The sequence below is a fragment of the Platalea leucorodia genome (assembly GCF_965183815.1).
Source record: "Platalea leucorodia genome assembly, chromosome: 3".
Taxonomy (NCBI): Eukaryota; Metazoa; Chordata; class Aves; order Pelecaniformes; family Threskiornithidae; genus Platalea; species Platalea leucorodia.
Genome location: NC_138825.1, coordinates 20,214,702 through 20,281,696, shown reverse-complemented (window position 1 = coordinate 20,281,696; position 66,995 = coordinate 20,214,702). Strand labels below are relative to the sequence as shown.

General features: G+C 43.1%; 2 protein-coding genes across 3 annotated transcripts; one reads left to right on the top strand and one right to left on the bottom strand.

Moving 5' to 3' along the window:
* Nucleotides 1–6,582: 6,582 nt before the first annotated feature.
* Nucleotides 6,583–57,118, top strand: XDH (xanthine dehydrogenase; the record flags this gene model as incomplete). 2 transcript variants are annotated; one of them, XM_082305555.1, is made up of 37 exons in its annotated part: nucleotides 6,583–6,636; nucleotides 13,519–13,576; nucleotides 15,989–16,085; nucleotides 17,306–17,414; nucleotides 18,501–18,627; nucleotides 19,472–19,533; nucleotides 21,538–21,606; nucleotides 22,420–22,488; nucleotides 22,922–23,008; nucleotides 24,311–24,452; nucleotides 25,259–25,351; nucleotides 26,144–26,295; nucleotides 27,249–27,342; nucleotides 28,164–28,273; nucleotides 32,038–32,222; nucleotides 32,749–32,923; nucleotides 33,385–33,474; nucleotides 34,136–34,305; nucleotides 36,828–36,951; nucleotides 37,365–37,484; nucleotides 39,009–39,105; nucleotides 41,042–41,166; nucleotides 41,906–42,039; nucleotides 44,093–44,180; nucleotides 44,809–44,895; nucleotides 46,343–46,534; nucleotides 47,024–47,169; nucleotides 47,768–47,849; nucleotides 48,443–48,538; nucleotides 49,271–49,399; nucleotides 50,425–50,499; nucleotides 51,346–51,398; nucleotides 52,551–52,665; nucleotides 53,331–53,396; nucleotides 54,379–54,567; nucleotides 55,864–56,031; nucleotides 57,017–57,118. In XM_082305555.1, 37 exons carry the CDS (start codon nucleotides 6,583–6,585, stop codon nucleotides 57,065–57,067), a joined length of 4,080 nt encoding a protein of 1,359 aa, XP_082161681.1. In that variant the 3' UTR covers nucleotides 57,068–57,118. The 2 variants fall into 2 exon arrangements, with proteins under 2 accessions (XP_082161681.1, XP_082161682.1); XM_082305556.1 differs by lacking the exon at nucleotides 21,538–21,606.
* A 4,540-nt stretch (nucleotides 57,119–61,658) lies between these two features.
* LOC309588285 (carbohydrate sulfotransferase 9-like) lies at nucleotides 61,659–63,796 on the bottom strand (the record flags this gene model as incomplete). Its single annotated transcript, XM_082307337.1, has 2 exons — nucleotides 61,659–62,467; nucleotides 63,697–63,796. The coding sequence occupies 2 exons, from the start codon at nucleotides 63,794–63,796 to the stop codon at nucleotides 61,659–61,661; spliced, it is 909 nt and encodes a 302-aa protein (XP_082163463.1).
* Between the last annotated feature and the right edge of the window lie 3,199 nt (nucleotides 63,797–66,995).

Below are 66,995 nucleotides of genomic sequence, written 5' to 3'. Positions count from 1 at the left end.
AATTCTGCAAAGTAACCTCCTGCCAACCCATGAAAACTATCAGCTCTATCTTTTGTATTCAGATATAAAATAATACAGGATACAAAATACCTGTGTGTGTGTGGGGGGGGAAACCAGTTTTATTAAAAAAGGAAGCCACTCCATTTCAAAAGGGAGATGAAAACTTTGTCATATTTGTCATCAGGTGGTACAAAGGGCAATCATGGTAAATGATCAGAAATATTTGGGATTTGTAAGTTCATCATGCAAATATAGGATGAAGTGTAATGGAAGGAATACATTAACTTCTCTTTTTAACTGGTTTCCAAGTCAACTCTTGAAAAGTGGAGGTAACTTGTTCTTCATGAATTGGAAACCTTCAGGAGTGATGAAGATGCAAGATTTCTGTTCAATGCCTTTAAATCTCCATACTTGAGCATAAAGTCTATCACTGAAAGCAGTGAGTCTGACTATGAGGTACTTATGTTTGAAAGTAATCTAGGTAATTAAGAATATCTCTTCTGAGTAGTCAGGGATTCATAGACATGTTTAAGATGTACATCATTCCAGCCTTTCTATGTACAGTCAGCTTTCTTCCCTGTCCAATCTTAATAAAATAACTTTGGGAGTATGAAGTCGTCTTTATTTCAGGTTGAGACTGTAGGATATCAGGAACATGACTTAAGAAATCTGTCTTTTGGACAGGAGGTAGGATTGAAGAGGAAATACAGGACTTCAAGTAATTTTAAGTTTCAACTTCTCTACTATATGCATAATGTTATCCAGTTAGTAGGCTGTTCAAGGTTCATTCTGAAAGCAGTTAATCTTTCTTTCATGCACTGCTTCTCCTGGAAGGGTGTTCTTCAAAGTTATTGCTGTAATTTTTATGGCTTTTCTAATTTTCACCTTAAATGATTCATGCTCAGTTTATAGCAATTGCCCTTGAGCCAGCACTGTCCATGATTTTCCAGTGGGGCTTTTTCTTTCCTGTGTGATGTTTATTGTCTGTTACTATTACTTAATGACAAATTATTTAGAATGAGTTTGTTTTGAGGAGAAATCAAGACAGTCTGGGGGATGCGAGCTGACCGTGATGGCTGTAATGTGAGTCAACTAGCCTGTTCCAGTGATGATGGCATCTGCTCTCCTGCATTATACTGATAACAAAGCTTTTCTGAAATTCTCTGGGGGACTGACTTGCCATACTTGTGCAGTCTAGATAAGTCTGCTTTTGACAACCATCAGCCATTTTAATGGTAGAGACTAGTTAGAAGCTAGAAGAAAATTACGGTACAAGGTACTAAGATGTACAGGTGTCTGTTTAGGCAGGGTCTGTGAGGAGAGGCATCCTTTTTCTTAGACAAACTTAAGTAATTGTAGAATGCTTGCAAGCTCTTGGCATACAAATCCTTCCTAGGCAGAACAGTCAAATGTCAGGCTGATTCAAGAAGCCTCTTTTGTTAGCAGAAGCAGCTGTGGAGAATTTCTTGTCTTTTGAACAAACTGTCCACCAAAATACTGCATTTTAAAATGAGAAAGTGATTAGCAATGCGATACATAGGGCAGCCAGAAGACTTGTGCAGATGCCCAGAAAGGTTTAGGACAGTATATTGAATATAAATTTACATCATATAGCTGGTATCAGATTTTTGACAAGGAGCCATATGCTAGACTGCATCTGGTGTATAGACAAGAGAAAACTAGATTTAATGACCTCCTGAGAAAATTCATCCTCCATACTTTCATGGGGGCAGAAGAAAACAAGTGAGGCAGACCTCTGTGTAGAGGCTGTCTCCTATGAAGAAAAGCAGTGGTAAACTAGCCATGTGCTATGCAAGCTAGGTATGGGAACTAGCTTTTACTTATTTAGATGGGTCCAGAAGCTCCTACTTGCCTGCTCAGGGATCGTGGAATATCAGGGTATTATTTGATGCCAGAGAGGAGGTGCTTTAGCAGCTGTTCAGAAGAATGAAGAGCTCTATGTGGTTGTTGCAGCTGCCCCCTGCCTTCCTCCTTGAAACACCCACTGGAGACAATGCTTCCACCTGTGATGAAGACAGCAGCCAGTCTCTGCAAGGGGACCCTGCTTCCTTCTGGTGCATCCTGGGACAGAGTTATAATGACTAAATACAAAAGATACTCATAGAATATCGGCAGACAAATAGAAAGAAAGGCCAAGAAGAAAGATTAAAATACCTTACTGATTTTGTTGAGTTAGATTATCGAGACAGGTGTCTGAAGTTTCTCTCTCATGATACCGTGGAAGCAAGTAAAACACAACTGATAGATGTCAAGTTAGCTGCTGCTGAAGACAATGCTGATGAAGACAAGGAACACATTAAAAAGCCTGCTGGAAAAGGAGTTGCTTTTCAGGTCAGATATCTGAAATATCCTAAGTTTGGTCCACTGAAACTAGGTTATAAAGAAAAACTGCAAATTAATTGGAGGAAAAAAAAAAAAAGTCTTGCTTTGCTAATTGTTCTGAAGACTAGTGACAACCAGTACTTCTCAACAGAAGGCAGAACTAACTAACTTTTCTTCTTGCTGTCAGAGGAAGCCAGGTGGTAGGACTAGGAAAAGAGCTATAATTAAACTCCACCCATCTTCAAATGCAGGTAAAGAGATCATAATTCATGAAATGAATCCATACAATTAGATGGTATTCATACAATTATAAGCTGAACACTGAATGATTAGTGATTCATGAATAATGAGCTAGTATCCACACTCAAACCTCAGTGAGGATATCCAATTTATATTTGCTTTGTGATCATGATCTTTTTCAAACCTATATCTGTAATCAGAAAGGAATTTAGGCACCTCATAAGAAAGTGCATGAAAGTTATGATTTTTTTTTTTTTTTACCCTGAGAAATGTCTTTGAAAAAATAGGCAATACCTTACTTCTGTATTCATGTGGCAATTTTATGGATATTTTTTTTGTTATTGCAAAGTAATAAGTTTACTGCCTGTATTAGCATCCTGAAAAGATTGCATTTCTTTAGGATGTTTTGGGAGACTTTGCCAACAAAGTGTGAATGTCCCTATCCAGTCAGATAAAAAGTCCACTTATTTCAGGAGCCTGTCTTCAAGAGTGGTCAATAGGGGATGCCAGGGGAGAACAGACATCCTTGGGCAATGCTGCCTTCACATTCACAGTCTGTAATCAATACAGTATGGGTTGTTTGTTTGTTTTTAAACTTGTACAAAGAACACTCACAACAAAGCAACACAACCACTAGTAGTTTATGCTCTGAAAAAGAATCTTTAAGAAGTCAGGGATATGATGTGTAAAGCCCTAACTAACCTGGTATACCCTTATAGCTGACCCTAATTTCAGCAGGTGGAGACCTCCTGAGATCCCTGAAAAGAGTGTCAGTGCATGCTCCCAGAAAGGATATCTGTGCCAAGAGAAGAGGTATCTCCAGATCTAAAGCAAACAAGTCATTTCCACTTTAGCTGAAAGATGCTGTCCGCATGTTTTAGCAACGTGGATACTTTATAAATTTGTAGAAGTAGTCCAGCTATTAGAGAGGGGCAGCAGGCACACAGTTAATGTGAAAACACTGGAAGCTTGATATATGGAGTACTGCATTAAAGCACTGACTTGGGACTTTGTTTTCGTTACTGCTTGCTTTACCAAACTGCTCCTCATAAATCCCTCTGCAGAATCCTCTTCGGAGCTGCCTGTACTTTCTTCCCTCCCATTTCCCATAATAGGAACATGAGAACAAAGCAACGAACCTTCCCACCTTTGTTTTAAATCTTTTCCATTATTACTTCAGGCGTTGGTTTGTTGCTGTACTTTCATGCGTTTACCTAATTCTGGCGGTAAACTCCTTAGGCAGGAATGGTGTTTCCATAAATTTCACTGTATTGAGCTATGCATATGATCATCTGCAGAACAGATTATCATTATGATTGCAACAGCCAGATCTGCAGGATTAACCAGTCAGAATGAGAAAAGCTAGCTGCTTTTTTTTAATTATTATTATTATTATTGACTAATATCAACTGCTTTCTGAGCTCTTTAATAAGTGAGTGATAGCGCAGGGAATTTTGAACTTCTAAAACGTACCCATCTTTGAGTTGTGAATGGGCAAAGGGATGATTTCTAAAATGTGAAACCTCCTATACTTTAACTGACCAGCAAGCCAGAATAACTTTTCTTATAACCAATTTGTGTTTGTTTGACCAAAGTTTTTATTTTTAGCTCGGTTAAGGGAGTCTATGCTAATAGAGATGTTCTTATGTTCTAAAAATGGTTAAGGGACTTAAATAGCACAAGCTCTCATGCTCCAGAGTTATTTAGAGGATTTGGAAAATGCCTGTTCTAGGCGTCTTGCTTCTCTGCCTGTGAAATGCGTATAGTAATAGATTTTCCCGTCAGGGTAGTGAGAGAATGAATGAATTTGGTATTGTGTGAGCAGTGACAGTGTTGAGATGAGGTCTGAAGTTTTATCTTACTGTGCCATCTACATATAGAGGTCACTATCATGGATGTATTTATCTTTATTTTTATATTACGCACATAGTAGGTTGATGGATCAAAAATAAACATTATGATGGAATATCATATGATGCTGTTTACTGGTTTAGCAGAAAGGGATAGTTTAACTATAAGGCTATCACCAAGGCTTGGCAAAAATTTGTATGTGTGATTCCTTAAACGTGAGATGACATGATTACAAGTGTTCTTTAAGCCTAAAGACAACGTTGTGCATTATGGAAAACACAGATTAGGAAACCAAGCACGTTTGATTTTGGTGTTAATACTATAATGGCTAGTTGCTTTAAGATTGCTGTAACATGTTACCTGTGGTTATGAGTAATAATTGTTATTTAAAATATTACAAAACTATTTACGAGTACTAAGCTTGTGTACACTAATTTTGAGATTGACGCTTGCTACGTGACTGTAGTGCTCATGTAAATTTGCACATAGATATAAAGCAACAGAGCTGAAGATTTCTTGGAGAAAAGTGTCGTTTTTCTAATACTCTTCTACAAAGTGGGAGGTGCCAGACAATAGGTGTCAGCACTGGTTCAGCTATGCACAACTTCACTGCAAATATAGATTAAGGCAGCTGGTGTTAAGCACAAGTTTGCTGTGAACTATACTTTCAGCAAACTGAATGCCTGTAAAGAAGCACTGAGACAATGTTTGACACTTGTTATAAAATAGCTTTTCTAGGGGGTAGGCTGGGCAATAGAATACATGAGTCAGAAGATAAAAGCTGGTGAAAATACTGTATGTATTGTATTCGCTCTGGCATTTCTAAAATATTGAAGGAAAGACTGTTACTGAAAATGGTAATTTAATTAGGTTTTGTTGTTTTGTGAATTGTTCAGAGAGGTTCCTGGGAGGGAGACTTTGATGTACTGCTTTCCCACAGATTTTAAGAAACTCAAAAAAAGTAATTGAAACTAATAAGCCTGGTATGCTGAAGAAGGAAAGCAAAATCGCAAAAATGAGAATGGAGCGGACAGGATTAACTATAGCGCTAGGAAGCTTCCATAAGACTTTGGAATCGTGCTGTCCTGTGGAGGAATTTTAAGCTGGAACTAGGGGTTTAGATATTTTGTTCGTGAAACCGACGCATGTTGTATCTAGGGGTCTGTGGGCAATTCTGTGACAACTTCGGGAGAAAAACCAGGAAGACTTAAACAATACAAAATGTATGGTTGTGTAATGGACAAACCAGAAGAAACCACCGCCAAGGAAATGCAAGACAAAATTCTTCGAAAAATTGGCTTTCCTCTGTGTTTCACTGGCAACATGCACCTAAGATCCAGGATGTGAGGATTAAGCCAAAAAAGGTAAGTCCAAAAGCTTTAAGAGCCCAGTGAAAACATTATGGTCTTAGCTCAGCACCTCTTTTGAGGTGCTGGATCAGAGTTTCAGTTCTCTAGAATTGCTTTTATCTGGACAAATACATATCTGTTTAAATTATGCCCTTGCATGTGGAGGACACTGTAGCTTTAAAATGCTAAGGAAAAATGCTGAAATAGTCTTGCAGTCAGTCTACTAGCTGATGAGCATGTATCGAGGAGTTTTTAAATAAGCAGGTGCTCTCATTAGAGACCTCTGCATGGTGAATGTCAGGTGGATGGCTATGCACAGAGCAAGGGAAGCAGAGCTTTTCCTTGTCAATATTCAGTGAGGGATAGTTGGGAGAACCACCCCCCACCCCCCCTCCCCTGGAGATTGCGTTGTATTGCAAAATACGATGAATTCCTGGCAGCCGTTGCAGTGGCACACTCCGAGTGCCCCAAGCCTGGCAGTATAATCTAAAGGGAATGCAGTTGAATTGTGATCTATTGCTATATAAAAGGGGGCGGGTCACTGCTCGTTCCAGCTCCTTTTCTGTCATTACTGCTGCAGAAGCACCAACCAAACGCAGCTGGCACGCCTCTTCGTTGGCTCTTATATAATATGGGGCTTCACAGGGCACTGATGTAGAAATAAAGTCAAACATTCTTGAGGCAGACTCATATTACTTGTCGTATCGCTGGTGCTCGCTTTGCTGTGGGGTGGGTGTAGGGCTGCTCTCGGAAGGGTGATCTGTGGCCCTCTTTGAGTGAATTTTGGAAGGTGTGCAGGATGGCTCCGAACGAGACAGGGGATGAACTTGTTTTCTTTGTGAATGGTAAAAAGGTAAGGAAGATTCCAGCTTTCTGTCCGGCTTGCTTCTGGATTGTGGCTTGATTATTTGTTTTTCTAGTAATCTTTTTCCTCCTCTGAGTTTTCTAATACCAGCACAATTGCCATGACTTTTAAATGTTAAATTGTGAAGACTATTTATTGCTTTGCTAAGTGGCTTTTTCTCTTCTTTGACTTTACCTTGTGAGTTATTCAAAGAGTAACGCAACTATATAATGTTCCTTTTACATTTTAGATTTGTTGGCAATAATTCACTGCAATTCTGAGGTAACTACTTTTAAATAAAGGTGCATTGACTTAATACAGGGATTTCTATTAGAAATAATTTCAGTAATTACAACAGATCTGGAAAATGTAACTCAAATGTAAGCATCCATATATAATTCATATGTTCAGTAAGTAATTCTGACATTTGATTTTTTTGAAAGGGATTGAAATAAAATCTTCATTCCATTTCCATTTAAGAAGCTAGAAAACTCTTTAAAATCAAAGCCCATTAACTGATACTGTTTTCTAGATCAACTGCTGACAATTACCTAAGAAGTGACTGTGTCTCACAGGAGGGTGAGGTGGTCCTTGTACACGCTGGACACCTTTGAACAGTTTGTCCCAGAGCCCCCTTTCTCGGTTTGGACTTCCCCTGGCTAGCATTACAGCCTTGACTCTTCAAAAGCTTGTAACAAGTCAAGGCTGCCTCTTTTTTGAACTATGAGTACCGAGTTAGTTCTGTTTCTGAGCTCAGCTCAATGCTAACCTTGCCCTGGCACCTTCCCCTTGCCTGGATACTTGGGTAGGGAAACTTGTGCCAAAGATGCTTGCAGCTGGAAGACTTGGGGAGGGGAGAGGGTTGCATATCCACTGCGTGCTGTGGAGCTGCGAGTTTGTGGACCTTCCATGTGCACTGCTTAGGGGTAAATCACATGCAGCACTAAGTTTGGGCTATAGATTTAATTTCTTAATCCCTTGAGGGATCACACAATATTCTTAGTTGTATAGTTAGTTAAAAAGCTCTGCGTCCTGCCCTACAGACTGGCACAGGATTACTATCAATTTTGCTTTTGTTGATCTTTTGTGCTAATTTAATCAAGTGTAAATGTGGATAATTGCTACAATTAGGGTGTTTTAGTTATGAATTTGGATCCCAAACTGGATTGGAATTTGAATTTTCCAAGGTACTAGAGCATTTGGTATCAAAGTTTTGTTTTATCTGAGTAGCAATAGCCAGGTGAAGAATGAAGTTTATCTAGTATGGATTGTAAGTTAGTCAAAGAGCTCTTGAATGTAGTACTGATGTAGAACCCAGCCCTGGTTCTGAGGTTTTCTAAAGAAGGATGACAACTGAAGCTTTGCTCACACAGATCAGTAATGGTTCATATGTAAATGTTAATTGACATACCAGCCATTCATTTTTTCTAGAGGGAGGTGAAAACTTGATGCTCCAAGACTAGCTAATTGAGTCTGGTAATTGAGATCGTGAAGCAGTGACACAGGATGATCTGTGAATTTCATCTGATGAATTTTCTGCTATGATGTGCACAGGTGGTGTACCATGAACTTGTCTTCTCGCTCTGTGAAGGTTTTAGTGACTTCACATCCCTCCTCTATGAACCCCAGTTTTTAGAGGGTGAACTGGGAACTTTTTGAGTCTTGCGGTAGGAGATTGCCATAAATATGCTGGGCAATCCAGACCCTGATACAGGCCAAGTGTACTGCCTTGTTTTCTTTTTCTGGTATGCTCTAATGAAAGAATTGTAGTTCTGGTTAGGGTTCTACCCAGTTAGGGTTCAAAACTAGTATGTCATTCATGGTAGGTATGAAGAATTTATAAAAAAATTCCTATATACATTTACAGCCGGTGCTTCAGCATTGGTTGGTGCTCAGGTATTACAGGAGCATTGCTCTGTGTAAATCAGTAGAAAAGCCCTTCTTCGTGGAGAAGACTCTTGGCTAACATACAAAAATGTGTATTAGTCAAAGCAAAAGAGAAGAGACTGAGCTGCACAGAACTGGTTCTGTGGGACTCTTATGCGTGTGAGGTGAGGCAGAGAAGGGGAGAAAGAGCAACCTAGACCCTGAAGGCCAGCAGCAGAAGACAACCAGTTCCTTTTGTATCTGCTGTCTGTTCTAGCTATGGCCTGGAGCTAACGAACATGCTGTGAATGGCATTGCCCTTGGTGCATTTCAGCAATTTTTATGGAACTGCGGTTCCTGTTTACAAAAGCCGTATCTTAGAGCTGACCTTGCGCACGTGTAAAGGCGTTTATCACAGTGTGATCTTGGCAGTTGTTGGCTAAAAAAAACCCCACCAGGGCACAATTAATACTAGCAACAGTACCAACTCATTCCACGTGTCAAGGCTGTCTCGGCGTCCTTCCCTGCTGGCTCATGGAACTGGCAGTGCTAGCAAAGGAGCATGTTCCACTTGATCAGACAGGAGATGGCTTCCTGGGTTGTGTCCTACCCAGAGCCTCCAGTGACATTTTTTTTCTATTTCCTTTTTGGGTGTGCTGCCAAAGTGGCTTGAGTTACACCCCCACCAAATGCAGGTTTAAGAGAGAGAATTGGACTCATGGGGCAATCCGATCTGTGGCAACAAATATGGAGTTCGTTGGGACGTTTCTGCACGTGAGAGGTTATGTGATGGAAGGGGTGGTGGGAAGTGCCCGGGCAATGCTGCTGAAAGAGCAGGTAGCAAGTTAGGATATGGTTCCATCCATCTGGAGGCCGGACTAAATATTCCAGTCGATTTGCTGCAAAGAATGTGGTAGCATGGCCAGTGGGAAAGGTTACTGCTGTGTGAATTCGTGACAGCTTGACATTGCTAATGGGCTGCTGATATTCTGTCATAGTACAAAACTGCGTGATAAGAGGTGGTTGATAAGATAGTGACTTTCATGGCAGCAAATCCTTCTCTCTTGCATTAGCCCAGTCTGCAATGTTGTCAAGAAAAAGTCTCCTCTGAACAGCTGAGCATACTTCACATTCAGGATTGTTTATTTTAAGCACCTGTTTACTTCACTGGGTGTAAAGCTTGGCACACAACGAACACAAAGTTATCTTGATAGTCTGCCTAGACTAGAATGGAAAACAACACAGGCAATTTAAAGCTAAAGTGCCAATTTTTGTTTTCCTCAGCTGACGAGTCTGTCTCGTGCATATGTAGCATGTAATTTTAGTTCACACATGTGGAGTCAATATTTCTATCCTGAATGTCAAGAGGGGGTCTGTGCTGGAAGCCACATCAGACCTCTTCCAAAGCCTGTGGATGTTTGATTGCAGACAGGACCAGCCAATAGACAAGATTTTTTTTGAGCTTTGGGACCCTCTGGGTCCTACATAAACAGTGAATTACAAGTTTTCACTGCGCTGGTTTAAAGCAGGACAAAATGTTCTCATGACCAACAGCAGATTTACATTGTGTGGTTATACTCAGTTTGTTCATCTGTGTTCTAAACCTTTTCCCTAGTAAATGAATTTGAAATCTCTCATTGACTTCAGGAATACACATTCACAGCTTCTAAGGTCCTAGGAGACCTTTACTGTTGACTAGTCTGCCTTGCTGCATGGCAGTCTGGTTAAAACCTTTCTCTTCTTGCAACTAACTGGGTGACTAGGGACTAGTGATTGAATTGGAGCTTGTTGTTCAGAAAAGCATCTGTTTCTCATTTAAAGACCCTAGCTGATGGAAAGCTTAGCATGTTGTTTGGTAAACTAGCAAAGTTTCTGTTTTCTTTTCCTTTTTTGTTCCTCTATTTACCTTGCTCAACTACTGTTCTTTTAAATTGAAAAATCCTTTCTTTAACTTTCTGGGAACGATAATTTAATTAATGATGCTTTATGTTGTAAAGGCAAAGTTATCTGAGCTAGTGAAAGGCAGGTAGAGAAGACAGCAAACAAAATATTTCTTGAGATCCCAGTTTTGCACATGAAATCATGGGGAAGTGAGCTCAGCATCTCTCTGGACCAGCCCATGGGCTCTAAGAGTGTAGGGTACTGTTTAGGGGCTTGTTCCATGTAGTACTTAAAGCTTGAAGAACTGTAGGGCCAGGCTGGGCTGCCTGCTGAGGTGATCTGAGTATTTAAGATTCCCAGAATCAGTAGACAAATAGATATGTAGTACAAACACAGCAGTACAGAGCAAATTTGTTGGGAGTCATTTGACCATCAGTGTCATCCTAACATTTCCAACAAAGTTTCTTTCTGCATTCGATTAATATTTAAGCTGCCACATGCAGTAAAATCCACAGTTTTGAATCTGTCAAAATGTAGCCATCAATCTGATATATCTGGCAATGTGACATTTGGTTTAAAAAACCAAAAAAACCTAAAAACCAGTAACTGAGCAAAAAGGAAATATTTCTTTAATTGCAATATCTAAGTAGGCTGATCCTACTTCCCACTGAAGAAAATGGATATAATTCAGTTTCCTTCTGTACAAGGACACTGGGGGAGGTGAGCAAGAATTGTTTTGAATGGTAAGATATTGCGCTGTGAATCATACTGTTCTGGGCATCAGACAAGAGAAGATGTTATCCCCACCCACAGGGTTTTAAAATATTTTAAGAACAAATCACAGCAGGTGTTTGTAACAAACCACTGGAGGAATGACATGTTGGAGGACAAAACCAGCATCAATGACAATGAACAAGAGGCAGGAACAGTAAAAAGTAAGACACTCCTAAGTAAGAGAGCAAGAGAGACTCATAAACAAGCATCGCCCCACCAGGACTCTGAGTGCAAAGAAATGACTCCTTGCTCTCTGATGTGTGAGATTTGGTTTAATCCAGAACGTCCTCCAAACTCTTACCCCTTATCTCCCTCTGATCCCAAGCCTCTGCCAGCATTGCAGATATACAGCTACAGTGGAGTAGTTTGAAGTGACTGAAGTAGGAAGCCTGGGCTATTGGTTTGAACAGGGTAAGAGTGTGGATTGTTCAGGACATGTTCTACTGCATAGGGGGAGCCCCTTTCTGATAAAGTCGAGCAAAGGTTTGACTTTGGGACTTAACATATGCTTAAGTACTTCACTAAAAGCGTGTGGAGCTGAGTGGCTAAATGCTTTGCTGAATGAAGGCTTAGGCCTGTGTTTTATTTCTTTCTTAACTTCCTGAAAAGGAGCCATTGGGCCAAACTTTTAATTGCTTGGTTTGAGTACATAATGGAGTGCTTCTTGGATTCTTTCAAGAAAACTTCTTGAGACATTTTCTTTGATCTACGCATAGAATAATCTCAATAGTCTTTAACCATCTGGAAAAGTATTCTGAAGCTTTTTCTCTGTGCCTGGCTGTCTTGGAAGCTGCTTTGGAAGGATTTGCAATAGCCAATGGCACAGCCCTGAGGAAGAAACTCAGATTGACAGTGAGGGTATGAGTTGCTGGGGAAGGCTCTTTGCCTGTGAAATGGCTGTGGGAATATGAATGTGTCCATGGGACACTCGTAATCACAGGCACTTTTGGAATTATCTGCTCCTGTCTGTTTACCGACCTACTGCAGAGAGATATATGTGCTTACTCTGAACCAATTCGTCACGAGAGCGCCGCTGTATGCTCTTACTTGTTTCTATGCATCCAGAAGGTCAGGGAACAGGAGCACTCTGCTCTGAATGGCAGCAATATAAGTGCTGCATGATTTAGAGTAAGACATCCCCAAGCTAGAAGAATGAACTCTGTTTCCTTGCAGATTATCCCCAACGCAGGAATGAGATGTGCAAAAAATGACTACTTGTGTTTTGTAGCAGCAACTTTATAGGATATTTCTAAAAACACGGACTCAAATAGGAAGTATGAACCTTGTCTTTTTAGAATAACCCTGTTGGGTGTCAAAGGCATAAAACTGAAGCAGTGCAGAGGTTGTGAAGGTTTCTTATCAGTAAGAAAAAAGGCTCACACAGATGACCTCTGTTTCAATTTGCCCTTCAAACCGGGAGTGATTAATTTAAATAAACGGTAACTATTGTACTTAGGACTTGCACAGTGTAAGAGCCAAGAACACATGATTACATTCTGGCACACAGTGGATTTGGAAAAGTTTCTTGACACTCTATTAATAACAGAAAAAGGGGAAGGCAAGCTCTGCGGCCATTTGAAGGCAAGGGCAGAACTTTGGTTTCTGACCACTGGGCAGAGGTTGAAGCAAAATCTAATTTTATGTCTAATAGATAACTGCTAATAGTGTTGTTCACTAATAGGATGGAGCTGACTCAAAATGTGCAGAGAAAATTTCTCCTTGGTTGGAATTTCACATTTCCACAGTTTGGATGGCTACTAATGTAACATTGATTTAATGTTAGCAGGAAAGGAAGAGGAACTTCAAGATGACTGGTACTTGCTGTCATCCTGCAGCACCTGTATTGGTCATATCAGGTTTTCCACTGTTGTTTGTTTTTCTCTGCAAAGTCTATTACCGATCCTGTTTCTGTCATTCTGTTTATCCGCTCATTTTGTCTGTCTCTTCTAATAGTAAGAAGGAGAAGGGACAGAGGTTGGTTATGCATGGTCAATAAAGATGAGATGCAATTTGGGGAGATGTCAGGAATTCAAAACTCGAGTACAAAACACAATTCTTTCTCTCTCTGCTAAATGACTAATTCTGTTAGCCATTTTTGATGAAGGGTTTTTTAAGATTTGCCTCAGTGTGCCATGGCTGAAAAACTCTGACATATGTAATGCATATACTTTTCTCTGTCTCAATAAATTCAAGGAAACATTTTGTCTGGGTACGTGACCAAAATTGCTGAACCTAGTAAGGGGAGTTAATCAGTGTTTCTGCTCCCTGATTTGGAAAAGAACTTGCAGAAAGACCAGACTTTCTCCTTCCAACTAACCTATCTGTGTTATAAAGCATTCTTTGTGTAACAGTACCTTTCCCTTCTTGCAGGTGGTGGAAAAAGATGTGGACCCAGAAACAACTCTGCTAACCTATCTACGAAGAAAATGTATCCAGTGTCAGAAGAAACTGCAGAAGGCTTTAAATGCTTACAGCATTTCATAATTGTTTACTGTTCTGCCTGTCACTTGAGTACTAGGCAGAGCTTGTGCACAGAGTAGAAGAGGGAGTGCTCTGCATGGTCTGGTATTTCTTGCTGGCAAAGATTACAGCTGGTATTCCAAGCTTAAACAATAGCAAATTTTGAATAATATACTTTAAATAAACTCTAAATAATTTATTAACACTTTAAAGGGAAAACTCTCAGAATTGCTAGGAATTAGAATATGATGGAAAGGAAGCAATATGGCGATCACAATAAAATTGAGGGAAATTTACATTTGTTCCACACAAATTGTAAAGATTTTTCTGGCCAAAACATTACAGCCACTTGAGCTGCTTGCTGTATCATCCAATAATTTGGATATTACTGGATAGTTAATATCCAATAACTTGATTATTCTGTTTATCAGATGACCCAGGGATATGAACTCAGAGGCAGGGATTCCCACCACATGCCGTGGGCATGTTTGCATGAGCAGATGCAGACAGTCATGTTTCACTCCTGTTCGAAACTGGTCAACACATGAGTCAGATTAGTTTCGGGAGCTGGGTCGCTATTACTGTGATGACCAGCCTGGCTATACTAGGTCTGGTTCCGTAGGTAGTGTCATTCCATGTTTTCCGAGTTTTTGTCTGACCAGCTGAGTGTGTACGTACGCCGAACTGTTCACATCTGTGTTGGTGTATTCCTTAAAAAGAATCATGCATACTTATTTCACCATGCTGCCGTGTTCTGTTTGTCTGGGATCTGAAAGAAATACGGGGATATAAATCACACTCCTCTTTGGGGTTTGCAGCAGAACTATCAACAGCCCAATTTTGTCTGACTGTACCCTGGGTGGATAAAGTTCAAGAGGAAAAATAAGTGGCATGACTCTTGTGCCTGTGTGCACTTCTTACTGCTAAACCTTTTATGTCTAAACTTGTTAATATCTAATGCAGATAGCTTTGTAAAGAGATAATTGGAGCTCTTCAAAACCTTCTGATCTTCTACATGAACATTCTGGTGAACTTATTTTGTAGCTGTCTGGTTAGGGTCAGACAAATACTTTGAGAAACATGTTTTATTGAGGCAGATTAGCACTGTTGTTGACAGAAACATTGGGTGGCATAGGAAAGCTGTATTTCTGCTGAAGCAGGCACATGATTGTATGAAAAGTAGACATGGTGCTCAGGGACATGGTTTAGTGGTGGACTTGGCAGTGTTAGGTTTATGGTTGGACTCAATGATCTTAAAGGTCTTTTCCAAACTAAATGATTCTATGTTTTCTATGATTCTATGAAAACGGTCAGTTCCAGAGTCTTTGTAGTGAAGGCAAAGATGATTTGAGTTCCCTATATCACGATGCCTGTTGCTTTTCCACAGGCCTAAGCTGATTATCTCAGCACAGGCATGTGTCCTTTGCCAATGAAAGCAGCTGTTTGTTTCCCACCAAAAGTCAGCATTGGCCAATGCTCTTCACAATAAATAATAGCATCTAATTACCTTCTAATGAGTGAAGGAACCCAAAGCAGAAGTGGCTCGAGGAATTCTCTCCTGAAATCCCTTTGCAGAACATTTGATGTAATGCCTGATTGTGCACTCTGCAGGCTGTGGAGGAATCTGCTTAGGCCAGTCCATACACTTTGTGAGTTCCCAAGTGTCTGTGCAGTGGTTCTGTGCATCTCTGCTAGTTCTGACTCTCAGTGTCTTCCCTCCTGTGGTTTTATGGGAACCAGGCTACTGGGGAGTGTGCTTGGCTGGTTTTGACCCTAGCAATAGGGAAGCCATCATGAATGGGGCCAAGAGAGAAGCTAGGGTGGCCAGATCATGACTTTTGAGATGCAGGTAGTTTGTGAGCAGCTCAAGTGCAGCTCCCATGTCAGTGCTAAACTGTGACTTGTAGCACTGCATGACTGCTCTGCCTGTGCACTTTCTAGGTGGTAGGGATCACCAGGTGTAGGAAGAAGTCAACCACCACTGGTGAGAGGTGCTGAAGGAGATGTCACCACATGTCTCAGGGCTGTGGCTGCATGCCTGAACAGCTCCTGCTCAGCAATTACTGAGTACCTTGTCTCCCTTATGTCATTTCCTTTTCTGAGTCTAATGGAAAGTGGGGATTGTTGAAGTTCAGAAATTTTTTTGTTTATTCTAAGAGTCTGTTGGAATGTGGACTGCCTCCTTATTAGGGCTTTGGGTGTTGATCTCAAAGTTCACATGCCAGCATTTGAAACTTTGCTTATTAAGTTGTTAAATTATTAAGCAGAAAAAATGAATGCTTGGTTTCCAGCAAGAACTTGTTGCTGAGCCTTGATTGACAACTGTTGAGCAGGCTTCTGCCAACACCCTTCGTGTTTTCCTTGATTCCTGTTCTCTCAGTGGGCCTATGTGGAACCAAACTAGGCTGTGGAGAAGGTGGATGTGGTGCTTGCACTGTTATGATATCCAAGTATGATCCCTTTCGGAAGACAATCCTGTATCCTTTGCAATCTGAACTCTTCAACAGAGAAATGAAATGGGGACAGATCCAGGTTCTTGACATACCAGACATGGTACTATTTTTAAAAAAAGTTATATAATGTATGTTTCTGCCAAAACATAATTTTTCACTTTCAGAACATAAACTCAGAAGGTTAAGACAAGAAGGTATTTTTTTCCTACAGCATTGCACAGTGCTGCTAGGGAACTATCTCACTGTGCCCTGAAATATCTGTGCTGACTCTAGCATGCAGGCTATCTGCCTTTTCCCTGTCGAGAAAACCTTCATGTTCCTTTCTTACAATGTAATATAACTTTTTGCTGTGATGATCCAAATGATGATTACTGTGATAAAATCTTTATTGCTATTGTATTACTACAATAATCTGGTTTCTCTATGCCAGCAGATACTCACTTTTTCTCTACTTCTATTGTAACCTTCAGAATGACTCTTATTTCCTGAGACATAAGCTTTCCTCCTGTTCTCTCTTTAATTAATTGAAGAGTGAAACAATGGAACCAAACAAAAGGGGGAATGGAGAAAGAGGATGAAGCAGAGGGACAGGCCCCAGTTTATTTTTACTGTGGGGAATGGAAAGCACTGAAGTCTTGGATATATTTGGAATAATGCTTGGAGATACTTTAACTTGGGATTATCTAACTTAGTGGTTCTGCTTAGTAACATGGCTTTGAATAGGCTATCTTTAAGGTCATTATTCTGTCTTGATAGAAATTAAATAAAATAGCTAGTTCCTATAAGAATTTTGGCAACATTCTTCTGTTTTACCTTCAGCCTGGGCTTTTTCTCCATGTGTACCATTTAGAAATGGTTTCCTAGGTAAAATGCCAAGAGCTTCATGCTCTTATGTAACTTTGCGAGTGGGCCAGGCCAGCTGTAGAATATCTTGGTATTTGTAGTCTGCCCCTACAAATGACTTACTTGGGTTCTGTAGCTTAACATGAAACAAGGATGTTTAAAGTTGTTATTTCTAAGTCAAATCCTATGGTGCATACTCAGTTTAAACTTCAAGTGAAGTTGATGAGAACTTTGAGTAGGTGCTGTAGGATTTGGCTTGTAACTAATACCTGTTTCACATCTATTTAAGTTCTTTATTGTGTCCGCTGCTGCAGTTTCTGAGTACTCTTCAGTATTCCTGTTCCCTTTTTCCTTTGTTGAACAGCACTGTCAAATGAAATGACCTTAATTTATTATTTTAGCCATTATACTGCCAATGCTTGCCTCTTCCCTGTCTGTGCCCTGCATCATGTAGCTGTAACTACTGTTGAGGGCATAGGAAACACGAAATCCAGGCTGCACCCAGCCCAGGTAAGCTATTAATACTGATAACATCAAAATCCTCTATCCATGTTTTCTGCTTATGTTAATTAATCCTGTTCCAGGGTGCTGGGACATCCATTGTAATGTTAAAGCTGGGAGTTTGACTTTCCGCATGAGTAGCCTTTACTTGCAGGAGTGACTAAGTGACGGAATCACACTCCTGGGTCGATGGTGCAGCTCTGTTATGCCCTAACAAGTTAACTGGTGCTATCCTGGCTGGATTGCTAATGCTTTTGTTCTAGGGCTATGTGGATATATTTAGTCCACATCCTGGACCAAATCCCAGGAACTGGGAAGACCGATGTTGTGGTGAAAGCCTATATAATGACTTGGAGCCAGGAAATCCGAGTTAGGTTTTGGCTCTCCTGTGGCCTTCCATGAATGACCTTGGTTTCTTGTCCTGCATAATTAGGAACCTTCCCTGCAGTAGTGCAGTAAGGTTTGGTTCAGCAATGTTTCTGGACTCCCAAAATATTCTTGGTGGGGAGGAATGACAGGAATGTGAAGCCTTGCTCTTCTAGCAAGGTGTTATAATGCACTTTTTTATGGAAGCAGACTTGCCTCAGCTTGGTCAGCGATACTGCTCCTTTAAGGGAAACTATGATTCATCTCAGTTGTACAGTGGGTAGGACTTGTGCCAATATCTATCTGAGACTGTAAACAACAAAGTGAAAAATAAGTTAGACACGCATGAATGGATAGCAGCTAATCTGACCTTTGTTTGCTTGTCGTCTTTTCCCTACCTCCCCTGAAGATTCTAACAGCTAAGCTTTGAAATTCAAACTCAGGTCTGTACAGGTAGCCCTGACCTTTCTAGCATGGTAAATCTGAAGAACTCCTGATCTTATTGGAGGCTTCTAGTTTCCTTCAGTTACATTGGGAGTTCAAAGCCTAGATGCAAGCTTTTCAGAGTTAATTCACAGATTAATTGACCATCTCATCAGAGAACATCTGATGATAGTCTTAGCTCCTCCAGTGAGATGGTGGGTTTTTTTAAGAGATGTTACAGAAACAAGCACAACAATGAACTCGCCTTGATATTATGAGCTTATGGTTGTTTTTACTTTTTCTCAGGAGAGAATAGCAAAAAGTCATGGGTCCCAATGTGGCTTTTGCACTCCAGGCATTGTCATGTCCATGTATACATTGCTTCGGAACAAACCCGAGCCCAAAATGGAGGATATAGAAGATGCTTTCCAAGGTAATACTCGTAGCCCAGCAGAGATGCAACCTGTTCTGCTTTCCTTACATCTTCACCAAATGGGATGGAGGTGCACCTTTGTTTAATGTATTTCATTAAAAATAGCTGATTCTTATGAAGTTAAGAACTAGCTTTTCCACTGGCCAGGTGTGCTATGAAGTGAACAATATTGGCCTGTGGAAAACCTCACAGAAGCTCCTTGTTTGTCCTGAAGCAGGGGCAAGTGGCCTCAGTCTTGGATTAGGACACCACTAAGCTTAACACAGAACAAAAGGTGGCCTGTCCCTGGGGGGCTTATAAGAGCCTCCACATCTCCTTGTTGATTCATTGCTGTCACAAGAGCCTGCAGAGGTGACAGAAAGCATCTGGGCCAGCCAACCTTAAGTAAAGGACCGAGACGGCACTATACATGATGGAGTGGAGCAGAATCCAACTGTGTAAATCATCTGAGAGGCTGCTGTTATTGCTGAGGTTAGAGCTGTTACCATGCTTCCAGCAGTGACCCAAGAGGAAATCAGATGCAGGAGAAAGCAATCTCTTTGTAATTCAGGAGACTGGATAGTTGGTATACTGATTAGACTCACACAATTCAGGTAAATGAATACTGAATAAGGCAGATTGATTTTTTTTTTTTTTCCCTAAATTAATTTCCATTTAAAATTTCCACAAAAAGGGATGGTAGGATTGTTGCAAGATTGCTAATGAAGTTCTCCTCCTCCCAGTTTTTTCATTAGCTTTCTCTAGATTTGACAAGCTTTTGTGAGAAACAATGAAATGTTCTAGAAGAAGAGAAGTTCTCAGCCAAATGACACTAAATCTTTATCCTTTTTCTCTGCCAATGCAGGGAACTTGTGTCGGTGTACAGGGTACAGACCCATTCTGGAAGGATACAGGACGTTTGCTAAAGTAAGTGGCTTCAGATAATGTTTAAAAAAATCTGGAAGGCTGGCTGCCTTTCTCTCTGTTACTAAAATACACCATGAGCTGAAATGGGGAGGAAGGAGATACACATACTACAACAACCCAGCTCCAACTCTTGACCTCTTTGTATGTGCTTCATGCATTAATGATGTAGGAAGACCAACTCCTTTACTCAGTCCAGTTGCTGTAAGTGGAGCACTTTAATGAGATCCACCTGATGGTCCCTTTTTAGATCACAGATAATCAGACTCTGTAATAATTTTCTGTAAGTCTCTGAAAAACTCAGCATCTCTGCATAATACAGCTTGCAGATGATCCCTGATGTGGAAAAAGTGTAAAGGTATGGTGCATGAATAGGGACATACTGTGGGGGAATCTGATGAGAAAGTTGCTTTCTTGAAAGATCAGCTGCAGAGCTGAAATAGCTCTGGAAAGAAGTTGAAGTCACTGCTGTATAGGTCTTGCCTAGAACTCATCTGTTGGTTTGGGTGAGGTACGAAGCTTTGTCGTAAGTTTTCTCTAGTCCCTTTGTTCCTGAAAGACTGCTGGAGGCTGTGAAGAAAAGTAGATCATTAGGTACTTCAGTGATTACTAGCCACCTATGGGGCTATGCTGGTATTAAATATTAAAAGTAAAGAATTTAGAATGCTGCCCACTAATTTCATTTTATTATCCAGAATTACGATCCAACAAAAGAGAATACAAGCAGGAGTGAGATCCATTACAAATGGTTGATAAACCCAGTCGATATAGTCTACTTGGATTTCCAACAGGCTTTCAACAGTGTCTCACCAAAGGCTTTAAAAGACAATAAGCAGCCATGGGGTAAGAGGGAAGATCTCTGTATGGATGAAAGAGTGGTTAAAAGGCAGGAAATGGCAGGTAGGAGAAAATGGTGTACTTTTGCGATGGAGGGAGGTCACTGGTGGAGTTCTGCTGGGACCTGTGGTGGGAGCAAGGCTGTTCAAGATATCCCTAAATAAGGTGGAAAAGAGAGTGAGCAGTGATGTGAGAAAATAAGTTAACTTATACCAAGTTAGTCTGGATAGTGAAGACAGGAACAGACTTTGAGGAAATTCAGAAGGACTTTGTGAACCCGAGAGACTGGAGAATACAATGGGATACAAAATTCAGGGTAAATAAATGCAAAGCAATTTACAGAGTGAAAGGCAGTCCTCATTTCACATATAAAATGATAGGCTGTGAGCAGACACAAGATCATCTTCCTGTTAGCATGCAGGAAGATGATCTTGGAGGTACGGTGGACAGTTCCATGGAAGCATCAGCTCAATGCTTACTGGCAGTCAAAACAATGCTTCAAAGGGTAGAGAATAAAACAGAAAACACTGCCATGCCACTGTCTGCATCATGACTCTTCCTACACTTGAGTACTCTGTGCGGTTCTAGTCCTCTCATCTCTAACAGGGTATAGCAGAATAGGACAAGATTCAGAGAAGTGGAATAAGGATCACATCTGTGGTAAACTGGCTTCCATACAAGGAAGCACTGAGCAGGCTGGGATGCTTCAGCCTGGAAAAAAGATGTCAGGGAGGGGAAGGGGCTTTACATGGCCTATATAGTGGTTTGTGCTGACCTCTGATCGAGATCTACAAAATTGTGATTGCCAGGTGGAATGTGGGCAGGCATCTGCTGTTTGCTGCCTCTTCCAATACAAGAGCAGGGCGTCAAGAAATGAAACTAGTAGGAGTGAGGCTGACCAGCTGGACCAGAGATACTGGCTGAATGGTCAGAGTTAGTTCTAAACCAGAACAAGAGGTCTGTCAGTAGACTGGACGAGACCTAGCCATGACACTGCGGGATACGGCCTTCCATTGGCCAGGGAAACACCTACTTGCTTGGCACCTTCCATCTCCCATTTCTGCTTTGGACATAATAAATGTGGGATCAATTTCTCTCAAAAGGGAATCAAGTTTACTTCATTTCCTTGGAATCTGCACGTTTTTCTCAGAAAAGTTTTTGTTCCCCCAGGACTTGAATTGCTATGGCAGAGTAGCTAATGGCACTGGATGCTGTCGTAGTGAGAGGGGAAATAGCATGGTAAGCTGAATTTTAAAAGCCATAACCTCAATTTGCAATATAGTGTTAGAATTTTGATGTATTAGTAACCTCTCTGGCTCTGCTGTGGTGCAGATATTCAGAGCTGGTTTGAATGTCTGTCTCTTGGAAAACACTGTGACTGCGTGTGTCCTGGTTAGCATGACTAGCCAGCATGGCACAGGTTTTACAATAGTGAGCTAGATACGTTCCTTCTGAATCTGTGAGGTGCAACACTTTTGTGAAATGGCATGGTGACAACTGTAAGCAATATGTTACCAGCTTCTGGTATATTGAAGCAATCCATCTTTCTGTGAAAACAGATCTAAAAACCAGTTAATTCCCCAGTATGATCTTTCCCAAACTTTGCAGTCCAATGATGAATGAAGTAATTTAATCACCGTTCCAATAAATTGTACAATTAGAACCTTTTGGAATATCTGGAGAAAAAAAGTTAATCACATTTTATGTACCACTGGAGGTACAAACAATGGAGGGATGAAAACAAGGAATTAGGGCATAAGGTAGCGTGAGTATAAAATGAATTTAGGAAAGAGAGAATATAATGAAATTCTTTGCCAGGAAATTCCAGTGAATTCCTGTGGATTCTTTGTTAGGAAGCATCCAGTGTTGTGCGGAATAATCCAGCAATTAAGACTGCTTGGAGTTCTTTTGTCAAAGTCGTTTATTAATGAAAAACATTACTGCAAATTTCTGCAATCCAGGGATTGATAAAAGGGGAGAAATATATCCTATTAAAGTTGGAATGTTCTGACTTTGTGTAGAATAGCTGAAGCATGCTTGTTTTTTCTTCAGAATGGGGGCTGCTGTGGAGGAAAAGCCAATGGTCCAGGCTGCTGCATGAATGGAAAAGAAGACAATGTGGTAAGGTGCCACTCAACTATTAGTGTCTGATGTTTTGAAGTCTCGGCTCTGTCTGCCAAAGCCCAATGCTTTTAGTTTAGCTGTATTTGTGGAAAACAGTTTAGACTAATTTATATTTTATGCTGGTCTTACCTCAGAAAAGGTACCTTTGATGTAATTTAACATGCCAGTGTGAAAGTGATGTCACTTTTGATTAGTAAAAACCTGTTAGTGTGTTCAGGGTTCAGGTTTCTGACCAGACATGCATTGTGATCAGAAAAATATGACTGAAGAACCTGAAATGCTGGATCAGGTGGCATCTTTTCACTGTATTTGCCATTCTTTGCTCCATGAAATAGTAATAGGGATTTGACAGGAAAGAGGAATGAGTTAGGGCTGTATATGGATAGCTTTCTCCTCTGCTGCCCAGCCATTTGCATTTTCTCTGTCATAGACAATGATGTCCTCCAGCCTGTTCAATTCTTCTGAGTTCCAGCCATTGGACCCTACACAGGAGCCTATCTTCCCACCAGAGTTAATGGTAAGTTCATTCAAAAAGAAATAATATGTGGTTTGTTGGTTTCGTTCTGCGCAGGGTTTGAGTGTCCGCAGCATCTCTGTCCTGAGGAAATGGCAGCGCAAAAGATGGCTGCTGATAAAGGAAGATGTGTGGGCATGAACGCTTCCCTGTTTTATAAAAGGGAAGGCTTTTAAGCCAGGGTGGCTTAAAAGATATGCAGGCCGAGTGCCTGCCCCAGCTGGCTGGCTTTCCTCTCTGTTTCTTACCATACATGCCTGCTCTTGGGTTGCCTTCCTTTCCAGTCACTGCCTATCCAGGGGTGGAACAGTTGCTGACGTCTAGATTTCAGTTTACTAGGTCAGATGTGAACTTCTACATTAAATACAGCCATATCTGAGCTAATCACCCTGTGCTCCCTTTATAGTGTAGGAGCTATGGGATGTAGTTGGTCAACTAGACGACTTCCCAAAAGCACCAACTTCTCTCCACTCAGTGTAGCAGGAGTAGAAGTTGGCTGGCTCACACTGACATCAAAAGTTAGGTGAGATTAGTTTCTCTCCATGTTTCATTCCTGTCTTTTTTTTTTTTTTTTTTTTTTTGGGGTAGTTTTCCACCAAGCAAATGTGTCCCAGCCAGGAATCTAGTCCAGCACGTGGCGTGTTTACAGGTTCCTTCACATTTAACAAATAACTGAAATTCAATCATTAGTTCTGCTGCTGCACCCAGCCTAAATGTGTAATGAGCTACAGCATCAGTAGGTTCTCATAGACCATAGCATAATATATATTTAACTTGAGATAGGTCCCCTCTATTTCTTCTCTAAGACGTTCTCCTGCCTAAAGGTTGATACGATGTTGCTGGGAGGCAGCCATGTTAGTCTGTTTTCTTCAGTAACTGGACGAAGGTATTAAAAAGGGAACCAGAATCTGGCCTTACAGCTGGTAACTCAAATTCAACAGTGCTACAGATTGACATTTTTGCAGTGAGATTAGAATGGAAAAGGCATTACTTCTAAGATGGCTGAAGCCACAGGCATCTGCCAAACTTTGGTTGGATGGAGCTTGCTGGCAGAGGTCTTGCGAGGGAGATGTGGCAGCGGGATGTACCTGGCAATATCGGGAAGGGAAAACTTGTCAGCATGAAAAAGACTCTTCACTGCTAGAGGAAGGATGGGGAATGGCTAACTGCCAACAACAGTGTGGGTATCACAGCCACCTGTCAGTAACTTGACTGAGATGGAGCCTGGCCTGGCATAGGCAGCATGTGAGTAGGAATTCTTGGCTTAACGTAGGGTCTGAGCTTTGTCTGAATTCACTTTTGCAGACTCAGAGTAACAAACAGCAGAAACAGCTGTGTTTCAAAGGCGAGCGTGTGATGTGGATCCAGCCTACAACTCTCAAGGAACTGGTGGCTCTCAAATCCCAGTATCCCCATGCCAAGCTCGTTGTGGGGAACACGGAAGTGGGTAAGAGGAAGAGCTGATGCTCATTATGAGCAGTTGGAAAACTTCCCATGGAGTATTTTGTGACAACAGTACAAATGTAAACCTCCTTCATGCCATTGCTCTTAAATAGCTGTTTAATCTTCAGGTTGTATGTAGGAACAAATTTTCTTCTCTGGTGGATTAATCTCACAGTGAATGTTTTTCCCTGTTCTTTGCTGTGTCAGGCAAAAAAAATGCTCATCTAAACCTCTGAGCTTTTGTGCTAGTTTTGTGGAATTTTGAGAAGAGGGGGGTGGCGGCACAGGGTAAAATGTCCTCATAATCAAATGAATTCAGTCGTGAAACCTGGGTTTTGAAAGATTTCAGTGAGTAAACTCTCAAGACTTGAAATCTTACTGTTTTTTTTCCCCCCAAAGATATAGTTCTGCAAACATAAGTGCTGAGGAGGAGAGTTCAGGCCTATTTAGCAATTCTGTTATCCTGCGCAATTGGTTCAGGAGACAATCCCTAAACTTTGTATGGTTCATTGTATTCATTGTTCTTTCCTGAAGGATTATGTACAACAATAGCCAGGTTACACAAGTACTAAACAGTGTATTTAAGGTTATTGTAAGCCTAGCAAAGAGTCTCTAAAACTTCCTTATGAGAATTCTGGTATTAGTGGAAAACAGCTTGTAGTTTGGTATCTCTGCGACCTTATATAATTTGTGTAACAGGTGGTCAATGAACTGATGCTTTAATAGGCCTGCTGCCATTTCATTGGGAAACAGTTAACTTAGGCTCTCTACCGCGTGTTTGTAACTGAAGGACTCTTACTTTTCCTTAAGGTATTGAGATGAGGTTGAAGAACATGTTGTATCCAGTGATAATAGCACCGGCGTGGATCTCTGAAATGAACGCTGTTCAGCACACTGAGACAGGTGAGGAAAAAAGAGGCAGAATGCCTCTGAAGTGAGCGGGGACTCCACGGAACAATAAAGAGGATACGAAGGAAAATCCCCAGATTAAAAACTGCTTTCTGTATGCATTAATGCCTCTCCCATGCAGGGAATCAAGTGAGCAATACGTAAAAATAATTTGAGAATCGATGAGGGCTTTCACTAGAAGGTATATTAGACATTTTAGCTGTATGATGTGTGGTGTTTTACATATATTAACTGGATTAATAATGGGTTTCAATGGGCAATCTTTTCATTTAGAAAGATTTTAAAATTAGTACCTGGGGGAAAGATGCTGGATTTGACAGTCTAAGTGACTAAGTGGAGTATTGCACTTTTCTTCATGGTGGAAACAGGTCAACCTTACAAATAGTTAGAACTAATTAGGACAATTTAGTGCACGTGGCCCAATGCCTGGTAGCATGTTTAAGATGTGGAAACTAGAGAGGAGTGGAGTTCACTTCTCAAAGGACAAACTAATACCTATAGGAGGGCAATATCGTTCATAACGCACTGAGGCAAAAGGGTGGTGGGTTAGTGTCATGTGAGAGGCAGTACTACCATGAGCTGTGATTTAAAGGTCAATTTTATTCTGAGGGAGTGATGTTTACATGCAGTGCATACAAAATAGTCTAGTGTGACTGAACATCTTCTCTAAACCGTGCTGTCTAATTAAACTGAGTGGCATCTAGGCTTTGTAGACACAGTTATAACCATTCTCCTGTACATTGACATTTGGGAGAACAACAATTCTTTTCATTTGTTTGTTTATAGGGGTCACCTTCGGCGCTGCCTGTACCCTGAGCTCAGTAGAGGAGGTGCTGAGAAAAGCAGTGGCAGAGCTTCCTCCTTACAAAACAGAGGTCTTCCAGGCTGTCCTTGAACAGCTGCGGTGGTTTGCAGGGCCACAGATCAGGAATGTTGCTGTAAGTGACTCAGGAGCATCAGGAACTGGAATTGAAAGCTCAGTCTGAGGAGCTGGCCTGCCTCATCCAATGCTGGTGTCCCTTGTGCTTCTCACACGAGAACATTTGCAAACCTAGGCAAAGAAGCTAGTACACGTAAACCAACCCCAGGAACGGATAGCAACATGGGCCTCAGCTGGTGTCTGTTCTACACTGATATCGCAGATTTAGCAAGCAAGGGAAACATGGCAGTTGTCCAGGTCTTCCACTGCTCTTATCAGGATAAGTGGGGGAAACTGTAGTGAGATTTGACTAATTTAACAAAAATATATGTAGAGTGCTGGACAAACTTGAAAGAAGCAGGCGTGTAGATTTTTGCCAGCACAACTATGGTAGTCATAGCGTTAATGAATCAGATCCAGCAAACTTTCCTCTAGTTTTAAAGGGAAAGGAGAAGAGTTCGGTGTGTTCAAACTCTGTATACCAAAAGAGAAAAATATCAAGCAAGCAGATGAACCAACCCATCAAGTACAAGATTTTGTTCCACAAGATACTGTGCCCATACATTTGTATTGCAGCCAAAAAAATTGGGTTCCTAAATATTACTGAAAAGATGCTTTATACTTTCATGGATCTTCCCTTAATTGCAGCTACAGTGATTGAATTTTGGCATTGTTGGGCATACGTTGTTTAAGCATAAGGTTGTTTTGATGCATTACCCAAAGACTGTTCCTAAAACTGTTTCAGGCAAATGTTAGTATTGACTGGGTCAGCAACTGATTTCATGGGTTTTACGTTTTCCCACTTCATTAAAGGCCTAAAATTGCTGAGTGAGCAAAAAGAATTTATCAAAGAAAACTCAAGCAGAGCTAACCTCTAGTGCACTGTGTATGAAGTAATGCAGGATTACAAGATGCTATGGCCCTATCTTCAGGTTTTTTAATATTTATGTGATGCATATATTATCACTCTAGGCTATTGGTGGGAACATAATGACAGCAAGCCCAATTTCTGACTTAAATCCTGTGTTAATGGCAAGTGGAAGCAAACTGACTCTGGTATCAAATGGTAAGTTACTTACAGTTCCTTGTGGCACTGAGGGGAGTGGGATAGTCGACAGTCCTCTGCCATGGGTTGTTAGGTCAGGTCAGAACTTGAAAGTGGAAGTTAACATTACCTAAAACAGGCTTAGTCTAAGTCTTCAGGGGTTTTGCCCTTTTTGAGGCTGAAGTCCTAAGGCTAAGGTTGGCTTCTTAAAGAATTTTGAACTTCTGTGCCAAAATGAATCTCTGGTACTGCATATGTACTTACAGACACGTCCTTATGAAGAGCTGGTTGAAGATGTCTGTTTGTGGAAAAACATTTGTTTCTGTCACTATCATACTTTGATTCTTGTGGATTTTTCAGATAAAGATTGAAAGTTGTTTTGTTTTGTTTTTTTTCTATGAAGCCAAACGTCTCAATTTGTATTTGCTCTTAGGAAGAATTCTTTTGAAATAGGATCTTTGAAGTAAGTGGACTGTCTGATCAGTGACTTGTACTGGTTCGTGTGCAGGCTAAGGAAAGGGGAAAGAGGGAATTACATTTGGATGTTGGAAACTGGTTCACCTGGAAGTTCAGCTTTAATTAGATAAAGAAGGAGGGAGGTCTCTTTGATCAGTTCCTGTGCAAATAAAACTTTGTATCTCGGCAGAAGTTGTCATAGATTCCACAAGGACCAAAGTAAATCTGAAAAAATCCTTCCTGATTTGGTGAAAGAGGGTGGAAAAATGAAAACTGATATCATATCAAGAGTGATTTGTGTAGGTTGAAGGCTCTTCACACATACTGTTGCCATTCTTAATCTGAGCTGTTCATTCATCCGCCATTGATCTCTCCTTGCTCTACAGAGGGCAAAAGGACTATCGTGATGGACGAGAAGTTTTTCACTGGATACAGAAAGACAATAGTTAAGCCTGAAGAAATACTTCTCTCTGTTGAAATACCCTACAGCAAGAAGGTAAGCTTGTAGGAAAAGACTTCAATGTCTGTGGAGCTAAAATGCTGTTATATGAGTGTTATTTTCAATGTTAGGCACTTTTTTCCGTGGTGACTGACCTCAAAATGCTTATGTAGCCCCAAGGAGACCAGGAAGGAAGTAAATTATTTTGTGAAAAATATAGCAACATGCTCTTTTTGACAAGCAAGGGGAGCTGGGCTTTATGATGATGTACAGTAAGACAAAGAAGTTTTCTAGGGCAAGAAATATAAATTTCACTTTATTGTCTGGAGCTTTTTGAGTGCGTTTGTTAATGATGAAGGGTGACAAAGTGATGTTCTCAGAGGTCTAAGTTCTGTTTGCAAAATAGTACAGCAAAGATGCTAGCAGTTCCTGAAGTAAAGTGAAGTTAAGGTCCCTGAGGTTCCTGCTTCATTTCTGTGAACCGAAATGGGAAAAAGTGTGTACAGATAAGAGGGAAGTTCAGTTTCTGCATCCTTGCCTTGCAAGACTGAAATCCCAAGGACTGATTATTAGGGCATTTTAGCAACGTCGACTTGCAACTTCAGATGAGCCTGCAAAGCTTCCTTCGAATAGAACAATGAACACTTCTCTTCTGTAGCAGCATGAACCATAACTGATTCAGAGTGTCTAAGAGGTAAAACTCTCTTTTTTTCCCCTTTAGGCTGAGAACATCAGACTGTAATTTTATGGCTGTGAAGGTATTTACCTTTTTAGGGCTTGAGGCTACAAGTTATAAGATGGAAGGATTCACAGTGTACTGACACGTTTTCTTTATAAATGGAAAACACTGATTTACTTGAAATGCTATCATATTATGGGATAGAGCCAATAAATCCTTTGTCTATCCTCTCTAATTTTTGTATCTAACTATTAAAGGAACACAGCTATTTTATTTATGGTGTTTTTCCATCTGAGTGATTCTTCTTTGATCTCGTGATAATTGCAGGAAGCATCGCTTTTTGCCAAAAAGAGAAACACGCTTGAGGTAGTCAATGGAAAACACCATATTCCTCCATCCATATGACAGTCATATGGCAATTTCACAAAACAATCAAGTGTTTACCAGCAGGGCAATGGCTTCATCCCTAAGTTATATGCAGCTCATTGATCTGAAAAACTAAAACAACTTTTGAACTCTTTACTTCATGGTTTCTTGGCTGATCTTTGCTCACAAACATGAAGTCAGGGAGACTAAAGTTCTTCAGGGGATGTCTGAAGGTGCTGGCATGTGGTAGGCAAAGCCTTCTGGAACTGATTTCCCCACAACTGGAAGCAGGGCTGTGTAGGCACACAGCTAGATTGAATTTTTTGGTTTATGTTTGTTTAAAACTGATGTTACCTCTTGCATTGGTGTGACTTGTCACACCAAGGGTAAGACAGAAAGAATTAGACTAAAGAAGTTAAGCAGTTTACACGATTCAGTGTTGCTGTAGGGGGACTGAGCTCAGGGTAGGCTTCATCACAGAGAGGCTGTTAAGGGAGAGGAGGTAACATGTTTTTCTCCTGCTAGTTTGTGTGTCAGATATTTAAGATATTCAGGGAATAAAGATTTTTTGAGGCTATACTTGCAAGGGCATTGCAGCGGAGCAAAGATAGTATTTAGAAAAGGAAACAGCTCACTGGATTAAAGATAAAATATAAACAGATTCCAGAAAAGAAAGCTGCTTAGCTTTTTGTATATAACAAGGCATTCCTAGAATAGGACGTATCCTTTATTTAACAACCCTCTTTCTGTTCTGGACTATAAAAATATTCCCTGTGTTCCAGCTAATGTTCACAAATGTTATGCACCACTTGCGTTATTACTCACTTAGTGACCATCGGTTTTTCATGTCCTTTCCCTTGCATACATCTCTCTATCACGTTTGTCACTGTTACTTAATTTTTATGATAATAGTGTTCTGTATCACATAGACATTTACTGGTTTTCGAATAGAAAAAGCCTGACAACAGAATGCCTATATATTTCTACCTTTGGAAAACAATCTTAACCTACTGTTTGCCCAGTATTGCCATCATAAGCTCATAGTATCACAATTTTTGCCCTGCTGAAGAGACAGAAAGTGGTTGTGAACTCTTACTTCATCCTTTAAATTAGTATCCTCCGACCTTCATCCATTATTGATCTCTATATTCCACAGTGGTGGATGAAAAAATTGACATGGAAACAATGTTTTTGCAATTGTGAATATTGGCTATAAATCTTTTAAAGCCTGTGGGTTTCTTAATGTGCTCTTACCTGGTGTTGCGTCTTGTCCAGAAGGGGAAAATAATCTAGGTCCCTAATATGCAGCCCTTAAGAGTAAGGGTTGCTTAGTTTTCCTGCAAGAATAACTAACACCTAGAAGCTTTCACTGTGATAGTTTAGAGGGGACATGCTCTGTTGTGTTACCAAAAGGTTGGGCAGACATGGGCAGCTGATGTGATGGTTACCTTACCCGCACTCCTAGTGAGGAAAAATAGTGAGTGCCTTTTCTCCCACAGGACTCTGTACCAAGAAAACTAAGGTGTCTTGCGAGGAGTGAAGGCAAATATTGCCCTCTTGTTGCCATCGTGTTATTGGAAATCTTCTCTGAAGTGTGCAGAAAGAGAAGAGGCTGCTTTTTCTCCTCTTTGAAAGCGAATTGGTTTAACAAGCAGAGTGGCAGAATGTCCTCATTGGGAGGATGCTATCGATGCTCCTCTGCTATTATCTGCTGGCTGCCCACTAATTACTTGAATTCAGGAAATGAAACACACCCTTCAGTTATATCTCCAGTAACAAGTTCTCCATGCACAAAAGGGGCCTCTTGTGAAACTGTTCTCATTGCCAACAATAGAGGAATTGTTCTTTAGAATAATGAAAGAATTGCTGTCCACTTCTGATTAGAAATAATTAGTGGAACAGACTGCTGTGCTGTGCAGAGTCACTTGGCTAAGCTATTAGAGAAGAAACTTGGCAGAAAGCTCTCCAGAAGGGCTGTCCAAAGACATCGGATCTGATTCCTCTCTTAGTCTGCAGGATGCCTGAACAGCAATTTGTCATAATCTGCAGGACAGGCAAGGGGAAAAACTGACTGTACTGTGACTCCAGGGTGACACCATCACTCGGTATATACTGGTAGAGTGTTAATCTCATGTTTACTGCCACTCTTCATAGGAGAGCTGCTGAGTTTTGTGAGTTCTAGTTGCTGGTGCATTTAAAAGAATTTCCTCACTCTGTGGAGACCAGCAGAGGATTCAGGATAGTTACCGAGAATTATATTGAAATTGTCTTATATTAATTAGTCTGGTCTATTCTAGAACTGTGAGGCATTTGTGATTATCGATTTCAGTTCTTGCAGAGCTCAAAGACTTTCGAAGGGAAGGGGTTTAGGATATGAGTTTTACTGATTAGGCTTCCAGCTTAGCAGCCTGGGAGAAAGAAGTTGCTGAGGAACTGTAAGCTTGTTCGTGTACAAAAAATCTGTCCTGGGTCATCCTCTCAAGAAACGGAAAAAATGTGACAGGTATGAGCAGATCTCTGTCAAACCTCATTTCCCACACCGTCCTACGTTGGCTGATAACCACTGCTCTGATATATTAGAATTAATCATTGAATCATGTGAAAGTATACAGCGCTGCCTGAACAAACATGTCCTGCTTGGATCTGCAAGATGAATCAACCAGATACAGTTCCCTGGAATAGCTCATCCATGTAGAGACAGGTTAACAGCTTGTCCATATTTATATTCCAAAGCATGCCATGGTAGAGAATAAAGAAATACTTTCCTGTCTTCTAGGGTGAATACTTCTCAGCTTTCAAGCAGGCTTCCCGTCGGGAGGATGACATTGCTATTGTGACCTGTGGGATGAGAGTCCTGTTCCAAGATGGCACTAGCCGAGTGGAGGAGATAAAATTAAGCTATGGAGGAATGGCTCCTACCACTGTTCTGGCGCTAAAAACTTGTCAGGAGCTCACTGGCAGGTAGGAATTTTTCTGTGATAGAAAGGCTGTCTAATGGAACAGTGCTGATTTTTACAGGAGCAGTTCAAATACCCTAAATCCTCTCTGATAGTTCACAGAAGGAGAAAGGGGAAGAAGTGTAGCTACACTTCTGCAGCAGTCCGCATTTTGTGTGATGCCATGCTTGCTCCAGTACTCCTTACCCTCAAAAATCCGTGTCAGTCTCTCATTCAGAGAGCCATTTCCTTGCTAAACTCACTCATCTGTTGAAGTGGTTGAAAGCTAGATGTGGACATGACCTACAAAACTGGTTTTCTTTCAAGCTGGACTGAGAAATCTGCGCTCTTATTTAATAGCTTTGCCACATCTTTAGAAAAGATGACATGAGCCCAAGATGAGAGCAAAGCTGACACACATGCTATAAACAGAGATAGAACAGGTGGCTGTTGCTTGAGAGCTTGTGGGGCTGCCATGTCAGAAGAGTTAGTCTGCCCCAGTGATATTTAAGGCTGAGCAAGGGCTCTGTGTCACCTTTGTTCCCTTGCAGAGACTGGAATGAGAAGCTGCTGCAGGACGCCTGCCGCTTACTGGCGGGTGAGATGGATCTGTCTCCTTCTGCGCCTGGTGGGATGGTGGATTTCCGACGCACACTCACGCTCAGCTTCTTCTTCAAGTTCTACCTGACAGTCCTTCAGAAACTGAGCAAGAACCACAATGGCACAGTGAGTGCTGCTAGGGAAGGCAGATATGGGGAAGGAGGACCTGTATGAGCACATACAGGTGGGGAAGGCATGGGGAGGGTTCAGATTCAAGTGGAGTTGTACCTGATAACGAAATCCATGTTGCAATAGCTGCTGGAGCTACTCTACTCCTTACCTGCATGACAGTGACTAGTGTATCTTCCCACTTGCTTCCTCGTGGCGTCCCCACGTTGCAGTGGAAGGATGCTGATCTGTGGGTTCACGGGAGGATTCCTGGACTTCTCCCCTTTGTTGCATTACAACTGCTTTCATGGGTCTGTGGCTATTCTTTGCACAGAGCCTGAGCCCTGTTTGCCTTTCACCCAGTAAAAGATGAATTATCTTCACTGGAAGATGGAGAATGGAGAATATCCTGGGCTACTGGGGAACGTGAGAAAGGGACTGGCAGGGAAGATGATTGTTCTTTAATATGTCTCTCGCAGAACAATCTGTGTCAGCCCATCCCCTCGAACTACATCAGTGCTACAGAGCTGTTTCACAAAGATCCCATTGCAAATGCCCAGCTCTTCCAAGTAAGTAGCAGAACCTGCATGATGTAGACCCAGGCTTTTCTGTAGTTCGAACTGTGCTTCTTATCTTGTCCCCTGAGTATGGGCAATACATGAACTTATATAATGCCACTCCTGAGGCTTGTATTTGGGTCTCAGTCCCTTCCTTGCTTTAGGATACAATATTCTTTCCTCTCATTGCCCAAGACTGTTCCTGATGTGTACAGCTTCATAAAAATTGCTGTGGGTAGCACTTTCCTCCTGCAGCCAGCTCCATATCCAAACTGAAACTGCCCATCTGCTTTCCCTAGTTACAGCCTGCCTTTCTTTGCATCTCTCAGGCTTCAGATTCAGGATATATCTTCTTCCTTATTTCACTGTTAATGACCTGTTCTCTTCAGCTTTGAGAGTAGAAGCTAGCTTCAGAACCTGAACCTTTCATACAAGCTGTCACATCAAACGCTTCTCTTCCGTAGCAGTTTCCAAAACCTAATCCCCTTCACTTCATTCTCTACAGCCCCCTCTGTGTAGCCACTCCATCTTGTTTACCTTCCTTTCCCACAGGACTGAGCCCCACCCCATTCCCCGTCTCACTGGAATGTCTCATGGTGCCTTTTGCTCTCCCATCAACGCTTCTGTCCCCTGCAATATGAGCAGTAGTAGTCAGTCATGTGTTTTACTCCAGGAAGTGCCCAAGGGGCAGGCAGTTGAAGATATGGTGGGCCGGCCTTTGATGCACGTTTCAGCAGCCAAACAAGCATGTGGAGAAGCTGTTTACTGCGATGACATCCCTCACTATGAGAATGAGCTGTATCTAACGCTGGTGACCAGCACCAAAGCCCACGCTAAGATCCTGTAAGTGTTGCTTCTGAGTTTCAGGTGTTGGAAGCATCCAGTGCCTGGTGGCTTTAGAAAACGTTGCCCTGTCAAGTTGCGGGTGAGGGAAAGGTTTTTGCATTAGTGAGAACTCCAATTCATTGCACTTTGTTACATGGAGGCAAGCCGTATGTTACAGCTGCCTTGCAAGTCTGCGTCAGTGGGAATATGAGGGAATTAACACCAAACTTGGAGCTTTGCTGAAGCACAAAGCCCTCAGCCCTAGGCAACCTTCTTGCATGTCCCATCTCTTATGCTCAAGTACGCAGGATTAAAAAGGAGCAGGGTAGGAGAATACCACAATGTCTGAGGAGACGTCATTTTAATCACTAACCAGCGCATGTGGCTTGAACATGCTCTTTCCTATCTGCCTAAAAATTTAGGTTGTAACATGCAGTTCTGCCACAGCACTCCTGCCGGTGAGTCAGCTGTGTGCGTACTGTCTTCTGGCTTTTGCCTTGCACGGTGCTTGCTTGCACTGGCTATGATCAAGCCCTCTGCATCACAGTCCTATGTGAGTTAGCTTCAGCTATTGCATGTAGACCTGTTTGTGCTTGGCTGTAGCGAGGTGGATAGGTCAGTATTTGGAAGTGCAGCTGTCTTTGAAAATATATTGTCCATGCAGGGCATGACTGATACATAACTTATAACAATAGTGACTAACCAACTCTAAAATGCCTGTCCTGGCAGGTAATACCGTCTACATTCTCATATGAGTTTTAATGCTCTTATATTGCGGGACTGACTGCCCCCCGCAATCCCTAGTAGTGCTTACATTGTGGTGGCTCTGCAGGCTCTCACCTGCCCTCAACTGCTTTGATGCGGGGTGCTCTGCGTTACATGCCTCGTGTCATCCTCAATAGCCTTGAGATGTGCTGTTTGTTCCTTAGGCAATGCTTCCTGCCACAGTGGTCTAACACGGGATGGGCAGCATCGTGGTCATGGATGCACAGATGTAGTCGACTCCCAGGTTATGAAAGAAATTGCTCTGTCATCAGAGTTAAATCTTAGGTGTTGCAACGTGGTCATTGATGAGTGCTGCAAACACATAAGCGTTGTTTCAACTACCAGTGCAGATGAGGCAATAGAGAAGGTATCATATCTATGCCTGTGACCACAATATGCAGTGTTTTCTAGAGGCTGGTGTACACATTCTCTTGCTTTTGCGTTGCGCACTCACATTTCAAGCTGTAAGCCTGTATCGTTCTGTAGAGGAAGCAGTAGAATATTTCATCAGGTGACAGAAGTATCTCAGCCTGTAATTTTGTCTGTCAAAATATTGGTGAAGTGCAAGCTTTCAGAGCCAGAGTCAGATTTTGACCACCAAGTGTAAATTAGAAATCATCTGTCTCTGTATTTCTAACTAAGGGAAACTGTCAGGGGAGTGTTTCTGAGGCATTACTGCAGAAGCACGGGGAAGTGAACTTTCCAAAGAAAAACAGCATTGTCTTCAGTTCCTGCTGTCTAAGAGTTCATGTGGGAAAGTTCATTCACACATTTAATGTCTTTTTAAAAAAGTCTGTAGCTCACTGGGATGCACAAACAGCTACTTTCAGGCACAGTTTGTATCGGAGTTTCAGGAATCTAAACAAGCATGCTGAAAAAATTGCAGCAATTTGCAGAAGACAATAAATCATTCAGTTAGCAGAAACAAAGCTCCAGCTTTTCTATTTGCAATGGTTCCCTTGTAAAGCAAGCCAATTACATGGCCAATGTACAAAATATTGCAAAAGGATCTTGAACGTCTTTTGTAATACATTTTTTATGAAGCGCTCCATAAAAAAATCAAATTATATTGCACTTTTCTAGTTACTTTGTCCGGCTTGTCACTTAGTTTTAAATCTGTATATGATTCAAGCAGACAAGCATTAGATACCTCTTTTGCTGATTACCAAAGAAAGCCTTTCATGAAGCTTTTTGTCTTCTGCAGTGTCATTTCTTTTGCATCCTTTTAAATACCCTGCAGCTTCCTTGTGATTGATACTCAACAACTTCCCCCTGACTCACAGCCACATTTTTCTCTAGAGGTGAGCCCATGGTAGATGATATATGTCTACAGTAAAATTTCATGTTTATCAATAGACAGGGAGGAATCTTGCTTTCACAGAATCATGGCAGCTAAGAAAAGAGTGGAGGCCTACCATCACTAACATCAATCTGTCTTTGGTGGAGGGCATTAAGGGATCTTTAGTACACATGGTGATTGGATCCAGTTCAGCTATGTCTTAGGGAGAAGATGTATGATGCAGTATAGTCCAAAGAAGCAGACTGGGGATCAGACTCACAGTCAGGATTCAGATTATCATATAGATCCCAAATGATTTTAGTCTAATATGTTGCCCTTTCTGCCTTGGTCTCACATGATATTCAAGTGACAAACTTCTCTTTTCCATAGCCAGACTTCAGGGAATTGGGCCTGAAAATGTATTGGTATCTGTTAAGTGCTGACAAAAAGAAAAATGAGAAATTGTAACACTGCCTCTCCTCCTTTCTTTCTTTAGTTCTGTAGATACATCTGAAGCCCAGAGTGTTCCTGGGTTTGTGTGTTTTGTCTCCGCCAAGGATGTTCCTGGCAGTAACATCACTGGCATCGCTAATGATGAGACTGTCTTTGCTGAGGATGTGGTATGTTGTTAAAAAAACAGCCTTTTTCAATCACGCTGCTCAGGAGATAAGATTTCTCATATTGTCCAGTGAATTCCTCTACCTCATACAGAGATAAATCCTAACTGTACTGGAGTCAATAGAAATCTTGGTGCCACATTGAATAAGGCCTGAGTCCCTTTGCCCTGTGCCCCTCTCCTCTGTGTTATCTGCACTGTTCTCCTCTAAGCTGCAGGCCACTGGGATAGGCTCACTCACTTGGTTACTGTCCAAAGTTTTTTGTGGTCGTTCTCCCTTGACCGGTTTTAAATAGACCGATGAAACAGGCAGATGAAAAACTGCACAAAAGGAATAGATGAAGAGAATTATCATGAGCCTCTGAGTTACTGCATATATATACACTAAATGATGGTGGGTTCTAATCTTGCCTGTAGGTCACTTGTGTTGGTCATATCATTGGTGCAGTTCTTGCAGACACACAAGAACATTCCAGAAGAGCGGCTAAAGCTGTGAAGATTAAGTATGAAGAGCTCAAACCTATTGTCACAATTCAGGTAAGATGGCTCAGGTCTGCTTCTGCAGTTAGCTTGTCTAGTTAACTTCCATTCTCACGCGTGGTTATTTAGCCACACGTTTTGTTTGTCTTTGTGGGTACAGTAGGATACGGATAGAAGGAATAATTTGTATATTTAAATATAAAGAGAACACACCCTTGATGTGGTACTGATTGGGAGTCCATTAACTTGTTCTGTGTTATTTAAAGCTAAAACAAATAAACCAAACTCTGGTAGATATATTGTGCTCAGCACAAATTTATTTAAATTAACAAGGTTACTGTCAGTTACGTTCTTAGCCACAGGTGCTTGCTTTCATTATTCTCTGGTATGACCCTGCTGGCTTCATATCTATTCATTCATTCTTCATTCTCTGATTTATAACACTCAGTAACAGGGTGTGAAAAATGTCTCTTCTAGCTCTGTCACTGCACTGCTTCTCTGAGATTTCTGCAGACCACTGCAGTTCACTCTCCACTGCGAACGTTTCCACTGACTGTATGGACACGGCCCTTAAGTGGCTTTTCTCAAAGCTGAAGAAATTAATGTCAACAATTTGTGATCATGCTTTTTTTTTTTTTTTTTAACTGGAAGGCTTGTTGGCAAGATTTCCTTGTGTGACAGTAAAAGCAAATGATAATATCTAATACAGCATTCACATCTAGAAATGAGAAAAAAATGTATGAAGTAATTCTTATTGGGGAGAAATTAGAACCATGGGATTCTAATTATTTTTTTTAATGGTCAGTATTTCATACCATGTGTTTTGTAATGTGAATTGTATTCATGCAAATACAAAAAGTCTGCGTTGTCTAGTACAGACATTGGTACTGTCATCTGTGGACAGAGGTTTTGGTTTGTTTGCATGATTTGTGGGTTCACAAACAACGTGTGAGAACTTTTCCTTTTCTGAGGCTTCTAGTTGTTTATTCAATCAGGGAAGATGAGAGTGGAGCCAAAAATGTGCTGATTTTTTTGTTGTTGTTTGATCATTCTGTGTTGTTTTTTCATTATGGAAAGCTTCAGTTTTGGCAAAAGTGGAACGTGTTCGTAAAACTTCCCCAAGAAAGATTATTGTATATTAGCTCAGAAGTGAACTATTTCTGCAAGAGTTCTCATCCAGTCTGAGAGATTTAGTTTTCTCCTTCTGTCTCTTTTCTTCTTTTCTTTTTTTTTTCTTTTCCCCTCCTTTTCCTTCCCCTGCCCTTCTGGGCCACAGACTATAGTTAACATAAGTTGTAAGTCATAGCTCTAGTGGCTGCAGACCTTGAGGTTCTGGGTCTGTAATGTAAAATGGGTCACAAGGAGCAATCTAAGATTGTCCAATTATGGGGTTTATTGTGAAATTGCTGTGTTGTCAAAAATTATTTTGTACTGCTTTAAGTCAAGTCACTTGGCTATTACCATAGTTAGTGTCTGATAAGTTCTTGTCCTTTTTATCTTGGATATTTCTTCTTCAGTCAGAGGAAGCTTTGTTTTCTCTCCGCATCCACAAAAATTTTATTGTGTCATTATATTTCCTAGGAAGCTATTGAGAAACAATCCTTTCTTAAGCCTATAAAGAGGATTAATAAGGGAGATGTGAAGAAAGGATTTGAAGAATCTGATCACATTTTGGAAGGTGAGAATCAGCATTAATGCTTCTTTTAAAATAGGATAGTTTGTGACAAAAGAAGTCAAGCTATCGGCCTCCTTTTTATGCATATGATACTGAACTCATGAAAGTAAGGCTTGCGGGGCTAAATTAATTAAGTTTCAACTAACTGTTTATACACAAATAGCTTGTGAAAGATTTAATTTCAGTTTCAAACAGACTTGGATGCTCCAAACTGTGCCCCCGTAAATACTCTCTTCCAATGTTAAGGACACATTTTTCTTAAGAAAATGTTCTACAGAGTGATATTTTTCCTGAAACATATCCATATAGGAACTTTTCCCTGTCCAGACATAGTCTGGTCTGAATCTTATAGACAGTCAGTTTCCCTTAACCTGGTATACAACTGTATCTTATGAAAATGGGACATACATGCATCTGAAAACCTGATCCACCAACACTGGTGGCTGTAGGTATCAGGAAGAACATGTCACTGCCCTGTAACACTTTCTCAGCATTGACTGTTGGTCTGTCTTTGAGGATGGCGTGTTTTTGGCGTGCTTCTTGGCTTCATTCAGTTGGAGCCTGCCAACCAGGTTGTAGAGACATGGGTAAACAGCAATTATCAACAACTGTTGAAAACCTTTATGAGTTAGGATGGGAGAGTGCCAGATCTGTGAACTGGAATACTCTGTCAGACCCATGTCATTGCTTGGTGTATGTATCACCGATCAATAGCTCCTGAGAGGAAGCATCTCAAACAATCAGACCTTTGGAGAACGGTGTATTTATTGATAAGAGGGTGTTGTATCCCTCTTACGGATCTGAGAGGGAAGTTAAATCAGCTACAGACACAAAGCCTAGTGTGAAGGGATTATTCTCAAAGATCACAGAGAAGCATGCCCCCCTTACCTCCCTGTGGGGGAAGTGGGGAGTTATTTAACTGAAACACCCATTTCCAGGTCTGCCATTTGTTGTATTTTGGTATGCATTGCTGAGACTTTCCTCTGCAGTCAGTGATTGGCGCTAGCACTTCAAAGGTGTCATAAGCTGTTGTTAACTGTTTCTTATAGTACACTATGCTATACAAAATGAAAATACTGTCCCAGGCAAGGCAGAAATTGTTCTGAGCTGGAAGAATAGGTTATTTAAAAGGCTGCAATGCTGTGTGAGTGCCAGACCAACCCCCTCGAGGAGACAAGAGAAAGGCCCCTGCTACGTACAAGAGTAGGCTTTGTCTCACGCAAATGTGCATTTCTATCTGATGTACCTAATGAAGGCAGCTATTTTGTTGTTCCTGAATTGAATAAAAAGAAGAGAGGAATGGGATTTTGAGAATTGCTCTGAATATTAATTTTCATGGAAGTTGAATAGACCAGGGCTGTGACTGAGAAAGGAGGTTGATTCTGACATTTAATAGTGTGTAGCATGACTGGAAATTGTACCGTCAGCACTGCCTGGTAAGATGGCTTGGGAAAGAGCCACATGCAGCGACAGAGTTGATTCCCACTTAGTTCTTAAGGCATTTTGGGTTTCTATTTTTGTTCCCGTTTCCAAGTCTGTAACCTTGTATTTGATCTGCTCAGCTAGACTGTACTTGATTTATTTTTATCCTTCATCTCAATGGTGTCAGGGCAGTCTGAAAGGCAGCAAACACTGCATGTTAAGGGATGCTGGGTCAATGGCATGGTGTACGGGCTTATTTTTGAAATGCCAGCCACTTGTGTTTTGAACTGAAGATTTCTATAAAGTGGGGGGGTGGGTGGGGTGTGTCTGGGTTTTTTTGTTTTGTTTTTAAAGATTGAACTAGAAGTGTCAATTTTAGAGCTAGGGATATCCAGTGCTGGGCAGTGCAAATAGTTGCCATTTAACACATGTCAAAAGGGCAGTAGCTTGCATGATGGGAGACACCTTATAACACCAGGGACAACCTATCTTTGGGGCATTTCTTTCAATTTTCTAGGAGAGATGTACCTTGGTGGGCAGGAGCATTTCTATCTGGAAACTCACTGTACTGTGGCTGTGCCAAAGGGGGAAGATGGTGAGATGGAACTCTTTGTGTCAACCCAAAACCTAATGAAGACACAGGTACTGTCTCATTGACCTGCTACCTAAAAGGCATTTGTTTCTCAGTTTCAGACTAGATAAACGGTTGTTTTACAGTTGGTCCCATTTTGTCTTGAATCAAAAAAACCACATAGGCTGAGTTGGGCATGGGATCTAAAGTCCATATCCATCCTACTGGTGTCCTGAATCCGCTTCCAGGTGACAGAGATGTTTCTGTTGGCAGCACGCTTTTGTCACCAGGGATTACATGCTTAACCCTTTCTGGAGAGGGTGCCAGCTGATCAGTAGGCATGGCTGTTGAATGACATGTCAGAAAGAGAGGTGGTGTAAACACTGACTAAATATACCAACTCTGCCATCTTGTGAGACAGGCAATTGGCACTATGGGGTGTCTTTGGCCTGTTTACTGACTCACCGAGACTGTCCAAAGGTCTCATAATAGAGTGAGGAGCATGGACAGAGTGGTACAGATGTCAAACCCTGTGCTAAATCAGACCTATGTCTTGGTAACGTCACCTCATGTCAGCCTCTTCCTGAATCCGATGCTGTCTACAGAAGCACTGTGCGTCTTCTCACCTCAGAAATTAAATACTGGGCTTATTGGTTCCAATTGTGTCAAATCCAATTGCAAGACCAATAGGACCTACAATGTAACAGAGTATTTGCACTGTTGCAATGGTTGCAGAAATGTAATGTGTTGGTATCTAGTTCTTAACGTCACTCAGCTCTGTACATGTTGCACTATTCTGTTTTTCTTTAGGAGTTTGCTGCTAATGCATTGGGAGTCCCTTCAAATCGGATTGTGGTTCGAGTGAAAAGAATGGGAGGAGGATTTGGAGGAAAAGAGACTAGGAATACCATTTTGACAACTGCAGTAGCTGTCGCAGCCTTCAGGTAAGCTTGAGTGTGGGGAACAGGGCTTTTTGCTTTCAGACTGGCCCAGCCTGCCTCTTTCTGGAGCACCGTTTGCACTGGAACACTTTCAAGACTCTTCAAGTCTTGTTACTGTACAACTTATAGCAAGCCTGGGATTTCTCAAGGGAGATGTCTAATGGGCTCTTAGCTGGTAGGAGGAATTGAACCTGCTCAGAGGGGCTAAGCTTATGCGGGAATGTCAGCTTTTAGGGGGAAAACTCCCTTACTCTGCTGTGGTAGTCTTTGAAAACTCTTGTATCTCAAATTATCTGCCTCTTCCCTTCACCCCAAACCCTTTCAAAATCCAGCACTAGCCATGCTGGTTGTTTTGTATAATAGAGGTATGAGAGTCTCTTCCTTGCTCAAAACTCTGCTACACCAGCCTTGCACCACTGTTTCTCTGCTCTTCTGCTGTCATGGTTTAACCCCATTTGGCAACCAGTTACCACACAGCCACTCGCTCACCCTCCAGCTCCCAGGGGGATGGGGAAGAGAATCAGAAGAGCAAAAGTAAGAAAACTTATGGGTTGATATAAGAACAGTTTAATAATTGAAATATAATAATAATAATAAAAATTGTAATGAAAAGGAAGACAACAAGAGAGAGAGAGAGAGAGAGAGAGAAACAAAACCCAGGAAAAACAAGTGATGCAACTGCTCACCACCTGCTGACCAATGCCCAGCCTGTCCCCAGGCAGTGATCGCTGCCCCCTGGCCAACTCCCCCCAGCTTATAGACTGAGCATGACATCATAGGGTATGGAATAGCCCTTTGCCCAGTTCAGATCAGCTGTCTTGGCTGTGCCCCCTCCCAGCTTCTCGTGCACCAGACAGAGCATGGGAAGCCAAAAAGTCCTTGACTAGCGTAAGCACTGCTTAGCAACAACTAAAACATCAGTGTGTTATCAACATTATTCTCATCCTAAATCCAGAACACAGCACTCTACCAGCTACTAGGAAAATTAACTCTATCCTAGCTGAAACCAGGACATCTTCAAACTCTCTCTTTGGATTTTTCCCTAGGAAGGGTGGCAGGCCACTGAACAGAAACCCGTGTTTTTCAAACCCCTAGAAGCTCAGGGAATGAACCTAGACTGTAACCATTTGTGAAGCATAGATTGGAAATGTGTTTTTGGTTTCTGGAGTTTTGATATGGGCTCATCTTTCTGCAAGTTTCTGTGGTTGTGAGTGAACATGGCCTCTGAGATGACATTTGTGCACTGTGTGTAACACTGCCCTTCCCAATACTGCCCTTGTAGGTGAGGGTGCTGTGCACCTTGCTGGCAATGCTAGATGGATCTTGCAACACAGCAGCAATTTGATAAAATTCCTTTGGAAGATAACAGCCAAAATGAAGCTCCTGTACTTAAATCAGCTTTATTTTTCCTGTTCTGAGCAAACCGCCTGCTTTCTCCAAATAATCAGTAATGCATGTGCATTTTTTTCTTTCCTTTATCTCTGCCAGCCAAACCACTGTTTTATATCCCAGAGGTTATGAAATAACATCTATGACATTCCCTAGATATTTTTACGTGAAGAGAGGCAGTTGAAGGCAGATTTGTTAGAAAATGAAGACAACCCCTCCTCTCTTCCTTGTTTTCCTCCTTGGATAATAAATAAGCAAATAAAAAACAAGGTCAAATTGAAGGGTAGTTAGTACTTTAGTTAGCATTGCTATATAGTTCATACGGCATTCTCTCCTGCAAAGTCAAGAGAGTGCCTTGAGAAATAGTCTGGAAAACAGTGATTGGTCAGTTATTAGCATCTGTCTCTGTAAGAAACTGTCCTTTTTAATATAAGAGTCTCCGCAAGAGTTTTCACGAACAGGTCCCAACTTCTAAGATTTTAAATTTTTTTTTTTTTACTCAATCTTGCCATTTTCTTAAGATGAAGATATATAAACCAAGCAGTTCACCCCTAGCTCTCCATTGCCACTCTGGAAAGACAATGCTCTCAAAAAAGAGGAGAGCCTTGCTTGGTAGGAACTGTTTTGTGCGTTTCAGGCTTTGCCTGATAAATGTATCTTTTAACAGAACTGGCCGCCCAGTAAGGTGCATGCTGGATCGAGATGAGGACATGCTGATAAGTGGTGGGAGACATCCCTTCCTGGGGAGGTACAAGGTATGCATACCTATGAAATGAATGCATGTTGTCTCAGTGTTGTCACCTGAAACATCAGAGGGTAGTAAGAAACTGTGAAAAAATTGCTGCTCTGGGTTGTTTCACTGCTGATCTCCCCTGCTGCAAATGGATCAGGTCAGCTGGGTTATAGCATTTTTCCTGTTAAAGTCCTGCAGCAGCTGTTTTGGCTCGGATGGTTCCCTTCTTGTGACCTCAGCATAAATATTTCCATCTTCCTTGCAACCAAGACTTTGCCCCTGTTGACAATCACATTGTTCTTAGATGCTTCCCTGTTTGTTTACACTATCGTACTACTGTTTGTTTTGTTAACTTCCTTTCCTCTTCAATCCCCATCCAACTGCTGCTGCTTTCAAAGCAAAAATCCTGTTAAGGAAAGTGTGGCTGTGACAAGTGGCCGGCACTTTTTTAGAAGAGTTCTCTGAAGCAAGATTAAGGTGCATACATGGACCCTTTACTGGGAAGCTTCCTCAGTTGCTGCCTGTGCTTCTCCTATGATGCAGCAGAGGACAGTCAGGCTTTTGCCTGTATGAGGTCCATTCAGTTTTTGGAGGGAAGCACGAAACAGAACTTTTTGTAGAAAACATTACTGAGGAGACTCTCTTGACAGGTTGGTTTCATGAAGAATGGGAAAATCAAGAGTCTGGAGGTGTCATACTACAGCAATGGGGGCAACTCTGTAGACCTCTCTTATGGTGTAAGTAAAATTTTCTGATGGCTAACTGGGTGGAAGACGCTTCCCCTGTGCAAGCTTTTGCTCTGACTTCAGTGAGTTGTTGTCTACAGCATGGCTTGCACACCTTGCTCTCTGACACGACTGAAAACAGACCCTGATGGGTTTTTGGAACTTCTACAACTGCTCTTTGAGCCAACTGACCTGCCTTGGCATGTGCCACATAATTCTTATTGATGCTGTAATAACTTGGATTAGGCAAAAGGGTCAAGAAAGTTTGCTTTGCATTACAGAGGGTTGTGATGGGAAACTTGTTGCACAATGCAAGATGACTGATAGTTCTCTAGCTCTGGGGAAAGCTAGTTCCTTGCAATAAGAAACATCCAAGTCAGTAGGCTGATCGGGGCAGGGTGCCTAAATCAACAAGCTTGTTAAGGACTGGCTAAAGCTAACATGGGGTTCATAAGCACTAAGGACAAGAATGGGCCTGAGTTCTGAGTTTGTCTCCAAGAATTTTTGTGATGATGATTAAAAAACCCCTCCTTTTCTCTCGTGTGAGTGACCAACCCCATAGCCTAGTGTCAGTCATGTTTATTCTAGTTCCCTTTCTCTAGTCCACTGACTCTTTGAAAATTTTCTGCAAAAATGAATCCATTTCAGTAGGAGAGAACTGAAGAGCGCTCTAACACAGCCACATTCGATGCTAGCAATGTGGTTGGTGCCGTGCCAGAGCAGAATGGCAGGCAAGTGTCTTTGCATAAACTAAGGGCCTGGTGGAGAGTACATCTAAGTGAATTGTCTTTTTGACTGTGTCTGAATCAGGGGACTGGAAAGTACTCCATGTTGAAAAAAGGTTGGGATGTGCATAATCTCCTCTCTGTGCTGCTGCTGGAAGGGAAATCTGGGAACACAAGCCAGAAAGCAGCTCTGGCCCTTTCACAGTTTGCACAATTAGCAGGCAAAGATCTCAAATCTTGCAGTTTAGATATAGCTATTGAAAATCTTTATTTCATATAGTTGCCCTTACTGCCATAGCCCAGCTGCTGAGTCATTTGATATGAGCAAGACTTCTTTTCCAGTAACAGATTACTCAGTATAATTAAAAGAAGATTCTCCTTCTTCCAGGTGGGTAATGGCATTTAGTAGCAGTTTGGCTCAGCGTGAGCCCAGGGCCAGCAAAGGACTTTGAAGCTCAATCTGTCCCAGGGACGTATGTGTCAACAGAAAAGTGTGCTTATTGTCCCGTCCTTCAGGAGGATACCGCTTAACACTCCATTGCAAATGGGAGGGAGTACTGGCTGCATCTCAGCGCTCACCCAGCTGTGTTGACTGCAGAACTGCAGGGTGCAAAAGAACGTGCTGGTTGTTGTAAATTAGCTTCAGAGCTTTCCAGCCTGGCTTTGGCAGCTAGTGAGAAGTCTGACATGTAATTCATGTAAAATGTGTCCCCCCCTTTCCTTCTTTTCATCAGGTTCTCGACAGAGCCCTGTTACATTTGGATAACTCCTACAACATCCCCAATGTCAGCAGCATGGGCGTTGTTTGCAAGACCAATTTGCCTTCCAACACAGCCTTCCGTGGCTTTGGAGGGCCCCAAGGAATGATGATTGCTGAGTGCTGGATGAGCGATGTTGCTCGGAGGTGTGGCCTGCCACCTGAGGAGGTACAGATCCACATACACATTACAGAGCAGTGCTGCCTTTGAACAAGCTCTGAGAACCGGACACAACCACAGAAAGCATAAGAACTTTTGCTTCATTTTTGCTAAGCCCTTAGGATCTCAAACTTTCTGTATGACAGCCAGATTGTAGCATGGATTATCTTCTGCTTCATTAAATTCCCTCAGTAGCCTCAGTTGTGTAACACCTGCTTTAAGGACAGATATTAAAAAAAAAAAAAAAAATGCCAAAGGCACTAGGTACCTTAATCTTACTAAAAATGTGCTTAAGTCCCAATCTCTCTTGAAAATTCCTAGCCTTAATGTCTTAGTCCCCATTTTCCCATAAACAGATATATGTCTGTTAATTCTATTGTTCTGTAGAGTGAGCAGAGGAGTAAAACTAGGAACCAACATGCTTTTGATGTCATCCATTAAAAAGACCTAGTCTGAAGCATTAAACTTGGCGTGTCCTTTATCTGTCTCTTTGGGAAGGTGCGGAAGCTCAATCTTTATAATGAAGGAGACCTGACTCATTTTAACCAAAAGCTGGAGGGATTTACTCTACGAAGATGCTGGGATGAATGTTTGTCAAGCTCTAGCTATCATAACAGGAAGAAACTAATTGAAGAATTCAACAAGTAGGTGTTCTGGAGCTGTCTTGTTACTGGGTGGACCTGTTGCCTACTAACTTCTGAGGTTCTCTTAGCAACTTGAGTGATGTGAAGTCAGACCTTATATTTGCAGAGCGACTTCTAAAAATTTCTCTTTTTGAAATTCCTTCATGCTCACAGTGGGAAGAAACCTCTATCAGTAAGCTGTAGTTTAAATAAGGCAGGAATCAGACCTAGCATGACATGATTTTTTTTTTAAGGGAAATGTAGCGAAGGAGAGGGGGTCTAATAAGTCCAGTTAGGCTTTTCAAATGGCCATCAAGGCAATTTGTTTAGGCTTTCCACTGCCTTATAGTCTTTTTTAGTTGGTTTGTATATACAACTGAATAGTTAATAGTCCAGACAATTGCTTCTATAATGCCTGGGTGAGCATCTTCAGTTTGTATTTCTTCTTGTTGGGACCCATAAACAAAGCCAATCTTTCATAAAAATTACTGGTTAACTCAATCTATATTGCATTTAGGTATTTCATTTCTGCTTTGATACCCAAGCTGTTGGAGGGAAGCACAGTATTGAGTTGTGATGAAAGCCTCATGAGTATACAAATAATGTTCTTTCCTTACAGGCAAAATCGCTGGAAGAAGAGAGGGATGTGCATCATTCCTACCAAATTTGGCATCAGTTTCACTATCCCATTTCTGAATCAGGTCTGTAAGTGTCATTCATCTTTTCGGTAAAGAAGCTAGATTTATGCTGCCTCCCGAGGCCCTTCTCCATTTGTACCAAACTGGAGCTTTTCAGAGTAGTAGTAAATTAGTTAAGAAAGAGCATGCATTTTTCAAACCAGAATCAGCAACGCAACAGTTACCAGTTTATACAGTCCAAAAGAAACCACAATGCAGCTATGTTTCTGTGGTATTGTGTTATGTTAATTTCCCTGCCTATTCCCTCTTCCTCAATAGTCAAAACACTGTGTTTGACCCAACTTGATGGGCTGTCAGTGGCCTTAGCAAGTTCAGGTGAAGGATGCATCTTTGTTTCACAGGGGCAGGTTTGGGTTACTTCACCTGCTTTCTGAGCTGAAAATACTGACTGAGGTTTATTAGGTCAATGGAACTTTTAGTGAGTTGGTGAGACTAAACCAAACTAATCTCAAGTGTAAATTAGTCACTTTAATTGCACCGAAGAACAACACTGGTCAGGTTCCAAATTAATTTTCTCTGTAGTTTGTAACTGAAATCTGTTAAGTACTTCACTAGTTCATTTATGATGGCTCTTGGATTGATGTTCCCTTTTATAGGCTGGAGCTCTGATCCATGTGTATACAGATGGCTCTGTGTTACTTACACATGGGGGGACTGAGATGGGTCAAGGACTTCACACCAAAATGATTCAGGTAATAATGAGTTGGGACTTAACCGAATGAAACATCTTTTCATGAGAATTACACTCACTCTATAGTATTGCCTCCGACAGCTTGACACTTCCTCTGTGTGCATGCGTAGGGTAATAAATCATCACTAATTCCTCTTAACTGTTTCAGCAGCAGTGCTAGATTTCCAGAGTATTACCACAATTGAGTATGAGAATTAGATTCTTCATCATCTTAAGTCTTATTATGTAGATAATGCAGGTTATGCTTACAATCTAGCTTCTCTGGCAATTTCATTGCATCCCATAAAACTGTAGTTTACGTATATTTTATACAAAACTTAGTCATATTGTAAACATATTTATCTGCATATGCTAATGCCTTTGTGGTTAAAAAGGCCTAAGGGAGCAACATTGTTTTGGCAGGGAAATGAAAGGGCAATCTAATAGGGCTCTCTATCCTCCGATTCTTATAATTGTTGAGAGAAGAATTTAGTCTCACAATAGTAAAGTGAATGCCTGTCATTGGGGCAAAAGCGTACGTGTGTGTGCTCGCACACATTCAGTCTGTGAGGGGCAAACTTAACAATGTTCTGGCTAGCTCTCAGTCACCAAATCAACTGAGTCTTCAAGAAAAATGAAATTTAGGATGGGAGAGGGTAGAGGTTGCAGTGCGGATCCTAGCAGTGTAAGCAATGAATGATAATGCTCATGTATAAGAAGAGCTGCTGACCAGTTGTTTACCTTTGCTCTGCAGGTTGCTAGCAGGTCACTGGGAATCCCCACCTCCAAAATTCACATCAGTGAGACCAGCACAAACACTGTCCCAAACACCTCCCCAACAGCTGCATCTGTCAGCGCGGACATCAATGGAATGGCTGTCCATGTACGGAAACTGAGTTATTTAAACCCATGGGTTATAAGCTAGGACTCCAAAACATGAAAAGTTGATATGTATTTATCTATTACTTAAGGAAAACAATAACCATCAAAAGGCAATTCCAGGCTAAGGATACCTCATAACTTCATTGCCTGCTATAATTACTGGCAGTGTTAGATGATGAATGACCTTATTTTTTTCAAGTTGTTCAAAACTCTCCTTCAGTCCTTTTGTAGTTCTAAAATAGAGTGTTTGTGATTACTCAAAATGAACAGAACAAAACATCCATTTAAATAGCTATCTTCTTAGTAATTAACACGAACACGGCCTTATCTGTAACAAATATATTGTGCTGCAAATATTAATAGCAGATGGTTTGTGGGCTGTGCTCCAGAACCAAAAACCTCTAAGTGTTGATACAGTCAGAACAAAAACCGTTCTGTAGCAATGGTACGGTCAAGACTGTTGCAGACATGGCGGAGTTACCAATGCATATATTTGCAGGGTATGGGACTTTTCCATTGAAAAGAGGAATTTAGTACTGGTCATTCTCAGGTTTAAAGACAAGGCCAAGTGTCACCTCTAAAGTAAAATCATCAGGCTGTTTTTATTCTCTGCGCATCTTGTCTGAGTAGGTTGAGTTTTGGCAAGAATATTTTTTTTTTCTGTGTTATAGGATCATCTTGCTAGATATGCTAAGATGTCCTGCTATGACTTGGTACAGATAAAGTTATTGTATAAATGGGCGGACTTCTGATGTTTTGTGTCATGGTCTGGAAATTTCTGTGCTGTATTTGGGATTCCCTTCTGCTATCAGCACAGCCAGTCTGCTTTAAAATCCTTTTCAGTTAACATTTCTTCCTATATAGCAAGACATCTGTTACTGAACTTTGTTCCTTTTTATGATATGCCAAAGTCCTAAAGGCAATATTGATTTAAACAGAAGGTTCTTTGAAATTCTTATAGGGCTCTTAATACTATAAGCTGACTTTTCAAATCTTAAAATATTGTTTCTCTCTGTTTGTTTCTAGAACGCGTGTCAGACTATCTTAAAAAGACTTGAGCCGATCAAACAGTCTAATCCCAAAGGATCCTGGGAAGATTGGGTAAGCTGTTTGTATCTGTCATGAGACAAGTGGGCATTGTCAGAGATTGTTTTAATTGGCAAACCCTGTATGCAGGTATATCCTCCAGGCCTTCTGCATCTTGCTAGCAAAGATTTGAGCAAAGACAGTGAAACAGAAACCTGGCAAGGGAAGTAACCAAAGCTTGCAAGAGGTCAACCCCAAAACATCAGTTATGACTTTAATACTGAGATTTCTCCAGATCCTGGGGCCTGCCTATGACAAACTTGACCAAATAAAAGTATTGAGTGGTTACATATGTCTTTCTAGTCAGCCTACAGTCTAGAAGACAGACGGGAAGAAACCTCATTTGTAGTGAAATGATTCTGTGACAAAGATGACTCTTTATTGAGCTGCCATCCACCTCCTGTAGTGCTCCTTGGCTGCGATATCTCTGTGCCCTCAATAGCAAGAGACTGGTGTGCTGTAAGGCGCTCAGGCCATTTTCTGATCCAAGCTCTTCTCTTTGTGGGGGGAGCTTTGTGATTTGGAAGTCGGGATAGGATTTCTCCTGGCCTCACTGAGGTCAAGATGACTGTCAGTTTAACCTTTGTCTCTGAGGTTGAAAGTCTAACCTGTAGCTGAGAGCCGAACAAATAATCCCTCTGCCAATGGGCAAGTTCTGCCCTTGGTAGCTGCTGACGGGGCTATTTGGGGAAGCAGCTGCATCATGATGTTTCCCTTGGCAGTGCTGGTGCTGAGTTGTGTGACAGCTGTCTGTCACTGGACACCTTCTATTCATGCTCTCCTGGAAATGTGTTTGGGGTAGCTATTTTGCAGGGACTGGTTGGACAATTACTGTTTTCAAACTCTTGTTCACTTTGCCAGATTAAAGCCGCCTATGAGAACTGTGTCAGCTTGTCGGCCACGGGGTTTTATAGGTGAGTGAACATTCACGCTGCAGAGGTACAGCTCTTACTCGATTGCATGGATTGCATCCCAGGGAAATTCTGGGAGGATTTACAGCCCCCATCCCCCTGTCACCGCTCTTAGTTAGGGCTGCATTCCCCTTCCTACCTAGAAATGTTAAGCTGAGGTTAACACTCTCCTGTCTGGGGAGAATCGGTTCCTGATTGGAGCACAGCTCTTGGGGCCAACTTCGGATCTCATGTAAATCTGAAGTGGCTCTAACTTCGTTGTAGCTGACCTAGGTCTGAGGAGGCATAAATGAAATCGGAGCATTGCCTGGGGCTCTGCTCTGTGCTAACCTCGTGACTTAGTGTTGCACTAGAACTGCCATGCAGGCAAAAAGGGGGCAGGGGTTGTCCTTGAGGACAAAGCTACTTACAGAAATTGGCTGGACCGGTATCCTGCCTGTTGTGGCATGAGGAGTTACCAGTGTTTTCAATTTCATTCTCCCACTTTCAACTCTTGCTGGTTCTTGTGCAGTTCTGAAATGAGGCACTTTTCTTAGTCAGCTTTACTGCTGGAGGAAAACAGAGATCCATCATCTTTGAGGCGCAGGGGTTGACATAAAAAATAAACACAGTGTTGAGAAGAGCCTATTTGGGACTAAAATACAATATGAACTCATTTCTGTTGCATCTCTGAAATGTGTTTTTCTTTTAACGAAGTGGCTGTCAGTATTTTGATAAACCAGTTTTCAGATAAAGTATAAGTAGCCAGATACAAAGTTTGCCATAACTGTGCAGTTTTTAGCTTAATCCAGTTTCTGGTTCAACTTGATTGTGCTCTGAAATTTAATAACCTCCAAGAAATATTCAACTGCACTCTAAAAGCAAAAGATTTGCTACTGGGTCGGTGGGAAGGAGTTCATAATAGTCTTCACAAGCCCTGAGATTCATGGGAAAATAAAGATGGCTAAAATAGTTTGATAGTTTCAGTCAGGTTTTGGAATAAAGAACAGCTTTAGCAGATTTCTATTTATAGTTGTTTACACTCTTTATTTCTGCATGGGCTTGATGGAAGGGATGGAACAGAAGTGAATAAGGATTTGGATAAGTTGCAGTGTGTTTGTATTCATTTTGATTGTTCATGTAATGAAATGTGGTTTTGTTTTTCTTTGTATCAAGAATCCCTGACCTTGGATACGACTTTGAAAAGAATGAAGGGAAACCATTCTGCTACTTCAGTTATGGTGTTGCTTGCTCTGAGGTTGAGATAGATTGCCTGACAGGTGACCACAAGGTGAGGGGGTCGGCAGTGAAATAGCCCTCTGTGTTCAGGTGAGGGAAACATTCACAGGGAGTTAGAACAAATACTGGGTGTCAGCCTGTTCCTAGCTCTGTCATTGGTCTGGTGTGACCTTCAGTAAATTTCTTAACTCCTCTATTCCACAGTGCAACAATCCGTAAAGTACAATAAAACGATAATTATCTACCCTGCGGGGATATTAGATGGCTTAATGAATGATTGCAAAAGTTATTGGATTTGCTTAAGTAAGAGATGGCACCACTGTGTTAGCACAAAGGAACAGAAACATACTGGAATTGAGTTAATCATTAAAAATAGCACTGAAGACTTTTAGAAAGAAAGAAAAAAAAAGAAAAAAAAAAATTCATCAGAATCTGACCTAGTTGGTTATGCTCAGGTACAGAGCACTGACGCTAGCAGCTTGGAGCTAATATAAGTTGGATCCATTGGGTCTCTGGGGAAAACTGCAGTGACTTCCTTTGGTTTGCTTTAGGGATGAACTCAGAGTAAAAGTCAGTGTGAAGAGTTGATCTGAGATAGATTTTTGAACACTGGCCAAGTGTGGGTAGTGGTTGGGTACATTACTCCTCCTCATACAAGACCATGGTGTACCAGTTTCAGTCTTCTGTGCTGATTTATTCTTTATTTCTGCCTTTTAGAACATTCGCACAGACATTGTTATGGATGTTGGTACCAGTCTGAACCCAGCCATAGACATAGGACAGGTAAGTGAAATAGTGTTGCTGTTTCCATCATGTTAAAGTGATCACACTACTCTCAGGCTTTTCTAGATGAGCTATTATCCCCCTCCAGGTTGTGCCTTTGCAAACAGAGCATTTTAAACTTGGGTATCCAGTGAGGCATTTTAGGCTAGCTATGAAAACCAGTTTGACCTACGCTTAACTATGCAATAGGCACAGAATTATGTAGGGAAATATCCTGTTGGTTTTTGTTGTTTTTGGTTTGGTTTTTTTTTTGACTCCTTTATTAAGACTACAGGATATTCTCCAGTTACCACCACACTGATGCTTTTCAGCATCTGTCTTGCCTAAGGAATGAATCCAGATAATACTAATCTGATGGAATAACCTCATCCTAGGCTTAGTTTCCACAATGTGGCATGCGAGACTAAATCCCACATCTGATTTTTATACTCCTATCTGTCAATATCAAGTCCCATTTAATTCAGTGAAAATTCTTCTCTGAATAAAGAGTTAGGGTGGTAGATTCTGTCCTCCAGCTACTGCTGTGTAGGGATCTCAATAGGAAGTTGGACCAGTTGCAAATTCCTTGGGCAGGGACAAGCTTACTTCCGTATTTTGTGCAGTAATGATCACAATGATACCTCTCAGCAAATAAAGGTGATAAACACAGGGTTGTTTGATATACCAAGAGATGAATCGTTTCATCAGATGAATTTTTTCATCAGAAAATTCCTGTCCTGTGTTTACACCATATCTGTTTGCATGTATTTGTAAATTGCTTCACCTGCCAGGGAAATGCAGCCACATCTATGTGGGAACAGAGGAATTGTGCAAAGGTGCCAAGCTGTACTCAGCAGAAGGGACAAGTGTTTAGAGATGAAAAGTGGGAAATTAGTCAGGAGGGGAGGGCTGAAAACTCCAGTGGAAATCATCACTGTTTGTTCTTGTGCAGGGAAGAACAACAATCAGAAAAAAATGTAATCTTGTTTGGGTGTGTTTGTAGATAGAAGGAGCATTTGTCCAAGGCCTTGGGCTCTTCACCATGGAGGAGCTGCGCTATTCTCCTGAAGGGAACTTGTACAGTCGAGGGCCTGGGATGTACAAAATCCCAGCGTTTGGAGACATCCCAACAGAATTCTATGTGTCTCTTCTCCGTGACTGTCCAAACAGCAAGGCGGTTTATTCATCCAAGGTATACCTGTGAGATCTGCAGGCCTCTTACTGTTCTATAATTCTGTGAAGCTGAGTGTGCTAAAGTAATGATGCATGTTCTCAATAGTTAATCTTGTTATGCTGGCTTTATTCTGGGGTCATGATGTTTTCCCATTCCATACCAGAAATACGTATACTATCGTTTATAGTTAGGAAGATCTAAAATAACCTGCACATTGCCACCCTAATTGTCCATTAGAGAGAACTGAAGTGGCTTTGCTGTACCAGTTCTGCTGTAACAGAGGTTCCCTGTGTGTCAGGGTCCTGGTTGCCCTTCCCTAGCACCAGAGCCACTGCGGTGGATAACATTTCCAGCAGTGTCATTTCCCCAGATCTGATATACCAAGAGCTTGTGTCTGAGTTTTCATGTTTTGCTTTCTTTACTGTTTCACAGTGCTCATGTCACCCTTAAAGGTCCATTATTAATCCACGTGTCCTTCCCCTGTTTACATTGCAGTCAGTGCTGTTCTCTGCAGTTGCTGAAGGCTGCACAGAACAGGGCTGGATGTACAGCATCAAAGAATTTGCTTTACTTAGGGTTCAACAGAGCATTTAGAGAGGCTACCCAGCATCCTTATCTGTATATGCCTGGCCTGCCTCCTTACAGTTTCCCATTTCCCCTCCATCCACAGGAACATCTTCATCAATGAGGAGAACTTTTTGGGTCATTAGTGCTGATGACAGAATTAAGAAAAAAGGGTCTGGCAGGGACCTCAGTACTAGATAATACTTGTGTAATCCCCGAGGGAGGCATTCCTGCTCTGCTGGTTTGCAAGGACCTCTAGTGATGGAGCATCAAGCTCTCTGCCCAGACAACTCACCACTGCCTTATCTGAATTCCCTTTGCTGCAATTTTAGCACCATCCAAAAGGTTGTGGGAATGGGCTAGTCCCTTTTTCCTTCATACAGCCTTGCTGTGTCAGAAAGCTTGTGTTTTCCTACTGTCTCTTCTTTAAATGGACTGGGGGTTGTTTTAGCTCAGCCTTTCCTCACTGATCACACCTGGCAGACTGGAGGCTGTTTTAGCTTTGTGTTTCCTCACTGTTCACATCTGGTAGACTGAGGTTCACATCTGGAGGGCAAGGGGCTGTTTTGGCTTGGCCTCTCCTTCCTGATCACATCTGGGAGACTGAGAAGTTACAACGAAGGAATGAGGAATGCGAACAGTTCCTGATTGTCATGTAGGGCTTGCTTGTTTTTCTGTTAGCCTCATTAGTCTTTCCAGGGCAAGGACTATTTTGGGCTGCAGCCTCACTCTTGCTTGTGCTCTGTCTAGGCTGTGGGAGAGCCTCCTCTGTTCCTGTCTGCCTCAGTGTTTTATGCCATTAAAGATGCCATCTACTCAGCGAGGAAGGACTCTGGCCTGACTGAGCTGTTCAGGCTGGATAGCCCTGCCACCCCAGAGAGGATCCGCAATGCTTGTGTGGACATCTTCACCAAAATGGTAACAGCTTCTGGTTTCATAGTCTGCTCCCTAGCTAGCCTACCCCACATGGAGTGTGTGTGCTGGTCACAGTGGCCTAGGTCTGGGATTAGGGCAGGATGGGGGGGCTGTGGCCCTGCTTAAGCAGATGTTTTTTATTTCATGGGTGTTATCCTTCATTTAACATGCTGCCAAATGAGAGACAAATCCACAGACCAGCATTGCTAGGGCTCCCATTGCAGGAAGGGCTGACATACAGTATCAATGAAGTTGCAGTTCATCCCTCCATCCTCCAAGTGCTGTCTGTAGAACAAAGGCACTGACTTGTTGTCCTGAAGCTCCTGACTATCATCTCTTGGGGAATCACCACCACTAACATATCTCGCAGGTCCATTCTGTGATTTAGTGGTGTTCCTCAGGGAGGGAGGGAGAGGAAAGTGTTACTGAAAATGCTCACTTCTCCTTAATGTTATGACCACAGGAGCCTCCTTAGAGGCTGTGGGCTTGATCTGAAGGAGTGCAGGAGTTAACCTTGTCACTGTCTCTTCATGGGCTCCTCCTGTTACAGTGTTGTGACAGGGCTGCATAGGAGTGGGTCACTACACAGAGTCCTGCCGATTCCTGTGTGACTTGGTAAACACAGCTGTCTGTCCATGTAGGCATCCTCCAGGCTTTCGTCAGCTTGAACCCCACTGTGGTTAACAGCAAAACCTGGATATCTTAGTCCTTCTCACCTAACACCTGCATCACTGTCTGGGGAGAAGGACTCGGAAATGGTTTTGAGAATTTGCACAAACTGTTGACCATCAGGCCTTCAGCTAGAGCCAGGCACAGCCTCTAACACAAGTACTATGAGACAGACATCTCTGTGTTTTGAAAGACTGGGATACGAGCTCAGATCTTCAACAGTACAAAGTCACCCACCTCAAAGGGAGCATGATGGGGCATGCCGAACCCAGGCCAGGACCCTCGTTTGTTGCTAACTTAATTTTTTTTCTCTTTACAGTGCCCTTCTGCTGAGCCAGGGACCTTTAAGCCATGGTCTGTGCGTGTGTAAAAGGGAATTTTTGAGGAGCAAACTCTCCTTGTGAAACTGAGCTTACACCAGAGGGACCACAAGGCAGTAGGACTATAACGGGAAAAAAAAAAAAAATCTGTGTTCATTTGGCTCATCTACTGATTCATGGAGCTTTCACATTTAATTGTCCAATCGTTGTTTTCTCTAGGAGAGGAAATTGCTGCCAGATTATAGCTGTGATGTAAATTCAAATGAAGAGTAAGTGGAAGGTCATGTTATCCAGGTGTAATCAAAGAAATCTTACACGTTTCATTTAAAATTGCTGCAAGGATGGGAGACATGCTTAGTACTAGCCAATGTGAAATGGCAGGGTGGTTGTTTCTTTTTTTTTCCCACTATAGGGAAAAGATGGATCACCTTGTGATGCTATGTCAAGAGGGACTTAAATGCATTGAACCCAGACAAACAGTCCTCTAGCTGAGATGGGGCAAGGCATGAGAGGCACTGAGGGCTGGACTCTTGTTGTGTCCCCTCTGCACACAAAGCCAGATATACACTAGAGGAAGATGAGGAGGAGTTTTGATGTTAGCTAACGAAGATGGTCTTACCTACGTAATAAAAGTGGCTCAGAGGAAAACCCTAAAATGTGACCAATAGCTGATTTATCCTAAGTTAAATGACGATTGCTTTGTCTGCACTGGGGCTTTAATGAATTCTTAGTTCACGTGCTACCTTTTCTTCTCTGATTAAAGATAAAAAATAGAGATACCAAGAGGAATTCCAGCAAGATGCTGCTTCATTTGACACAGCCTTTTCCCGCCCCACACCTCCACATCTTTCCCCATCTTTTAAATAGGAAAGGACATCAGAGACCTTGGAGTAACAGAGAAAGTTACTCATCGTTGTTCCCAAGGCAATTTATACCAGCCCAGGCAAGGGACAGGAGGAGGATGGACACAGCTGGGGGTTAGTTGGCTCTGGGTGCCCTCTAGGGTCAATCCCTTGCTGTCATGCTACGGCCTTGCCTTCTTTTCAAGACAACTCTTAGTTTTGCTGAATGTAAGAGAATGGGTACATTTTGCTACAGGGACTGCGTGTCTGAAAAATGTGCTGACTATGTGATGACCTCATGTTTTCTGGGTTGAATGCATTTTTCATGTTGGATTTAACGCTGGGTCTCTCAAAACATCTTCACAGGTTTTGTCACTGTCAGATTTAACACTGTAGCATCATGTTATTTCTAGATGATGTCAGCCATGTACTGTACCTGCTCATCATGTGCAAACTTTTATCCATTTCTCTGGCCCACAGCTTTATGAAAATGTCCTTTTTCTATTTTTGCACTCCTAGGGCCATCAAAAAAATATGGTGCAAGAGGATGTAACTCCATTGCCTTATATAAAATTTTGCTCACATACAAACCACTTAAAATTGGCCTCCATCTTAGGACTTAACATACGCACAGTTTGAAATATTTTTTGAAGCACTCCAGGGTATATAGCTTGGAAATGTGTAGATTTATTTCTCAGCTTAAAATATTATGGTTCTACCATCTAGAAGAAGGGCATTTGTATACGAGTTGCAGAAAGTATTTTGTGCCTGCTGGGCTTGCTATGTAATTGTTTTATTAATTGAAATATGATATTGGTGTTTCTTAAGCTCTGAGGTACTGGGCAAGAACACATTTTTGTTTTCTCATGAAAGCTGTCAATATGTAAAAAACCTCTTAGAGAAGAAAATGTGATAATTTTTGGGCAAGAACCTCTATTGGAGCCTGTGTATTCATGTTCTTGGATGTCCAGGAAGGGATGCAAAATACAAAGTCTGTAAGGCAGATTGGTATTGGCACTGTTTCTGCAGCATCCACCTCATGGGATCGCTGAACATGCTCCTTCAGACCAGGTCGAGAAGTAGTGCAAAGGGAAGGTAATGTGTGTTAATGTGGAACATGGGGAGCTACAGGCAAAGAGTGTGAAATCGAGGAGCTTCCAGCATCGTCTCAGGGAAAAGCCACCAGCGTTCACGAGGGGCCTGCTCCCTGTGAGGGTCCTGGGACGTGATGGGATGTCACTTGAGGGATGAGCAAGTGCTCTTTGTCCCCTGTGGGTCTGGGAGCACCTTTTTCATCATTTCAGAATGGGTTTGCAGCGTCTCAGATAGCACAGTGACTGCCTGGTCAGGTGAAATTTTTTAAATGAGATGTATCAAGTCTCTCTTTTGTTATTCACTTTGTGCATTAATTTGAAGTGCCAAGTTATGTGTACATGCAATGGTCAGAGCAGGCTAGTTCAGTGCAGACCTTGGCCTGTGGAGCCATTTTTGCTGCAGCATCAGTGAGCCACTGTTTGTTTCCCAGGCACCAGTCCTTGCCCTCAAGCCCACCCCAGCTCAGGGCCCTCTTAGTACCCTTCCACAGTCGCTAGCTGATGGAAGGAGGAAACGCCTTCCTTTTGGGGTGCACTGGAATTGAATGTAAATGGTATCAGACACCTGGGGGGGGGGGGGGAGCAATGGTATAGAATCAGAGTTGCAAAGTAATTACAGAAACTGGTTTTGAGGGTATAGGAAAAAGGGAAGCTTGGAGACTAACAGGAATTTATAGAGATCAACGTAATACCTGGCTGGACTGTGGGTGAGACAGGGACTCTAAGGAACATGAAGCTGAGATTTTCATTTCACCTCTCAGTGTCTTAACATTTCATACATTGCTTTCCTATGGAACTAAGTGCCAGGCACCTTAGGGAAGAACTGGGACCCGCTGTGGAGGGCTGGCAGGAAGAGATCATAGGATAGCCCAAATTAAATGTGGTCTGCATTACAAAGCTGTCCGAGCACAGCTCTCCTTGTGAGTGCACAGCACTGTCCTTTGCTAGGTGCTGCGTCAGATCTCTTCACGCACATCTTGCTGCATGGGGTTTCAGCTTGCAAATGCTGAAGGGAAAGCTACTTATGAAGAGAAATATGTTCCTTTCCTAGTACTTTTCAGTGAAAGACAGCATGGATGCATGACTCTAATGTTATGCATAACTGGAAATTTGCCGCTTTTCTTCTTCCAGAACTTTATCCTTAGAAGAGGGATTACGCCATCTTGCTAGACCGTAAGGTATTACGGACAATAGCGGCACTTCGGTAATAATTGCTGTAGCTGGATAGTTTGTGGGAGGGCGAAAGGAGGCCATCTGATCTGATGTCTTAACACTATTAATCGCATGTCCCTCGATGAGAGAGGGAGGCTGAGTTTTTGGTAATTGTTTTAGGTCAGTTCTAATCAACAGCTTTCACTATCATTCTTTAATGAGCATTGTCAAATCCGTGTCTTTGGCACATGAATGTATGCAGAATTCTCTGTGAATGTCACAACATTGCAAAATAAAGCTAAAAAATATTCTGGAAACCAGTATGGTATGGTAAAGTTCTGTCACGATTTGAAAGCTGGACAACTTCAGCTCATCCTTGGTGTTTGGCAAGGATGGACCCTTCCCAGAGGCTGTGAGCCAGATGGGCTCAGTGGCCAAGGCTGGGAGAGGGCGGGTGGTTGCTCCAGGCTGCCCAGCCGGACGCAGCAGGTGAGCCAGCTGGAGAGCCTGGGCCTCTGCCCGGCTGTGCTGGAAGCCAAGTCCGAAAGCAAGCAGAGTCAGTCCTTGCACTTCTCTGCCAGGAGGAGCTTACAGTGGCCGCATCGTGTTTTCCACAGCAGCACAGTGGTGCATCCTGATGCTTCTAGCCACCTCCACCGGGCCCACCAGTGGCTGAGACAAGGCGGAAGGCTGGCTGGCCGCGTGGCGTGGCTGGTACCCGGTCCGGACTGCCATATCCTTGTCTCATTGCTAGTGAGTAGACCTGAAAGCTAGGCTTGGCCCATTTGAGTCAGCCCTGTAAAGGGGGGAACCTCACTCAAAACTTGCGAATGGAGCAAGCATCGTGTTGCATCCCCAGGGCCCTCCTGAGCCTAAACACGCAGGAGATGTGAGGTCGTAAAACAGGAACAGTTCACACAGAAGAGATGAGGCCAAATGATGGGCCAGGCTGGGCCTGGCCTTCCCTGAGCATGAAAGGATTGGGAACATCACCAGTGGTTCCCCCGGAGGGTGTGCCGCCCTGTGTCGTATCTCACCTACTTGTGCAGAGTAGACAGGCTCCAGGTGACATGCTCCTTTGGGAGCACTGCTTCTATCTGCATGGGGAGATTTGTCACGAAGAAGCCATTACCAAACCTCCTGGCCCAAAAGGGAGCTCGGAATATGAAATGGCCGCGCCGGCAGAGCATGTGTGGATGCTGCTGTGGTTTGCAGCAGGTCCAACCCACCCTACCCGAAACGCTAGCTTTGCTGAGCGCCGTTTACCCCGTCACAGTTCAGTTCATGCAGTTTTCCGAGCCCCAATGCCACGCATTTCCCAAGTGCCTGCTCTTGCCGTATTTAAACTCAATTCAGCCGTGTGAAAGGCCTTGATGCCCTGTCCCTGGCAGTGGTCTGTCTCTGCTCTCTGACGTGCCTTTTGGAGCTGTGACGTGGACGAGGGTGCTGCATGCAGCTGTGGAGCAAGGGTCTGTCTGTGACCCAGCCGACATCTCGAAGCGCTTGCATTTGGATTAATGCTCTCTGAAACAGTCTGTCCAGCCGGGGTATTTCTACCGGGTCTCTGGGGTGCTGAGGAAGTCTGACAGAAAACTGCTAGAAAACGGGAAAGCGTCAAGGTCCCAGCGGTAGAAATGAGACAGTTGCTTCTTCTGTTGGAGGGACAGCTCGCTGAACATCTGCTCTGATAGCCAGCTGTAGGTCCACTGCACTTGGGTGTCAGTGAACTCAGGGAGGAGGCTGTCCACGGGCAGCCCGGCCCGCCGCAGCAGATGACCCAGCTCCTGCCTGAGGAAGCCGAACATCACCACGTAGTCATACTGGACTAGACAGGGCTGGCAGAGTCTGACGAGCGGTTCCCAAGCCACGTTGGCGTTGTGCTGTCCGCTGTCTAAAACGTCCTGAACGAAGCTGCTGAAGGAAGGGCTGCTGCCCATGCCTTGCATGAACGTGGCGATCAGCCTCTGGAAAGGGTCCCTGACAAACAGCACTTTGGTGTAAGACCCTAACATGGCCTCTATCTCCGTCAGGTTGAACTCCCCCTGCTGTGTCTCCGGAGTGTGCCGCCAAGGGTAGGGAAGCGGCATCACGGGTGTCATGTTTTCCTTCTCTAGCTTCTCCAAAAGCTGCTGCCATTCCTCCGTCCCTGTCGATGGCACTTGGCAGTAGAGGAGGTCCAGCTTGGTGCTTACCCTCAAACTCGAGAGCAGGTGGGCTCTCTCATGCTGGCTCCTCATCAGTGTGGTGACTTGGCCTGCTCGGTTGCAGAAAGCTCTCAGTCTCTTCTTCCTGAGCTGCTGAACGTGAAGGAAGGTGTCCAGTGTCAAAGTGAAGCTCTCTTTTGTCTTGGGGGCCAGGTCACCTGGGAAACACCATTTGAAGATGGGGGTGAGGAAAGCCCATAGCGGACCTCTGCCCCGAGCCAGCACCCCAGTGCAGGATGCTGTGGCAGGCTCTTTTCCAGTTATTCCAGTGTGGAAAGGATATAGTATGAATGGAGAAGATGGGTAGAAGAGGGGAGACCAGCCTTGCCTGGCAAAGAGCCTGGTGGTAAATTGGTTTGTACAAATACACAACCCCCTGCAAACCCTTTTGCAGCTGTTAATTGATTAACATCAGCTATCAAATACATGCGAAAGCAAGAGATTATTCTCAATGGCTTGGGGCGATTTAGGGATCCAAATGACGTAACTTCTTGCATAACTTTCACATGCAAATTTTTTCTCCTGTAGATAGAAAGGCAAAAGCAAATAAAAAGGAAAAAGCAAATAGAAGCGAGAAGACAACAAAGCAAATATAAAAGGCAAAAGCAAATAAAAAGGCTCTGTAACAGTCAGTTTAATGTCTCAAATTTCAGCTTTGCTTTTCACTCTTTATCTTCTTATTTTTGATGTGAAGAGGATGTAGCGGGTTTGAATGCAGAGGATGAATGCCTGCCTTGCTACTGTATATTTTTTTAGCAGCAGCACGTCTGCTTCATCTGCTCAGTGTAGGCATTTGGCAGCCCTGGGGAGACAGTTTGATGGTTTCTCCCGGGTCCTTGGGAAGTTAAATATTTCCCACTGATTCGGGGAGGCTGTCGCACAGGGAGGAGAAGCACAGGTAAAATCAGGAAAAGGACATGGGGAACACAGGAAGAAACACAGCGGTGCCTGAAGCTGTCCTGGGCTGCTCTTCCACTCACCCAGCCCCAGGCCGACAAGGTCTGCAAAATCTAGTGATGACTTTGCTCTGGATTGGCTGGGACTGGAGGGGAGAGATGCATTTTTTAGGCAAGAGTGGCATTAATCACCGATATCCCTGCTCTCCCCTGCCTCCCAGCAAAGGTTTTGGGTGTTACCTCCAGCAGTCTGACACCTGGTTTCCCCACCACACCTGAGATCAGTGACGGCACTAAGGAGATAAAGCTGCAGGGCCCTACAGCAAGGGATTTCACCACAGCTTATCCTGCCCCCGAGGCTGTGCAAACAGCATTTTCTGTGGTGTGGGCATTTGCCCACCAAGAACCTGCAAAAAAACCTCCAGGTTGTTTCCCCCACGGTACAGAAATTCTGCCAGCCAAGCAGAACCGCCACGGTGCCCAGGCGTTACCTCCTTCACCGGTGGCCGGGCTCCGGAGAAGCAGCCTCCAGCTCAGGAAGGTGGCGATGCCCAGGGCAGCCAAGATGATGAGGCGGGAAAGGAAACGCATTTCTCAGGTGCCACCGCGGCGCTGGGAGCCGAATGCCGTGCTGGCGAGCAGGTAGGGACTCCGAGGAAGGGTGTTGGGGAACCTCCTGTGTTTATTTAAGAGGAAACACACCCAGAGCTGGGTTAAAGTACTGTTTGGGCAGCAGCTCAGCCAGGGCAGGGAAATGGCCTGAGGCACAAAAGGTGCCTCCTGCCCTATGTTTACAACATGAGATTTTGGGGCAGAATCTGCCTTTTTATTCAACGTCTGTGCCATCCCCAGCACTCAGCCATGCCAGATGACTGCAGTCCCTGTGAGAAATGAGCCTTGCACCCGCAGCCCTGTGGAGGATCCTGCAGAGCCCGGTGGTGGGAGATGGCCTCAGTCCCCTGATGCACCTTGTTCTCTGCTGGCTTTGCTGCTTGGCGAAATGCTGCTTAGGGGAACGCCGCTACGGGGAACGGCAAGCCCGGGACTGGGGCTGAACGAGCAAGCGCTGGGCCGTGGGTCCTGCCTCTGTGGTGCTGGTGGGTCTTTTAAGGTAGAAGCTGGGGCAGGGGAGGTGACGTGACGGGGCACATCCCGTGTCATGTGGCAGGTCCGTGACTAACCAGGGGCTGGAAGTGCTGAACTGCTGCCTGTGCCCTTTTTGCTGGGGACTGCTTAAAATTTGTGAACTGCTGCTTGTTTTGGGAGGGCAGCTGGAGACCCCAGGCAGAGCAGAGGCCCCGTTATATGGAAAAGGAGGTGCACACATGTGCAAGCAGGCGCATACGCTGCTCCTCCTCTTCCCTGAGGAGCCGCAGCCTGACCGGGGAGTGTGACAACGATGAAGACCAAGGCAACGGGGACTGCAGCAGCCTGGGGAGCATGACCCACTCCCATCCAGCCCTGTGGTTAACAGGGCTACAAAGACTTCAAAATCGGGGAGTGATTATTTACAAATTGCCTTTTCCTGGTGGGAGTTGCCGCCTGCCACCAGCAGCATCCCTCCGGCAGCCAGGCCATGGGCTGGCATGTGGCAGGGATGCAGTCCAGCTGAAAGACCCTGCAGCTGCGAGGGGTTATAGTAGCCAAAGGAGAAGGGATTGCTGCCTTGAAGCTCAGCGAGAGCAAGTGGGCATGCCAGGCGCACAGACCGGGGCAGCGTACCAGGCCAGGCAGTGCCCAGCAGCCATGGGCGCAAGGGCTGTGTTGCATGGGGGCCTGCCAGTGAAGCAACCCTGTGCGGTGGAAACCCACCTCCCAGCAGGTCTTGACGGCGCCCAGTCTTGTGCCACGGGTGGATTTGCTCTCGTTTGGACAACCGTGGTATTCCCACCAGAGGGTGCTCCACGCCCGAGGAACCCCTGCCCGCCTCCGGGCCGGCGATGGAGTTGGGCTATATGCAACGCTTCCCCGCTGCGGTTTAACTTCACGGCCGTCATGGCCACATTGGTGACTTTTAAAGTCTGCTGGGACTCCTTCGAGCCTTGGGAAAGCTGCTGGGATTCTGGGAAAGGCTGTGAAATGCTTTTTGTCTCTCGGTGAGGAGGATATGTTTCCTCTAGGTGATGGCATCCCCACGTTGGGAGGTCAGGTCTTGTGGCCGGACCCCGCTGCCCGTGTCCCTGCAACCTCTCCCCCCAAATCCAGGAGAAGCAGGGTACAGCCTGAGGTCGGGGTGCATGGGGGCAGGAGTGAATGGCCACCCTTTACTTCCCTTCCCAGCAGAAGACACCCATTTTACTTCGAGCTGCAGTACTATGCTTACTCCTCCCAGCCCCATGCGTCTTAGGGCAGGAGGGTGCATGTGTGAAGGGTGAATATTAACTGAAAATAAGTGTTTCTCGTGTTACTGTAGTGCTGACCACCTCACAAGGGCTGCATGACCATCGGGGGAAATGACTGCAGTGCGGGGCTCTGTACAAGGCAGCACGCCCTGCTTTTTCCCCGGCGCAGGTGAGCTGGTGCGGAGAGCAGCGCCGTGCATCGTCCCTGCTGCCGGTGACCAAACTGGTGCTCCGCAGTGCTTCTCTTCTGCAGCTCCCAAAGCTGCTCTGAGGCAGCTGGGCAGCAGCCTCCGCGGCCGGGCCGCACACCTGAGCGGCAGAGCCCTGCAGAGGCTGCCGCAGGAGCCCGGCCAGCCGCCAGCTGATCCCGGCTTGAGCGCAAGGAGGTCCTTTTTATTAACAGTCTGCAGTAAGGTTAATAAATAAAAGGGCAGAAGGAACTCTGCAAGTTCTCTTACTTAAGCAGGTGGCAGCAGCACGTGCCTTCCTGCATGAAAATATAACATTTCAGCAGGGACTGTCCCAGCCTCAGCCCTGGCGAGTGAAAGTGCAGCTGAAACTGGTAGGGAGAAATGCAGTTTATTTTTATTTTCTAGTCATAAGGCAAAAGAAGAGAGATGTTCTCTGCCTGGGGGGCAGAAAAAAATAGTGAAAAAACCCCTTTGCTTTGCATTGCAAGAAAACAGCACTTATTAAGTTTTATCAGTACAGGCCTCTTCAGAGGAGCATGAGAAAGCGTCTGCTGTGCTTTCGTGACCTGCAAACAGGAGGAAACGACTCCTGAGCTGCTTGGGGCTGGTTTGGGGGAGCAGCTGCTCTGCCGTTGCTGCCTCAGCTGAGGGGCTGCCCAGGGGCTCGTGCCCCAAATGCAGATTTCCCTACATTAACAGAGCATAACTGGATAAGTTTGTTAACTGGAGGTTGAACTCCCTCTCGGTGGCAGGCAGTGCCGGGGCTGCGCTAAGCCCTGCCGGTCAGTGATGCCCCGTGGGGCCTGGCGGGCATTAGCATCCAAACACCGCTCAGATGCCTGGGTGAAACCCGTGTGGTGGTCTCTGTCTTCCTCCTGATCAACAGCAGCGCTAACGGGCCGGGGTGTACAGGGACCTCTCACAGCTGGCATTACCCTGTGGCTGCAGAGCCACCTCCCAAATATGCCTGGTACTGCTGCGGAGCTGGGTACGGAGAAGAGAGAAGCAGGGAACTTTTTTCTCTCTCTCACTTGTATCTGCCATTTAAATGGTTAACCCAGTGATTTCCCCCCCCCCAGGTTTTCCTTTTTTTTTTTTTTTTGATGCTGAAAAGTTTTCTCAAGCGTCTGTAGACACATTAAATTTAAACTTACTGCTAGGCTTTCGCTGATTGTCCTCCACTGACCGTGGTCAACAAGGCTGAGACTGCAATTCTTGAACTGAAAGGCTTCCCGCTCTACGCTGTAGGGAGGCAGC